At 37.0% G+C, this 66336-nt stretch overlaps 2 protein-coding genes across 2 annotated transcripts; both read right to left on the reverse strand.

Moving 5' to 3' along the window:
- Positions 1-23523: 23523 nt before the first annotated feature.
- Positions 23524-25196, reverse strand: LOC114398446 (F-box/kelch-repeat protein At3g23880-like). The gene is made up of 2 exons (XM_028360643.1): positions 25020-25196; positions 23524-24862 (listed from the first exon to the last, which is right to left on the reverse strand). The coding sequence occupies exon 2, from the start codon at positions 24824-24826 to the stop codon at positions 23669-23671; it is 1158 nt and encodes a 385-aa protein (XP_028216444.1). The 5' UTR covers positions 24827-24862; positions 25020-25196; the 3' UTR covers positions 23524-23668.
- Positions 25197-39340: 14144 nt separating this feature from the next.
- LOC114398553 (F-box/kelch-repeat protein At3g23880-like) lies at positions 39341-40519 on the reverse strand. Its single transcript, XM_028360738.1, has 2 exons — positions 39721-40519; positions 39341-39480 (listed from the first exon to the last, which is right to left on the reverse strand). The coding sequence occupies exons 1-2, from the start codon at positions 40517-40519 to the stop codon at positions 39341-39343; spliced, it is 939 nt and encodes a 312-aa protein (XP_028216539.1).
- Positions 40520-66336: the final 25817 nt, after the last annotated feature.

Below are 66336 nucleotides of genomic sequence, written 5' to 3' on the forward strand. Positions count from 1 at the left end.
GATAGATTTACTGATTTTACCTGTGCTTTGCTATAACTTCAATTTTTTTTGTGTATTTTCAACTTTCTGTTGTGTGTGTGTGGGTGTGTGTGTGTGTGTCTGTGGTTATGTATGTGTATGTGTGTGTGGCTATGTGTGTGTGTGTGTGTCGCTGTGTGTGTGTCGCAGTGTGTGTGTGTGTGTGGCTGTGGTTATGTATGTGTGTGTGTGTGTCGCCATGTGTGTGTGTGTTTTTGTGTGTGTGTGTCGTTGTGTGTGTGGGTGTGTGCGTGGGTGTGTGTGTGTGGTTATGTATGTGTATGTGTGTGTGGCTGTGTGTGTGTGTGTGGAGGGGGGGGGGGTCTGTGGGTGAATGTGTGTGTGGGTCTGTGGGTGTGTGTGTGTGTGGGTCTGTGGGTGTGTGTGTGTGTGTGAACAGCACAACCTGCATTTCAAAGATACCTTTAGGGGAGGACTATTCACAGATACTCATTAGATGTTAGATAAGTTAGTAAAACAAATACAGCAATTTATCTACCAAACAATGGTATTGGGCTTGCAAATTCATTATTTGTTATTTACTTTCCAAATTTTTAAATAAATACTACTTTCATGGCATTGCAATTTATGCTGTACAGGACTAACAACTGGTCATCCTATATCAAACAGTTCTAAAAGTATACCAGTAATGCATACAAACAATTTGACAGTAGTTTTCGAATAAAACATATAAATACCTGAGTTCGAGGCTTCGGCACAATTCACTTTCCAACAATGACCGCAAGACCAGTTTTAATTAATTTCGAAACAACAATGACCTCTACCTTCTGAACAATGCCTATCACCACAGGATAATTTCAAAGTCAACAGAAGCACAATAAATCTTATCATAATAATAATAGGAAGAATTTTATAGCTTTATATCAACATAAGTGAACTCAAAAACATCAATGACTGTTCACCAATCAGACCAGCTTTGGACCAGAATCCTATTTTCTAACTACAAGGGATGGGCCTAATAAAATATGAAATGCAATTAGTAGGTAACAAGGCAAGGTGATTTAATAGCAAGCTGAACCTAAGGACCTTAAGAGTATTTATTTTATTTAACTTTATTTGTGATTAGATATAAAAGTTTAGTCTTAAAATATGAATCATTTAGTACTCACTACATAAAAAATTAGATTTCATCAATGCTCCCTCATCACCCAAATCCAAAAATTACTTCAACATCGTTCACAACAATATAATTTTTTCACCAAAAGAAAGCAATATAATTCTTTCTTGTCCATATCATGCCACTTCACCCCAACTACAACCAAATTAACAAGGCAAATGCTTCCATCTTTCTTTCACTGAATAGAGATTACAGTTTTATATTCTACCCATTGATTAAAAAGGCCACTTAAATGAATTACCCTTTGAAAGCCCTTGAGTAACTTAATGTCTGTTCAATTAAATTAACAGAAGCATATGATCAACTCGCACTCCCCACTTATGAAGCTAACGGACCTCAATGAAAAAGCCCCCATCACAGACTGCCATGCAGACGCGAGTCAGTGGTTTAACACCCATGGGGAAATTTCGGGCAATACAGAAAAAGGAATAGAGGGGGAGCACGAAAAAGCATTGCCTCTTGAGGTATCTATGCCTCACAACAACATTTTGAATATCACGAATCCCAGCATGGTCTATGCTGCCTCTGGTCAACACGACTTAAAAGTGGCATCTGAGGAAATGGGCCAACAGACATGTGGCCCAACTCTTTCTGCCCCAAAGGTTTATGTGAGAAGAAAGTAGGTGTTGAGGAGTAATAGCAAAGCCCAACAGCTTGAGAAATCAATTGTGGACTTCAACCCAGCCTCTAAAACTGACCCTCCGCCTTCATTAAACGAGGACTCTATAGAGCTGCAATGTGCCCTTTTGAAGGAAATGGGCTTGACTTATGGGGAAGATGATAACAAGGTTAAGGGGCTATTGCTGGATATGGAGAATAAGTATAATATGATGGCAGCAGAGAAGGGAATTAAAATTCAACAATTATGATCTTTGTCTCCTATAACTCTAGAGGTCTGGGGAGGGGAATCAAGTGGGCTTCTGTTAGAAGGCTCATTGTAAAGCACAAAGTGGACCTTGTCTATCTTCAAGAAACCAAAAAGGGAGAAATTTAATAAAAGTATTTGCCAGGCCATTTGGGGGGAAAGGTAGAAGTTTTTTAATGCTTGAAGGGACATGTATTAGTAATAATCAGAGGATGATGATTGTCAATGTCTATGCTCCCTGTGATCTGGTTGGGAAGAAAGCTTTATGGGATGATTTGGCAGGATTTGACTTTGTATCTATTTGCTATTTTCAGTACATCTAGTACTGAACTATTATTAATATAATTAATTTTTGCTGTGCAAAAAAAAAACCAAACCAACTTTGGAACATGATTCTGGTTTCTAAATACAATGGTTGGAGGGGTTTGGGTCAGGGGCCTAGAAAGCTATACTTCTCTACTTGGTGGGCTGACTTTAGGGTCATCATAATGAAAAGGAAAAACATGCATTCCTAAGTCTAAATTAGCTCTGTCTGGTACTTTATCTATTCTAATATAAATTATCTTTGCTTTCCAAAAAAAAAAAACATGCATTCCAAGCATCATCATAGCTCAAAATATGCATTCCAATCATATTGCCTAGTCTCAGCTTACTCAAATATCAATCATATTAGTTAGTCTAACTAGGGTTTCGAAACATCACAACAGAGACAGACCATTGAACAATGGATTTTCATCATTAACATACAACAGAGACATACCTTCGATGGCTTCCAAGGGAGTCTTAAAGCCAAGCACAATGGACTTCCAAAATCGAGTCCCACCCTTTCCTGGACTCGATTTTTTCCTAGTTTTCTTTGATCTGCGAAAGTGAGCAAATGTTCAAACGAGGAACGCCTAATGTTAAAACCAAAGGACGTACCTCAAAAGATAAGTGCCAGACACGAACTTCACAAACATGAACTCGACAATGTGGTTGCAGTCATGGAAGCGCAGCCCAGTTTGCGACAAACACCAACTCAGGCAGAAGGAGAAACAACAAGAACGCCCTGGGAGTACCCTTTCCAGGACTCTTTCCTTTCCTAGTTTTCTTCGACCTGCGAAAGTGAGCAAATGTTAAAACGACGAACGCCTAATGTTAAAACGAAAGGACGTACCTCAATCGATAAGTGGTAGAGACGATCTCCACAAACACGATCTCCACAATGTGGTTGCAGTCACGAAAGCGCAAGCCAGTTTGAGACAAAGACGAACTCAGGCAGAAGGGGAAAGAAGAAGAACGATAGGGTTCAAGTGCGCGGGTTGTGCAATTTCAGAATTTTAATATATAATGATAACAACATCGGTTTTTTAAAAATAACCGATGTTAGCATCAACTACGTAACATCGGTTTTCTTAAAACCGATGTTAACATCGACTCGATAACATTGGTTTTTACAAAACCGATGTTAACAACGGCATACTAACATCGGTTTTTCTGAAACCGATGTTAACTACTCCATAGTAACATCGGTTATTAAAATAACCGATGTTAATATCGACTAGTTAACATCGGTTTCGGTAAAACCGATGTTAATTAAGTCTACTTATTTACAAAAATGCCACCGCGCTTTTGTTAACATCGGTGTTGTGAATAACCGATGTTAACCGTCCGATGTTATATCTAAAAATAGTAGTAGTGTTAGAAATATTTTTACAAGTAAATACTTACTTCTAGAGATGTATATTTGTCGATAAAGTTAAATTTTCCTTTCCAAAACAACGTTTTGTTGCTGTGTTATCTTTTTTTTTTTTTTGTTTAAGCTTAGTGTGGCTGACTGGCTTAGGGAAATTTTCTCTAGTCTGATGACTTTAGCGTCGACTAGATTCACCTTTTGGTTATATGATTCTATTTTTTGTAAAATTTCTTTACTTTTTGTTATCAAACTCAAACCAATTATTGACTCAGTCAGGGTACTAAATCACTAGGTCAAGGGTAGAGTAAGTGAATTAATGGTTGACTGACATGACTTGGATTATATTAAAAAATACTAAATAATTCATAACATGTAAGATTTTATACATGAATAATATAGAGTCCATATAATTATAATCATATAATTGTATGTATATAGAGAGAGAGCACGACTTTTGTGAGAATATGGGAACAACTAATAACAACCATCAGATCAATATTAAAAATAATAAACCATTGAGATTAAAATATTAAAAATTTCTAATTAAAATTTAAAATATCATCAAATCTCAAAAAAGTTAACAAAACAACAAATAAATATATAAACGTCTCAATTATCATTTCCTAAAATATCACAATTGACCCATCACCATCATGATTGTCGTTGTCAACATCATAACCACCGTTGTAGCCCCATTATAATTATCGAACCCATCATTGCCATCCTCAACCGTCACCACCACCATTGTCAACCGCTATCACCTTTGTCAACGTCGCTACCACCACCATGACTACCATTGCAACCCCACCATGATTGTCATTGCCACCACCTTTGTCATCAGTTGTCACTACCACTGCTGCCATGATCGTTGTCGTCGTCACTACCACAACCGCCAATGACGATGGCGGTCATGGCTGACAATAGCAACGATCATACCGACAAAAGCGGTGACAATCATGGTGATGGTGATAGGTTAACGCTAATTTAGATATTTTAGTACGTGATTTGTTTGATAAATCTTTTAGAGATTTAATGGTCATATTATTTTTAATTTTGATTTTTAAATATTTTAATCTCAACCACCTATGTGTGTGCGTGTGTGTGTGTGTGTGTGTATGTGTGTGGCTTTCAAGTTTTTATTTTATTTTCAAGAGAAATTAATTTGTGGCGGCTTTTAGTCGTCAAAACCTATTTAATTCTTTTAAAAATTACCCGCCACAAAATGAAACAAAATAATAATAAAATATTGCCACATCATCATTTAATGGCTCAGATAGACAATACGGACTAAAACCTTAATGGAAAAAATGTTCAAAAACCTTGACTGGTCAAACTTTTGTTTAAGGACTAAAACCCGAAATACTATGGGAGTACCATACCATTCAGAGAATCGTTCAAACAAAATAATAGTAATTTGAAGGCAACGTCACATAAATTGAAAAGTACCAAGGTCTAAACAAATAACCAAAGCCAAGAAGTCTGAAATGCTATGGAACATAGTAACCTAATTAAAGAGAAACAAGTCATAGAGTTCTAAAGTTTATGATAATTAATGGAAATCTAAGGACCAGCTGGAGGATCAAAGCAACGACGAATAAAGCTCATGTCATCCTCATGTCGCATGATGTGTCAATCCATTGAATCAAACCTTTCTCCGACAAAGGCATGAAGATCCCGAAGCTCACTAAGGATATCATTCAGTAATGCAGAGGATGGATCTCTTGGTGGTGGAGATGGAATGCATTCGTCCGGAGCATTAGTTGGGAGATCCTGTTTATGAACCCATTGACCGTCTAGATCTTTCCTATACCCAAAGGATTCAACTGCAGTGGCTCCAATGGAAAATGAACATTTAACCTTGACAAAAGGTTCATTAGCAAGAGGAATGCTGAAGTGTTGTAGAATCAGAGTAACTAGGTGTGGATAAGGGAGAGGTGCATTTACCCGTAATGCCTTATGCATACGGTAGCGAACAAGATGAGCCCAGTCAATTTGGTGGCCAATTTGTAGGGCCTATAACATAATTAAATCTTTCTCAAAGGCTTGAGCAAGGTTTGCGGAATGAGGAAGCAACACTCGACATAGTATTTAATGCATGATACGACATTCAAAGGTAAATAAACCAGCAAGTAAACGACTAGCCATATAAGCATTTTCAACACTGACCATTTTTCGGGTATCATGACTAGAATAAATGGGTTTCCAATCATCAATTAAGGCTCCTTCAAAAGGGACACCCTGACTACTCAATTTTGTGAGAGAATAAAACAAAGACCGGTCAACAATAATGGGTATTTTGTGGACTTTAGAAAATATGACTCCATCACGAATTTCCAAGTTATTATAAAAGACACAAACTAATTTTGAATAATAATGAAATTTCAAAGTCATAAAATCCACTAATTCAGAGTTTTGAAAAACTTGATAGCAGTCAAAGGTTTCTCCCTCAAAGATATCAAAATCAAGCAATATAGGATCAAGAAGGACACGATTGGAAAAGAAAGAGTAATACCTCTAATGTTGCTCATTGGAAGAAAATAGAGTAAGAGAGTGTGGTGAGGAAAAGGATGGATTAGGTGGTGCTGGAGAGTCATCGGAAGCATTGTGGCGGCGTTGGCCTGCAGTGGTAGTGGAGGAGGATGAGCCCTTTCTCTTCTTTGATGATTCTTCCATTTGAGGAATAATCTAGAAATTTTGATCAGTTGGGTTTGTAAAGGATTGAAAAAGAGGAATTTTGCACTTTGTTTGATGGGATTTGGTGAAGAAATGAAGAAGTTATGAGGATTAGAAGACTAGAGAAGGTTTTGAGCCGTTGGAGAGAGAGAGAGAAGATGAGGTTTTGTGCTTAGAGAGAGAGAGAAAAAAAATCTGTATTTATAGCCAGGGATGACTGGTGATCAATTATAGCTCTTTGAAATCGATTACAATCATGCTGAGTAACTGCTTAACTGCTTCTGGTAATCAATTACACCACCTTTGTTCTTTGGTAATCGATTACAGGTGTTGATAATCGATTACATATCCTAAAACTTTTAAATATGCAAGAGAACAAAGATCATAGGCAATTAAATTGATTAGGAGTCTAAGTCAAATTGGTCAAAAAGTCCTAATTCTCTTCTAATAGTAAAGAAGCTTTCTTTTGGCAAAGGTTTTATAAAGATATCAACCAATTGATTCTTTGTGTCAACAAACTCTAATACATAATCCCCCTTTTGAACATGATCTCTAAGGAAGTGATGCCATATTTCAATATGTTTTGTTCTAGAGTGCAGAATGGGATTTTTGGATAGGTTGATTACACTCGTATTTTCACAACGGATAGCAATATGATCAAGCATTAAGCCATAATTAGAGAGTTGTTGTCTCACCCAAAGGATTTGTGCACAACAACTTCTAGTAGAAATATATTTCACTTTTGCAGTGGATAAGACAACACTATTTTGCTTTTTGTTATGCCATGATACTAGTGCAGAACCAATAGAGTGGCAAGTCCCAATAGTGTTTTTTCTATCAGTTTTGCATCCAGCAAAATCAAAATCAGAGTATTCTACTAAGTTGTAAGATGAATTCTTAAAAATAATAAAACATTGGTTTTCCGGTAAAACTGATGTGAATATGTTGTATTAACATCGGTTTTTTAGCAAAACCGATGTCAACGTTGATGATGCATACACTTATTTGGTGTAGTTCTTTGTGTACAACATCGGTTATGTGTACATAACCGATGTTAATGTTCAAATGTTCACATCGGTTATTTATAACTAACTGATGTTAATGTACAAGAGTTGACATCGGTTATCTACAGATAACCGATGTTAAAATACAAACGTTGACATCGGTTATACACAAATAACCGATTTTAATATACATACGTTAATATCGGTTTTCTATTACAACCGATGTTAAGGTTCATATCGACATCGGTTTTTGTAAATAACCGATGTTGTTTATGATATTAACATCGGTTTTTGTTAATAACCGATGTTGTTTTCAAGTATTTTTTTTATATATACTTTATGTTCTTACAGTAAACCCAAAATTGTACCTGTCAAATGCAATTTCAGGCCCAATTCACAGCAAATAAATATTTTATTCTGCTTTCAAGCAGTTTTAATGATAATAAACATCAAATAATTGATTTATCATAAAGAACAATCATCAAATGAATTTAATGTTCATGTTACATAGAAAATGTAAAAAATGTTAAACCAAAGTAAACTAAAGCTAAAGATAATGTCCCTAAATCCTAGGCCTGATCTCTAACTCGGAGATAAAACTGTGCCCACTGGATCCGCAATGCTTTTAATCTCTCTGGCTCCAATGGTCTAGGATCGTTAAAATATTGCATGATGAAATAAATCATAATAAGTTAATAATGTAATACAAATTATATATAAATCAATTTTGTTTGAAATAAACTTACTGCTTCCCAATTATTCCTAAAAGTTCCTAAAATGATGGTGAACATCCAGTGCATCACATAGTAGCCGCACTCAGTACTTCCTTTTTGTCTATTACACTAAATACATAATGAAATTTGGATATTAATTAAACAACTAGTGTACAGACACATAAAGAAATATATATAAGTAGAAGTTTTATGTAAATGACGTACCTTGACGACAATCCACCTAGCAGAAGCCTTTGATTTAGGCTGTGGAGCATCATCAAGACTCTTGATAGCACTGTTCCATATGAGTAACAATTAAAAACTGGTATTGTATGTTGAGGTATTACAATGCAAATGTATTGAAAAGAACACTAACCTATTAATAATCCCCTTAAGGTAGTTGTCTGGCCTGTAATGCAATGAACAAAACCAGACAACTAGGTGTTCCTTGGGCAGGATGATAACCATCTGCCAGTGTCCGTTGCAATGGAACCTAAAATGGGTTAGTACATTAGTAAACATTAATTAAATTTAGTTATTTTGTGACTTACCCATTTAGGTAGGCTCCAAGATAGACATCGCGTTGTGTACTCTGCATCCAACTCTTTATGTAACTTTCAGATTCAAACTGTGATTGCCCAAACCTCTGAATGGACTGTGGCTCGAGGAATCCATAGATATCAGAATTCCCCACTCGCATACATGTTTCAGTGAGATGCCTGTTTATGTTAAGTCAAAGTTAAATATTTATGAATTGAAAGCCATAACTTAGGTAATTAAAAGCCTTTTATATAAAGACTTACAAAATCCACAACTGTAACATTGATATGCTGAGACATTGACCACCGTGTGTGATTTCAGAGAGGTCTTCGTGCTTTATGTAGAGGGGGAAATCTGGATTAAAGACCCCGAACACGGTGGCATCCCATCTAACCTGATAATGCCTCAAGAAAAGCTCTGGGATGATCAATGTCATCAGATAAAGCGGATCATCGACCTCCAGATCGGGCTTCGGAGGTGGTTTTGCCGGAGACACAGCTGTTCATGAAACAAAGTTAAATAGCCTAATTTGAGGCACACTTAATGAATTATTTTAAAAAGAATAAACATATGGTAAGGACAATAAGTACCTGCTGTGATAAAGACTTGACCAGATGTGTCGGCCAAGCAAGGATGGTGTGAAGTGCATGCCCCACTAAGGAAACCTCATCAGTGGGTACAGGAACTGGAGCATCTGCATCTGTAACCTCCTCCACACTCACCTTTACTTGGCCAGGCAACAAAGGAGTGCTATGAACAACAGTGGATTCCTCATAAACTCTCCCCATGGCAACCAGGTGGGCAGGATCTGCTTCTATGTACAAGTCGTACCTGTCAGAGTCACCCGTCTCAGGATCGTTTCCTGAGGTATCAACACAACTCCCCTTTGTGCTCACTCGAGGACTGGAGGGACCAACCAGAGGCTTAGGAGGCACTGCAAGTCCCTAAGATTGCATCTGCGACTGAAGCTGGCTGAAGGATGCCATGACCTGCCTCGTTACTTTCTCTGTGACGAACTCCTCTAGCTGGTCCCTGATCTGCTGGGTAAGCTACTGTAATTCGTCAGGAGGCAGGAAGGAAACGCTATGGGACGTCTGTGGAGCCGATCCAAAGTATTGCTTGATGGTGACACCAGCTCCAGCAGCACGGACACGTCCAGTGTGCTCTGGACGTCCAATAGTAGCGGCGAGAACATCCTGACGTCGATGGGGGACGAACGATCCATGTGTGGCCTGCTCCTCAAACGAATCTTGCACAGAAAACACACAGTGGTACACGACATTCTCAAAATATTGAAACATAATTGTAATGGTTAGTTGAAAATGACTTACAATCTTCTTAGCGATTTCCTTTGCAGCCTCAGTCATAATCTCCCCTGTCTTCTTCGTGCGGGCCATCTTCCACTTCACGTGGCGTCTGACCGGGGATGGATGGTCGATGACGCCATCAACTCTTCCTGACTGTGCAGCTTCCTCTAGCTTCTTCTTCGTCTTCTCAGCCAGGAGCTTCTGCTCCAAATAATCATAACCCCCACGAGACAAAACGTGGGGGGCAGTATTCTGCTTCTGGATGGCCTGTGCCTTCATGCACACATCCTGAAAAAATTAAACAATAATGTTTGAAATGGGTAGAATGAATTATAACAACATCATGTTTAATATTAAAAACAACTTAAATGGCGAGGAACATACCTCTCAGGAGGGTCTCTACGAGTCTGGCAAAACTGGGCCCACTTTTCCTTGCTGATGCCGTATTTCTCACAGACAGTGTCCTCGACACCGTCCTGATCGGCTGCATGGGCCCATTTCCTCGTGAGGTCTGATTTAAACTACCTCCATCTCTCCCCCACGGTCTGCAGTAACTTCCTTTTCGTCCTACTGTCAGAAGCCTCTGGGATATCAAATTCTGCCTGACAACATCAAATAAAGTTTATTTGTTACAATAATGTATTTTTTGGCTATTAATTAAACAAAATCAAATAAGGAAACAAAAATACCTGAATATCCTCCCAAATCAGGTCCTTCTGAGCAGTAGGGACCTCTTTCCAGTTCTCGTAGGTGACGTCCACCTTATCACGTGCCACAATCCCCAAATATGATCTTAATTTCTTCCTATGGGGACCGTCGGCCTTCCCAGTAGCAGGATCAACATGCACCACTGGTCTCTCAGCACCAGATGGTCTAGTGGACAACGATCGTAGACGTGAGGCTTTGCGTGTCCGCTTCACGGCAGACAGCGAAGCCGATGCGTCCGAAGGAGGAGGAGGAGAAGGAGGAGGAGTGGAGGCAGGTGGAGAACCCATGATCTTTTATACAATAACATACAACAACATACAAAATAGGATTAGTCAAAAGAGGATCAGTCATAAGTTTTTTTTGGAAGGCAAAAGTATAATATTATTAATAAAACATAACTGGACCAGAGGTACTTAGGAGATCAGATACAAGACACCCAAGGTGCCACCTTCCAAAAACATAAAACCCAACAAAACCCCACCACAAAAGGAGACAAGACAAATTAACCAAAGGACTCCGAAACATTGGTAGTTCTGCTTTTTAATTGTGATTTGGGGCAACCATGTTATAAAAAGTCTATTACATGTAATCAACAGTCAATGTATGCTTGATGGAATATAAATACTATAGTTTCAAAAATACGCATGTACATGGCATCCTTAGGACTTCATGCAGCTGATGTTTGTCGCCAGTTTCATCATCCACCACCCTTTTCTTCTCTGCCTTCTCATGTTTGTTGTTGTTAAACCCATATTTATGCCTTCTTCCCTTCATGTCTTGTTTTATCACAACTTTATCCGAATTTCCTATCTTCAGCACAGTTGAATCTCCTGTCTTATTGTCCAATGACACACTTTGATGGCCTATATCTCTTTTCTTCGTATGTTCTAGTGGTTCAGCTTCAGAATGCATAGAGCAATCTGAATTTTCCAGTGATCACCAAAGGCTTCTGCATCAGCATTGACACTCTCCACCCTCTTTGGTTTATGCTTCTGTGTTGCATTATGTGCTTCCTCCTTATAATTCTTAGATTTATTGGAGGTCCCACTAGAAGAATCAGCACCAATCCGTGCCTGTTCCTCCTCTACCAGCTCAATATCTTTCGTTTCACCATTGCTTTTGTAAACTACACTGTAATTTATAAAACAAAAGTTGAAAGGAAAGATATTGAGCTGGTAGATGAGGAAGAAGCAAAGATTGGTGTTGATCGTTCTAGTGCAACCTCTAATAAATGTGAGATTTATAAGGAGGAAGCACGAAATGCAGCACAGAAGCATAAACCAAAGAGGGTGGAGAGTGTCAATGCTGATGTAGAAGCCTTTGGTGATCACTAAAAAATTTAGATTGCTTTATGCATTCTGAAGCTGAAGCACTAGAACATACGAAGAAAAGAGATACAGGCCATCAAAGTGTGTCATTTGAGAATAAGACAGGAGATTCAACTGTGCTGAAGATAGGAAATTCGGCTAAAGTCGTGATAAAACAAGACATGAAGGGAAGAAAGCATAAATATGGGTTTAACAATAATAAACGAGAGAAGATAGTGAAGAAAAGGGTGGTGGATGATGAAACGGCGACAAACATGAGCTATATGAAGTCCTAAGGATACCATCTAAAAGAAAATACTGATGCGTCAATCAGAGAAAAATGTAGTTGTCACTTACTTGCTTTGGTGACCTCTGTCTCTGCACAAAATTACATTAGACGATGTTAATCAATTCTCCTTCATCATGATCATTTCGATTAGCATGAACGTCATCAGCTTCTTCTTCTCCGACAACGTTAGGAGTGATTTGAGCGGTCAAAGGACTAACATAGGTGTCCATGTATGAATCATCATCTTCTACATTAACACCAATTGTTTTGCCCTGCAGAACCACGCACCACCTTTCATCACAAGGGTCTTGCACGTAAAATACTTGTCTAGCTTGTTCTTCCATGATGAAAGGGTCATTGTGGTAACCAAGTTTCTTTAGGTCTACCAACGTAAATCCTATATCATCGGTGCGTACATCGGTGTTGCTGTCAACCCATTTACATTTGAAAACACATACCATAAATTTCACATAGTTAAGCTCCCAAATTTCATCAATGAACCCAAAGTAAGGGATGGAAGCTACACAGGAATTGGCATCATTGACACTTGCAAAGTGTTGAGATTCAGCCCTTAGGGTGACCCTGCTGTTCTGCATTGTACTTTTGTCATCTTGTGCTTTTGTGTAAAATGAATACCTGTTTATGTCGTATCCTTGTCAGGTTATAACATTTCTTTTAGGCCCATCTGCTAGCTTTCTCAATGTTTTTGAAGAATTCTCATCTGCAAAGATTGTATCTTTAAACCAATCACAGAAAGTCTTGTTATGCCTTTTCAACACCCAATTCTTTAACATTTTCGGATTATACTGTTTGACTAAAGCTTCATGCTTAACAATGTATGGCAAAACTTCATTATTCTTGTTCAAGACATACAAGTGAGCTTGTAACAAATCTTCTATCACAAACATTTTTCTCCACATGCATAACATCAATACAATGTCTAACATCAAGATCACACCAGTACAGAAGATCAAAGAAAATGGACCTCTTCTTCCATATGCAACTCTCACTTTTATCCTTTTTTTGGATCTTCCCAAATACAGTATTCAGGTGTTGAACCCGCTGATATACCTGCTCATCAGTCAATGGTATCGGCACAATATCATGCTCTTGACTTCCATTAAAAGCTTTTCTCAGTCGTCTGCAAGGATGATTGGGTGTTAGAAAGCGGCGATGCCTACTGTAGACAGTTTTTCTCCCATGTTTAAGTTGTATGTAACTTGTATTTTCTTCACAGATGGGGCATGCATAATGACCCTTATCACTGTAACCACTGAGATTCCCATATGCTGGAAAGTCATTAATGGTACAAAAAAGCATTGCACGCATTTCAAAGGTCTCCTTGCGAAACACATCAAACACTACAACCCCCTCGTCCCACAACTTTCTCAGATCTTCAACCAACAGACTTAGATAAACATCAATGTCATTTCCTGGCTGTCTTGGGCCCGATATCATCATAGACAACATCATGTATTTTCGCTTCATGCACAACCAAGGAGGCAAATTGTAAATTACTAGCAGAACTGGCCAAGAACTGTGTTGAGTGCTTAAGGTGCCATATGGATTCATTCCATCACTGGCTAGTCCAAGTCTAAGATTTCTTGGCTCTTTCCCGAAATCCGGATACAAACCATCAATCTTCTTCCACTACGAGCAATCAGCCGGATGACGGACCATTCCATCAGAAATCCTTCCATTTGCATGCCATGTAAGGTCTTTTGCATCATCCTCATTAGAAAAAAGACGCTTAAACCTTAGAATGATTGGAAGATACCACAAAACCTTCGTTGGGGGGCCCTTGTTCGAGTTTCATCATAACTGCTTTCTTCTTCATCCTTCACTTTGTACCGTGAAGTCCCACTGATAGGGCATTTGGACATTTCTTGGAATTCATGCCTGTACAGTATGCAATCATTGGGGCAAGCATGAATCTTGTGATACTCCATACTCATCGGACACAATATCTTTTTCGCCTTATAGTAACTTTTAGGCAACGTGTTGTCCTCTGGAAGCAGATTGGGCACTACCTCAAGCAGTGAGGTGAAACTTTTGTCACTCCACCCATACTTGGCCTTCACATTAACCAGACTTAACACAACAGACAACAGGGTTAAGGAATTCTTGCACCCTATATGCAAAGGCTTCTTAGAATCACTATGCAATCCTTCATACACAGGGGTGTGTGCTTGCTGGAAAGACTCTTGTCCAAGGTCACGAATCATGTCCTCTAACCGATCTCCCATTTCTATATCAAACGGTTCAGATTGGGACCCACTCTGCATGTTTGTGGCTTCACCATGCCATATCCACGTCGTGTAATTCTTCTTAATCCCATCACACAATAGATGGTCCCGTATGTCATTGAGTAATTGTCGTCTCCCATTCAAACAGTTGATGCAAGGACAATAATATTTTCCTTCTTCATTCAGTCGACCTCTTTCTGAAGCAAATTGCAAGAATTGTTCGACGCCATCCTCATATTCTGGGCTCATGTGACTTTCATTCATCCAACTTCGATCCATCTAAGCAATTCCATGCATGAAAATCTCACTTTTTTATTTATAGGTGTGGCACTATCCCATTTAGGAAAACTGTCTTTTATGTTAGCTTCAAACGTCAGGGTTACCATTATTTACAAAAATTTGACTAAATTTTGGCAACATTTCGCATTGGTCTCCAAGTACACAACATGACATCAGTCAAATGAATTTCCCGATAATCAAGTATGCACTCAGAGAATAATATGAAATGCATTGAACCGAAATTTAATCAAATTAATGAAAATAATAATAACCTTCACGAATGAATCTAACATAAAAATACCAGTCTCCCCAAACTGTCCAAATAGACAATTCAAGACTAAATACAATGACTAATGCAAACTGTCCGCAAAAGTCATTGCATTCAGTCTCAAACGGGAATCTAAGGTTCACTCAGCATGAACAACAACTTAAGGTTGTAATTGGATTGTTGTCCTCTTCCCCTCCCCATAAATATCTATGGTATAGACATATTTACTGATTTTACCTGTGCTTTGCTATAACTTCAAATTTTTTTTGTGTATTTTCAACTTTCTGCTGTGTGTGTGTGTGTCTGTGGTTATGTATGTGTATGTGTGTCTGGCTATGTGTGTGTGTGTGTCACTGTGCGTGTGTGTGTGTGTCGCAGTCTGTGTGTGTGTGTGTGGCTGTGGTTATGTATGTGTATGTGTGTGTCGCCATGTGTGTGTGTTGTTGTGTGTGTGTCGCTGTGTGTGTGTGTGTGTGGTTATGTATGTGTGTGTGGGTGTGTGTGTGTGTAGCTGTGTGTGTGTGTGTGGTTATGTATGTGTGTGTGTGTGTGTATGGTTATGTATGTGTATGTGTGTGTGGGTGTGTGTGTGTGTAGCTGTGTGTGTGTGTGTGTGTGGTTATGTATGTGTATGTGTGTGTGGCTGTGTGTGTGTGGGGGGGGGGGGGGGGTCTGTGGGTGTATGTGTGTGTGGGTCTGTGGGTGTAGGTGTGTGTGTGTGTGGGTCTGTGGGTGTGTGTGTGTGTGTGTGTCTATGGTTGTGTGTGTGTATGTGGGTGTGTGTGTGTGTGAACAGCACAACCTGCATTTCAAAGATACCTTTAGGGGAGGACTATTCACAGATACTCATTAGATGTTAGATAAGTTAGTAAAACAAATACAACAATTTATCTACCAAACAATGGTATTGGGCTTGCAAATTCATTATTTCTTATTTACTTTCCAAATTTTTAAATAAATACTACTTTCATGGCATTGCAATTTATGCTGTACAGGACTAACAACTGGTCATCCTATATCAAACAGTTCTAAAAGTATATCAGTAATGCATACAAACAATTTGACAGTAGTTTTCGAATAAAACATATAAATACCTGAGTTCGAGGCTTCAGCACAATTCACTTTCCAGCAATGACCGCAAGACCAGTTTTAATTAATTTCGAAACAGCAATGACCTCTACCTTTCGAACAATGCCTATCACCATAGGATAATTTGAAAGTCAAACAGAAGCACAATAAATCTTATCATAATAATAACAGGAAGAATTTTGTAGCTTTATATCAACATAAGTGAACTCAAAAACATCAACGACTGTTCACCAATCAGACTAGCTTTGGACCAGAATCCTATTTTCTAAGTACAAGGGACGGGCCTAATAAAATATGAAATGCAATTAGTAGGTAACAAGACAAGGTGATTTCATAGCAAGCTGAACCTAAGAACCTTAAGAGTATTTATTTTATTTAACTTTATTTGTGATTAGATATAAAAGTTTAGTCTTAAAATATGAATCATTTAGTACTCACTGCATAAAAAATTAGATTTCATCAATGCTCCCTCATCACCCAAATCCAAAAATTACTTCAACATCGTTCACAACAATATAATTTTTTCACCAAAAGAAAGCAATATAATTCTTTCTTGTCCATATCATGCCACTTCACCCCAACTACAACCAAATTAACAAGGTAAATGCTTCCATCTTTCTTTCACTGAATAGAGATTACAATTTTATATTCTACCCATTGATTAAAAAGGCCACTTAAATGAATTACCCTTTGAGAGCCCTTGAGTAACTTAATGTATGTTCAATTAAATTAACAGAAGCATATGCTCAACTCGCACTCCCCACTTATGAAGCTAACAGACCTTAATGAAAAAGCCCCCATCACAGACTGCCATGCAGACGTGAGTTAGTGGTTTAACACCCATGGGGAAATTTCGGGCAATACAGAAAAAGAAATAGAGGGGGAGCACGAAAAAGCATTGCCTCTTGAGGTATCTATGCCTCACAACAGCATTTTGAATATCACGAATCCCAGCATGGTCTATGCTGCCTCTGGTCAACACGACTTAAAAGTGGCATCTGAGGAAATGGGCCAATAGACATGTGGCCCAACTCTTTCTGCCACAAAAGTTTATGTGAGAAGAAAGGAGGTGTTGAGGAGTAATAGCAAAGCCCAGCAGTTTAAGAAATCAATTGTGGACTTCAACCCAGCCTCTAAAACTGACCCTCTGCCTTCGTTACATGAGGACTCTATAGAGCTGCAATGTGCCCTTTTGAAGGAAATGGGCTTGACTTATGGGGAAGATGATAACAAGGTTAAGGGGCTGTTGCTGGATATGGAGAATAAGGATAATACGATGGCAGCAGAGAAGGGAATTAAAATTCAACAATTATGATCATTCTCTCCTATAACTCTAGAGGTCTGGGGAGGGGAATCAAGTGGGCTGCTGTTAGAAGGTTCATTGTAAAGCACAAAGTGGACCTTGTCTGTCTCCAAGAAACCAAAAGGGAGAAATTTAATAAAAGTATTTGCCAGGCCATTTGGGGGGACTCGACTGCCCATTGGGATTATGTTCCTTCTGTGCAGGCTGCTGGTGGCCTATTATGTTTGTGGAATAACTCCATTTTTGAGGTGAATAGGAGGGAGCAAGGTAGAAGTTTTTTAATGCTTGAAGGGACATGTATTAGTAATAATCAGAGGATGATGATTGTCAATGTCTATGCTCCCTGTGATCTGGTTGGGAAGAAAGCTTTATGGGATGATTTGGCAGGATTTGCTATACTTCTCTACTTGGTGGGCTGACTTTAGGGTCATCATAATGGAAAGGAAATACATGCATTCCTAAGTCTAAATTAGCTCTGTCTGGTACTTTATCTATTCTAATGTAAATTATCTTTGCTTTCCAAAAAAAAAAACATGCATTCCAAGCATCATCATAGCTCAAAACATGCATTCCAATCATATTGCCTAGTCTCAGCTTACTCAAATATCAATCATATTAGTTAGTCTAACTAGGGTTTCGAAACATCACAACAGAGACAGACCATTGAACAATGGATTTTCATCATTAACATACAACAGAGACATACCTTTGATGGCTTCCAAGGGAGTCTTAAAGCCAAGCACAAAGGACTTCCAAAATCGAGTCCCACCCTTTCCGGGACTCGATTTTTTCCTAGTTTTCTTTGACCTGCGAAAGTGAGCAAATGCTCAAACGAGGAACGCCTAATGTTAAAACCAAAGGACGTACCTCAAAAGATAAGTGTCAGACACAAACTCCACAAACACGAACTCGACAATATGGTTGCAGTCATGGAAGCAAAGCCCAGTTTGCGACAAACACCAACTCAGGCAGAAGCAGAAACAACAAGAACGCCCTGGGAGTACCCTTTCCGAGACTCTTTCCTTTCCTAGTTTTCTTTGATCGGCGAAAGTGAGCAAATGTTAAAACGACGAACGCCTAATGTTAAAACGAAAGGACGTACCTCAATCGATAAGTGGTAGAGACGATCTCCACAAACACGATCTCCACAATGTGGTTGCAGTCACGGAAGCGCAGGCCAGTTTGAGACAAAGACGAACTCAAGCAGAAGGAGAAAGAAGAAGAACGATAGGGTTCAAGCGCACGGGTTGTGCAATTTCAGAATTTTAATATATAATGATAACAACATCAGTTTTTTTAAAAATAACCGATGTTAACATCAACTACGTAACATCGGTTTTCTTAAAACCGATGTTAACATCAACTCGATAACATCGGTTTTTACAAAACCGATGTTAACAACGGCATACTAACATCGGTTTTTCCGAAGCCGATGTTAACTACTCCATAGTAACATCGGTTATTAAAATAACCGATGTTAATATCGACGAGTTAACATTGGTTTCGGTAAAACCGATGTTAATTAAGTCTACTTATTTATAAAAATGCCACCGCGCTTTTGTAAACATCGGTTATGTGAATAACCGATGTTAACCGTCCGATGTTATATCTAAAAATTGTAGTAGTGTTAGAAATATTTTTACAAGTAAATACTTACTTCTAGAGATGTATATTTGTCGATAAAGTTAAATTTATCATTCCAAAACAACGTTTTGTTGCTGTGTTATCTTTTTTTTTTTTGTTTAAGCTTAGTGTGGCTGACTGGCTTAAGGAAAATGTTCTCTAGTCTGATGACTTTAGCGTCGACTAGATTCACCTTTTGGTTATATGGTTCTATTTTTTGTAAAATTTCTTTACTTTTTGTTATCAAACTCAAACCAATTATTGACTCAGTCAGGGTACTAAATTACTAGGTCAAGGGTAGATTAAGTGAATTAATGGTTGACTGACATTGAGTTTAAAATATTAAAAATTTCTAATTAAAATTTAAAATATCATCAAATCTCAAAAAAGTTAACAAAACAACAAATAAATATATAAACGTCTCAATTATCATTTCCTAAAATATCACAATTGACCCATCACCATCATGATTGTCGTTGTCAACATCATAACCACCGTTGTAGCCCCATTATAATTATCAAACCCATCATTGCCATCCTCAACCGTCACCACCACCATTGTCAACCGCCATCACCTTTGTCAACGTCGCTACCACCACCATGACTACCATTGCAACCCCCACCATGATTGTCGTTGCCACCACCATTGTCATCAGTTGTCACTACCACTGCTGCCATGATCATTGTCGTCGTCACTACCACAACCGCCAATGACGATGGTGGTCATGGCTGACAATAGCAACGTTCATAACGACAAAAGCGGTGACAATCATGGTGATGGTGATAGGTTAACGCTAATTTAGATATTTTAGGACGTGATTTGTTTGATAAATCTTTTAGAGATTTAATGGTCATATTATTTTTAATTTTGATTTTTAAATATTTTAATCTCAACCACCTATGTGTGTGTGTGGCTTTCAAGTTTTTATTTTATTTTCAAGAGAAATTAATTTGTGGCAACTATTAGTCGTCAAAACCTATTTAATTCTTTTAATAATTACCAGCCACAAAATAATAATAAAATTATTGCCACATCATCATTTAATGGCTCAGATAGACAATACGGACTAAAACCTTAATGGAAAAAAATGTTCAAAAACCTTGACTGGTCAAAATTTTGTTTAAGGACTAAAACCCGAAATTTGAATAAGTTTGCCTATCACATAAGTTATGCCTATCAGATTGAGTAAGTTTGTCAAAATTCTGATTGAGTAAGTTTGCCTATCAAATAAGTTATGCAGTTACCCTAGTTTGACCATATGTGTCTCAACAATCAATGGTTGAGAACAATTGAGGAGTCGTGGGTTTTTTATAATTCATAGTGAGCTGATTTGGTTAATCTGATTGAACCAAAATTAATTGTATTAAAAAATGCAAAATTTAATGAAAATACAAAAAGAAAATATGATGCTTTCAAAAGTTCAACAAAAAACCTAAAATTTGTTAGTGGTTCAACTTACAACCAAACAATCATAATGAATTACTAAACTTATGACATAATTAATATATTTTTTATATCTTATGTTACTTATAATGATTTAGCAGTTCAACTACTAATTCATTATTTCGACTAGTGACCCATAAATCTAGGACCTCAACCCTATCATCGATCGATCTGATTTTTATTATTTATTTAATAGAGAGAAAAGAGTGTTTTTATAATTAATAAAATAAACTAGAAAAAATGGACTAAGAATTAAGTCATCAGATTTCTAGCTATATAAAGGAGATTTTATCCATCAGAGCAGTTTTACAAAATATTTTCTACGTTCTCTGCTTATTTTCTCTTACGCTTCAAACAAAACCCTAATAGAGCAATCGGAGGAGGAACCCTAGAGGGCATTGGAAACACCACCATTGCTAATGGAGAACACTTGAATGACTACCTTGAGATAAAGGATGAGTTACTCAAAGTTGGGGATTAGAATGAACATGTGTAGGGATCCCTAGAGGATCAATTTTGGGTTGTTTTATGAAATTCAATTATGTTCTTATGCTTTTAATCACGAATTAACTATGTTTGACAGACCAATTAATGTCCCAATGCAAAATTTTAATGAAATTGATGTGCTCTTGTGTTGAGTTGAACTCTAAAAAATGGAGTTTTATCTAATTGGCATGAATTGATGAAATTAAGTAAGGAGAGGTTTAATGTAAGAGGGAGTGAGACATTCTTTTTCTTGCATGATAATTTTTGTTTTCCATTGTTAATTTAGATGTTTGATTGTGAGTTTGTACTGGTCCCCTTTTGATGGTATTTAGGGATTTTAATAAATTGTTTCAACTACTTATTTGAATTACTATGACAATCTGTGCTTCTGAGAATTTTACAAAGTGCAATGACGTTGAGTTATAAAATTTCGTGTGTAATGTATATTTTTGTGGGGTGTGTGTATGTGTGTTTACATGTGTGTAACGAATTGAATTTGGTGTTCTAGACGTTATACAATTGTTTTTCCTTTGACTTATGAACTCCTTTTGCCTTGCCTTTCATCCCATTGACTTTTACTTATTTAGTTGATTTGTTATGAAACTCTATACCTTGGCCCCTTCACGTTAATCATATAGACAGATAGAGGAATACAACCATGGCCCTAATTATATGATAAGAAATAAAAATTCCAAGGGTTTAGTTTTTTTTAAGTATCTAGCTTGTTTTGTTTATAGAATGTTCATGTCACAGAGAATAGTTTCAAAAATTAATCACTGTGAGGCGCGACGAGTTAAAAATATTTTGAGAACAATTGAGGAGTCGTGGGTTTTTTATAATTCATAGATAGAGTGTGTGCGTTAAAATGTTTTCTAGGTTGGACTTAATCAGGAGGGAGGCCTTCATGTACTCTCCGGAGTCTAGGCCTTGGGGATAAATATATTCGGTTTGAGTGTTCCTCTAAGCCTGTGTTAATCCCATATGGTTGGAGCATTATCGCAAAAATGTGTGACCATAACTGGTATGCCTATGATTTCACTTAGTAAGGAGTGACTTGACTTACCCATTGTGTGGCATGTCTTATCATGTACTCCTAAGTGTCCGACGAGGTTTTTCATTGAAAATGGTAGCATATTGCATGTAGACTTGAGTCTAATATATCAGTTGCATAATGCTTGTGTTTGGTTTTTCATTGAGTTGCAAATTGAGACTTGGTGTTGTTTCTGAAGTGTGTGGTCTTGAATGAGTGTGAACGCTTGTGTATGATTTTTGTGAAGTGATGATGATGTATGTATTGAGTTGAATGCTCTTAGTTCTTAATTCATAGGAATGTGATAACTCATTCCCGGTGTGTATTTTTGTTTGGCATTTTATATGGATATTTATTGTATTTTATTCGAACCCAGAGACGATTGGACTTAGTTTTTCAAGTAAATACTTACTACTAGAGGTGTGTATTCCTCAATAAAGTTAAATTTTCCTTTCCAAAACAACTTTATGTTACTGTGTTATCTTTTTTTATAATCAGTGCAATTGACTTAGGAAAAATGTTCTCTAGTAAGATGACTTCAGCATCAGCTGGATTCACGTTTTGGTTATATGGATCTCTTTGTTGTAAGGTTTCTTTACTTTTCTTTTGAATTAAGTATATTTTTAATACTTGAAAATATAATTGAATTTGAGAATAAATACCTATTTTGATCCCTGAAAGTGTAAAATACTGACAAATTGATCCTTAAAAGTTGAAAATTTTGAATTTAGTCTCTACATGTACAAAAAGTGTGACTAATTGGTTCCATCGTTAACTCTCCTCCATATCTGGTTAGTAAGGATCCGTTAAGTGAGAACAAGATAGACTAGTAGAGTATCACATCATTGATGAAGTGATTGTATAGTCGAACACATTAATAGATCATCGCTAACGGCGGGTAGTAAAGTCGAGCAAAAATGTGACAGCGGGTAGTAAAATAAAGATGTGACTTATTTTACCGGTAGTAAAAGTTATTCAAGCCATTTTATTTAGTTTGTTGCTAAATTTCATGTTTTGTTGCTCTATCTTTTCAAACCACAAGTTTAGCCTCACTATTTTTTTAATTCAGTCATCCATCTCCCACTTTAAAAAAAATCATGATTTTAGCTTCCTGATTTTTTAATTGAGAAATTTCGTCTTTCACTTTAAAAAAATTCATATCTTTAATTCTTATGACCAAATTCAATCGCTGAATGACACACGAACTAAATAATTACAAAAAATCTACGACATGTGTCAACAAAATGTACATAGTTAACTTTAGATATTGGTTACGTGAATTAAAATCGCAGATTGTTTAAAAGTGAAACGAAATGTCTCAATTTAAAAATTAGAGGAGTAAAATCATGATAAAGAGATAAAATTTACATTTTAGCCTACATTTTAGGTTTCCAACATAATATTTTCCCTAAAAAATAAGATTCTACTGCAAGAGAAAATTATGAGGATTTAAAGGAGATGAGAACAAAGTATGAGCCAGGAAAAGATAATGCAGCCAAAACCAAAGCATACACACAATTAGCAATAGCCAATAGAACCATCCAGCAAAGTAAGGAACAACCCAAAATATCCACACAATCTGTCATGTGCATACAATAAATGGTAAGATTCTGAAAACACTTACATAATTTAGCATAAACTCATATAAGCAAACGTACAGTACCTTAATTTCCATATGGCAACACCAAGCTTTGAATATAATCATGGGAGGACATTGGCACTTGGTTGTTGAAATCTTGAGTATAGACTATTCTATTATCTTTCTTATTATAGAGAATAAATTTTAAAGATATATAATTTGCCAGCAACAGGACATCACCTTTTTCAGAGATGCACAGAGGCTTCAGTATTACACAGGGCAGAGGGGCTTGAAGAAGCTCAAGAGTTACATTCAACAATTGAGTCCAAGAATTTTCAACTCCAAATTCCCTCATTAGCCAAACAACAAAATGGGTTCTCCGGTGAACATGAGAAAGACACAAGCAGCCCTTCAATACCCCAAGTTCAGGGCCACAGGGAACTTGAGAAAGACCATTCGGCATCAGCAAATATTTGAATGTCTCCTTGTTTAGATCATATGAAAAAATTACTAATTGATCGACGGTGACAGTTTCCCATTCGTAATCAAAACCCAACTTGCGAATTGCGAACCAGTTAACAGTGCCACTCACAGGTTGTCCACATTTTTCTCCCAAAATGGGGAATGCCGGACAAGTTAAAACCTTTCTCCAATGAGTGTCACCTAAGCGGTGAACTCTCACCTCCCAATTTTGTGACTTAATATTCGAAAGGACTAACACCACCTTGTAAGTGTCACTCCGATCATCATAAGCAAACCCACACTTCACTTGATACCACCAAAGTTTATAATTGCATGAGCGAAGACATAAGTGTGGTGAATCTTCAGACATGATCCTTGTGGCCAGGTTACAAAACCAGACCCGGTATTCACTGAATTCACCTCTAGCAACCAAATTAATCAAGCAAACCAACCCATTGCAGGAACCTATAAATAAGTATCTGTTGTCTAGCTGGTGGCAACCATTGTCAACAGTGGATGATGGGTTCTCAAGTAAACTACATATAGAGCATGGGGCGATGCCTGGGAGATCCCTCATATCTTCAAACACAGTATTAATTTGACACCTTAATAGGACATGGGTGTTTCTAGATGACCTTTGAAGGTTCAATTTGACAAAGTGTGCTTGGAAGATGAGGGAATTCCAAGTCCTAGAAACACACCTGAAACGCATAAGAGATTTGACGGGAAGCCATGCCAAAATTTCTTCTATGAGGTCCTGAGGGAGCTGGGCCATTGCCATCTTAGTTGGGTCACCCAATGTTGTTATTTCAAAACCCTAGCCAGCAAGAAGAACAATACACATACTTTTCAACAAGGACATGTGCGGATTTTGGACAAGCATGGATAACAAAAAAATTAAACCCAAACCTAGAACACTAGAATGCAAAAAGGAAAATTAACAATAAGAAGCAAAAACACATAAATGAACTCACGGGATCAAGATTGACGGAATGAAACCTGATGTTAGTAATGGTGTGATTTCAAGAGTTTGGAGTTCAATCAAGGTTTGACTTTTCTCAAACATAAATTCTAAGGAAAAAGCACTTTGATCGCTTTATCTAGAGAAGCCAAACACTGCTTTGACGATGTCGATGACGGAAGGAAATCTGGTTCAGAGAGATTTGGGATTTGGGAAATAAAAAGAATAATAGAGGAGCGTAGTATTTTAATTACTAACATTAGCATTCATTTGACTGCACTAAGCATTCTAACGTTAGCATTGTCGTGGCAAAGGCTACGGTGGGAAACCATAACAAGTCTCCCATCGTGGAAAATTTAATATGAACCCTAGATTTTCTCAATTTTAATTTGATGGTTCAGAATTTTTTACTTTTTTCTAATTTATTTCATTCCTTTCTCGATATACCATTCCTTCTTTTTTCTCCTCTAAAGAAGCAACAAGAAGAGCTAGCAATGAATCCAAAAACAAAATTGATCAAACCTCTAAAAAATATGGTCTAATCAAAATTACTTGCAAGCTAAAATAAACAAAAAAATCATCATATTTCAAACTCCAAAATGCAAATAGAACAAAAAAAGTTGATTAATTAAACATAAGCATTATCGATTTGAGAACTAATACAATTTGTGAAATAGGGGGAAAATGAAAAAGAAAGAAGGTAAAAATGAAGAAAAAAATCCTTGGTGTTCATTTAAAAGCGACTGTATCTAAAGGTGAAAAATTGGTTTCCAACAATGGTAGACTTGCCATGGTCTCTCATCATTGCCTTCACCTTTACATTACTAGCATTAGCATTCACTGCAAGGACAGGAAAAAAAATACAACTATATTCTTTCAAACAAGAAGTACATACAATCAAATTCATATATTACCTCTGATGTTGGTGGAACTTATCATTGGAAAGAAACATGGGTAGGTGCATTGACTATAATAAATTGAATTTCAGTCACATTATCTACAATAGGCCGTCAAGGTAACTTGCATGAAAAAGAATATAACGAAGTTAAATAAAGGATTTAATAGAAGAATTTTGAAAATTTTAGGGACCAAATGCAGTATATTATTTTTGAAGGACTAAATCCAATAGACAAAAGACAATGTTTGGGGGACTAAAATCATATTTAACCTTGTAATTATTATGATTAAAAATAATAAACGTTTGAGATTAAAATATTAAAAATTCAAATTAAAATTTAATATATCATCAAATTGTCACTACTATTGTTGCCATTGTCATCAATTGTCACGACCATTGCTGTCATGATCGTTGTCGTCGTCACTACCGCCATCGTTGATGATGACAATGATCATAGCAACGATCATACCAGCAAAGGTGGTGACAATCATGGTGATGGTGAAGGGTTAACGCTAATTTAAATATTTTAGGACATGATTTGTTTGACGAATGGTTTAGAGATTTAATGGTTGTATTATTTTTAATTTTGATTTTTAAATATTTTAATCTCAACCACCTATATATATATATATATGTTACTACCATACAAAATAATTAACTTGGTTTAGTGGTTCTACTTGTTACAAATAGCTATAGGGACCAGGGTTAGAATCAACCCCTGCAAGAAGTAAGGAAAGGGAGATAAGTCATGCAGTTAACCTAGTCTGACCATATGTATCCCAATTTGGCCCGATCAATCAATGGTTAAACCAGTAACTTAGTTCGGTTGAACTAGTAAGCTAATTTAGTGAACTTAATTAAACCGAAATTAATTATTTTAAAAAATGAAAATTTTAATGAAAATACAAAAAGAAAATATGATGCTCTCAAAAGTTCAATAAAAAACCTAAAATTTGTTTAGTGGTTCAACTTACAACCAAATTATCATAATTAATTACTAAACTTATGACAATTAATATATTTTTTATATCTTATGTTACTTATACTGATTTGTGTGGTTCAACTACTAATTCATTATGTCGACTAGTGACCCATAAATCCAGGACCTCAACCCTATCAACAATTGATCTGTTTTTAAAACTTGGCTTGTACACTAATGTTGTATTTGGACTTTGGATGGAGAATTTTAACATTCAAAGCAATTAAAATGCATGATATTTGAATTACTTACAATTGAATTTCTTTCATTTTTAAATATTTTGTTCCAACAAAGTAATTTAAATCTCCTGTATTTCAATTTCCTTGTTTAAATAGAGTAGTTCAATTTCCATCAAATGAAAATTTTCACTTTCAAATATTTATTTAATTAAATGTTAAAATCTAATTTTAACTTCACCAAAAATAAAAACAACGACAAAATGTCCACTATGAGGTCTTGAGGGAGTTGGGTCATTGCCATCTTAGTTAGCTCACTCAATATTGTTATTGCCACACCTCATTTTTTGTAAAATTAATCAAAAGGGTTTTTTTTTAATTACAATTGTGTTTTTATTTAAATAAAAATAGAGGTTCAAATGAATAATAAATATGAGTTTTTAGAATAGTGAGTTTCATAAAATAAGAGAGGGGTTTATTTATGTATTTATTATTTATTTAATAGAGAGAAAAGAGTGTTTTTACAATTAATAAAATAAAAAAGAAAAATAGGAATAAGTATTAAGTCATTAGATTTCTCACTATATAAAGATGCGTTTATCCCTGAGAGCAGTTTTGCAAAACATTTTCTACGTTCTCTGCTTATTTTCTCTTATGCTTCAAACAAAACCCTGACAAAGCAACCAGAGGGGGAATCCTAGAGGGCTCTGAAAACACCACCATTGCTAATGGAATACACTTGAATGACTACCTTGAGGTAAGGGATGAGTTACTCAAACTTGGATATTAGAATGAACATGTGTAGGGATCCCTAGAGGATCAATTTTGGATTGTTTTATGAAATTCAATCATGTTCTTATGCTTTTAATCGCGAATTAACTATGTTTGACAGACCAATTAATGTCCCAATGCAATATTGTTGTGTTCTTGTATTGAGTTTGAACCCTAGAAATTAGGATTTTTTTCTTATTAGCGTGAATTGATGAAATTAAATAAGGAGGGATTTACGCTAAGAGGGGGTGAGACATTCTTTTTCTTGCATGATAATTTCTGTTTTTCATTGTTAATTTAGACGTTTGATTGTTAGTTTGTATTGGTCCCCTTTTGATGGTATTTAGGGATTTAAACAAATTTTTTTAACTACACATTTTAATTACTGTGACAATCCGTGCTTCTAAGAATTTTACAAAGTGCAATGACGTTGAGTTATGAAATTTCGAGTCTAATATATATATATATATATATATATATATATATATATATATATATATATATATATATATATATATATATATATATATATATAACGAATTGAATTTGGTGTTGTAGACATTATACAATTGTGTTCCCTTTGACTTATGAACTCCTTGTGCCTTGCCTTTCATCCCATTGGCTTTTACTTATTTAGTGGATTTGTTACCAAACTCTATATCTTGACCCCTTCACGTTAATCATATAGATAGATAAAGGAATATAACCATTGCCTTAATTATATAATAGGAAATCAAAATTCCACAAGTTTTGTTTTTTTTTTTTTAACTATCTAGCTTGTTTAGTTTATTGAATGTTCATGTCATAGAGAATAACTAGTTTCAAAACTTTAATCATGGTGAGGGAAGACGAGTTAAAATTATTTTGAGAATAATCGAGGAGTCGTGTGTTTTGTATAGTTCATAGATAGAGTCTACGTTTTAAAATATTTTTTCGGTTGGACTTAAATCAGGAGGAAGGCCCTTATGTACTTTTTAGAGTCTAGGCCTTGGGGATAAATAAACTCTGTTTGAGTGTTCTTGTAAGCCTATGTTAATCTCATATGATTGGAGCATTTTTGCAAAAAAGTATGATGGTCTGTCTATGATTTCCCTTAGTAAAGACACCTATATGTAGGCCCTATTATGTCTCTTCAAAACAACTTGAAGAAATGTGTCTTTTCAAAAATACTTTCTGAAACTTCTCTATTGGTAATCAATTACACAATTATATTTTTGAAAATCAAACTAAAAATTTCAAACTTTCAAAAAGTCATGTGCATTCTGTCTCTGGTAATCGACTATAGAAGATTACCAGTTCAAAAATATTTTATTTTGAACGGATCAATCTTTCATAAAAATATTTTAAAACAAACTTTGAGGCCAACAACTTATAGCAATCAATATGAGATTCTTTTAAAAATTTGACTAAGGCCTTATCATTTAATGATCTTGTTTGTTTGACCTTGAATCAATCTTAGCTCATCAAGTGAATACTTTGACATCATCAAAACCTGTATATATACTTTCACATTCTCCCCCTTTTTGATGATGACAATCATATGTAGGGGAGGAGTAAAAAAAGAGTATCCATTAATTTGTGTCGTTCACTCGCCCTTAATTTTTCAGTGATTTCTTATTTGAAAAAGTTAAAGATTGGATATATAAAAAATATGTTCAGAATATATTTCCAAATAATTCCAACAAAAAATCCCCTTACCTCTTATCCATCTCTCCCCCTTTAGCATCATCAAAAACAGAGTATAAGCATAACAATACCATACTATATAATACCGTGCATAACAAATACTATGGTAGTACCATACCATTCAGAGAATCGTTCAAACAGAATAATAGTAATTTGAAGGCAACGTAACATAAATTGAAAAGTACCAATGTCTAAACAAATAACCAAAGCCAAGAAGTATGAAATGCTAAGGAACATAGTAACCTAAATTGGGAGATCATGTTTACGAACCCATTGACCGTCTAGATCTTTCCTATAGCCAAAGGATTCAACTGCAGTGGCTCCAATGGCAAATGAACATTTAACCTTGACAAAAGGTTCATTAGCAAGAGGAATGCTGAAGTGCTGCAGAATCAGAGTAACTGGGTGGGGATAAGGGAGAGGTGCATTTACCCGTAATGCCTTATGCATACGGTAGCGAACAAGATGAGCCCAGTCAATTTGGTGGCCAATTTGTAGGGCCTATAACATAATTAAATCTTTCTCCAAGGCTTGAGCAAGGTTTGCGGAATGAGGAAGCAACACTCGACATAGTATTTAATGCATGATATGACATTCAAAGGTAAAGAAACCAACAAGTAAACGACTAGTCATATAAGCATTTTCAACACGGACCATTTTTTGTGTATCATGATTGGAATAAATGGGTTTCCAATCATCAATTAAGGCTCCTTCAAAAGGGACACCCTGACTACTCAATTTTTTGAGAGAATAAAACAAAGATCGGTCAACAATAATGGGTATTTTGTGGACTTTAGAAAATATGACTCCATCACGAATTTCCAAGTTATTATAAAAGACACAAACTAATTTTGAATAATAATGAAATTTCAAAGTCATAAAATCCACTAATTCAGAGTTTTGAAAAACTTGATAGCAGTCAAAGGTTTCTCCCTCAAAGATATCAAAATCAAGCAATATAGGATCAAGAAGGACATGATTGGAAAAGAAAGAGTAATACCTCTAATGTTGCTCATTGGAAGAAAATAGAGTAAGAGAGTGTGGTGAGGAAAAGGATGGATTAGGTGGTGCTGGAGAGTCATCGGAAGCATTGTGGCGGTGTTGGCCTGCAGTGGTAGTGGAGGAGGATGAGCCCTTTCTTTTCTTTGATGATTCTTCCATTTGAGGAATAATCTAGAAATTTTGATCAGTTGGGTTTGTAAAGGATTGAAAAAGAGGAATTTTGCACTTTTTTTGATGGGATTTGGTGAAGAAATGAAGAAGTTATGAGGATTAGAAGACTAGAGAAGGTTTTGAGCCGTTGGAGAGAGAGAGAGAAGATGAGGTTTTGTGCTTAGAGAGAGAGAGAAAAAAAATCTGTATTTATAGTCAGGGATGACTGGTGATCAATTATAGCTCTTTGAAATCGATTACAATCATGCTGAGTAACTGCTTAACTGCTTCTGGTAATCAATTACACCACCTTTGTTCTACGGTAATCGATTACAGGTGTTGATAATCGATTACATATCCTAAAACTTTTAAATATGCAAGAGAACAAAGATCATAGGCAATTAAATTGATTAGGAGTCTAAGTCAAATTGGTCAATAAGTCCTAATTCTCTTCTAATAGTAAATAAGCTTTCTTTTGGCAAAGGTTTTATAAAGATATCAACCAATTGATTCTTTGTGTCAACAAACTCTAATACACAATCCCCCTTTTGAACATGATCTCTAAGGAAGTGATGCCTTATTTCAATATGTTTTGTTCTAGAGTGCAAAATCGGATTTTTGGATAGGTTAATTACACTTGTATTTTCACAACGGATAGCAATATGATCAAGCATTAAGCCATAATTAGAGAATTGTTGTCTCACCCAAAGGATTTGTGCACAACAACTTCTAGTAGAAATATATTTCACTTTTGCAGTGGATAAGATAACACTATTTTGCTTTTTGTTATGCCATGATACTAGTGCAGAACCAATAGAGTGGCAAGTCCCACTAGTGTTTTTTCTATCAGTTTTGCATCCAGCAAAATCAAAATCAGAGTATTCTACTAAGTTGTAAGAAGAATTCTTAGGATACCACAAGCCTAGATTTATAGTGCCTAATAAATATCTCATTATTCTTTTGACGTCACTAAGGTGAGATTCTTTGGTATTGGCTTGATATCTAGCACACATGAAAAGATTGAACATAATATCTGATCTACTTGCTAATAAATAGAGAAGAGATCCGATCATACCTCTATATTTCTTGATATCTACTGATTGACCGGCTTCATCTTTATCCAAGTAGTAAGCAGTGCTCATTGGGGTGGCCATTGGTTTAGCATTTTCCATCCCAAACCTGCTAAGCAATTCTTTGTAATATTTTGCTTGACTAATAAATATTCCATATTTGGTTTGTTTTATTTGTAGTCCAAGAAAGAAATTCAACTCACCCGTCATAGACATTTCAAATTCACTTTGCATATCTTTAGAGAATTCTTTGCACAATGAATCATTAGTAGCACCAATGATTATATCATCGAAATAAATTTGAACTAAGAGAATATCATGCATTTTTCTTTTAATGAAAAGTATGATATCAACCTTTTCACTCGTGAGCCCTTTTCTAAAATAAATTTGATCAATCGTTCATACCAAGCCCTAGGGGCTTGTTTTAAACCATATAGAGCCTTTTTCAATTTAAAAATACGATTGGGCAAATCTAAATTTTCAAATCCAGTAGGTTGATCAACATACACTTCTTCTCTAATAAATCCATTTAAAAATGCACTTTTAACATCCATTTGATAAAGTTTGATACCCATTATTGATGCAAAGGCAAGTAACATTCTTATGGCTTCCAATCTAGCTATTGGAGCATAAGTTTCTTCATAATCTATTCTTTCTTCTTGGTTGTATCCTTTAGCCACTAATCTAGCCTTATTTCTAATGATTATTCCATGTTCATCCAATTTCTTTCAAATTGATTTAATTCTTCTTCCATAGAAAAAAAATCCAATGTTCATCAATTATGGCTTCATTTATGTTTTCAGGTTCAATTAAAGAGACAAAAGTCATTTTATTGCATGCATCTTTAAGAAAGTGTCGAGTTGTTACCCCTTTTGAGATATCACCTATGATATTATCAAGAGGATGATACCTTGAAGTTCTCCACTCCCTTGGAAGACCCACGTTTATTTGATTTTATTTGGATTGAGAATCTGTGCTATTTCCTTCTTCTTTGTTTTTGTGGACTTCTTCATGAAATTGATTATTTTGTTTTTTCATTCCAAACACAACCTTTATGCATAGTAAAATACTAAATGTAAACCTCTTTTCTAGTGGGATAAGGGTGGTAATATGAGTTGAAATTGTTAGGTCAACCCACTTAATATATCAAAAAATAATTAAATGTATTAGGTTATTAAATTCATCAACCTGCCCTACGTAAATTGTTAACTCAGGGGGTTGGAGGCTTGACAACTAACCTTTGTAACCTGTTATGCCTAACCCACTCTATTTTTTTGGAAGTTTACTTTATCAACCAAGAAACTCATCATTTCATAGCATGTCATTCTATCTATTTGTTGGTCAACCCGCCTAGTTATCAAAGGGCTGTATTTCTCTACACACTTTTGTTGGCAGGTCGACTTGTCGACATGATTGACCCACGTTGTCATTCCTATCATGAAAGATTTACCTCTTTGTTAGACTCAACCCTTGTTAGTAATTTTTATCTTTTTAAAGTATTAGGAAATACTAATAGAGAAATATTCTATAAAGATATATTGATGAGTAATTAAAGTTATGAAATAATGCTATAAAACATATTCTTATTGATTCTCGTATATATTAGATATAAAAAAGTATTGATTATTTGTCAAATTTTTACTTTTTTAATTACTTTAATTTTGTTTTATTTTTTCAAGTATTCTACTTTGAAGGAGCAATCCTTTTATAAGCTTAGTGAAACACTAAATATACACCTCTCTTCTAATGGAAATTCAAACATCAATTTGCCACATAATGTAATAGGGTGGTAAAACAGGTTGAATTCATCAAACCAACCCACATAATCCGCCAAAAAATGGCAGAGTATATTACGTGATTAAATTCATCATCCCACCTTGTATAAGTTGTCAACTTAAGGAGTTGGAGGCTAAAGAGCTAACTTGCTCAGTGTTATCAAGACTATACCGATCATGATTCGGTCAGGGAACCAGGTTGATGGGTCAGTGGTTGAATTGAACGTGGGTCGCTAGCCGAACTGGTATATATTAAATATTTAAATTTTATACTAAATATATCATATATAAATTAGTTTTTTCGTATCTATATCATAAAATTTTGTTTGTACCAAGAGCGGTTGGCACAATTGGTAGCGGCTTAGGTCCCTTAACCAAGTGGTCCAAGATTTAAATCCGGGTTTGATCAAAATTACTTGAAAGCTAAAATAAACAAAAAAATCATCATATTTCAAACTCCAAAATGCCAATAAAACAAAAAAATTGAATAATTAAACAAAATTATTAACAAATCGAGAACTAATACAATTTGTGAAATAGGGGGAAAATGAAAAAGAAAGACGGTAAAAATGAAGAAAAAATCCTTGGCGTTCATTTAAAAGCTACTGTATCTAAAGGTGAAAAATTGGTTTCCTACAATGGGAGACTTGCCATGCTCTCCCATCATTGCATTAATCTTTACATTACTAGCATTAATTAGCATTCACCGCAAGGATAGGAAAAAAAATTACAACTATATTATTTCAAACAAGAAGTACATACGATGAAATTCATATGTTACCTCTGATGTTGGTGGAACTTATCATTGGAAAGAAACATTGGTAGGTGCATTGACTATAATAAATTGAAGTTCAGCCACATTGTCTATAACAGGTCATCGAGGTAACTTACATGAAAAAGAAAATAACGAAGTTAAATAAAGGATTTAATAGAAGAATTATGAAAATTTTAGGGACCAAATGCAATGAATTTATTTTTGAAGGACTAAATCCAATAGACAAAAGACAATGTTTGGAAGACTAAAATCATATTTAATCTTATAAATTATTAAAATTAATTCCCTTGATTATGCTTACATAAATATGTGGAAAATTTAATTTAAATGCAGTGCTATAGATACGTTGGTGTGTTCTCCAATTAGATTTAAAATTTTTCCTCGATAATATGTGACAATATTTATTGGTTTTTTGGTTAGGCTAAAATCTAACTCTGTGTTTCCCATTTTGTCCAATCCATAATTTTAATCCCCATTTTAAAATAGAGACCAATTTTTTAAAAAAAATTCAATAATTTTTTCACAAATATGTAAGATATATATACATACATACATACGTGTGTGTGTGTATATATATATATATATATATATATATATATATATATATATATATATATATATATATATATTACTAGAAATATAGTAAATACTTGGCATTCAATATGTAGTGTTTGGGATTCTATATGGATATTTATTGTATCTTTCTTCGACCCTGAGACTATTAGACATATGTTTACAAGTAAATTCTTACTTCTAGAGATGTATATTTGTCGATAAAGTTAAATTTTCCTTTCCAAAACAACGTTTTGTTGCTGTGTTATCTTTTTTTTTTTTAAGCTTAGTGTGGCTGACTGGCTTAGGGAAAATGTTCTCTAGTCTGATGACTTTAGCGTCGACTAGATTCACCTTTTGGTTATATGGTTCTATTTTTTGTAAAAATTTTTTACTTTTTGTTATCAAACTCAAACCAATTATTGACTCACAGGGTACTAAATCACTAGGTCAAGGGTAGATTAAGTGAATTAATGGTTGACTGACATGACTTGGATTATATTAAAAAATACTAAATAATTCATAACACGTAAGATTTTATACATAAATAACACAGAGTCCATATAATTATAATCATATAATAGTATGTATATAGAGAGAGAGCACGAATTTTGTGAGAATACGGGAACAACTAATAACAACCATCGGATCAATATTAAAAATAATAAACCATTGAGATTAAAATATTAAAAATTTCTAATTAAAATTTAAAATATCATCAAATCTCAAAAAAGTTAACAAAACAACAAATAAAAATATAAACGTCGCAATTATCATTTCCTAAAATATCACAATTGACCCATCACCATCATGATTGTCGTTGTCAACATCATAACCATCGTTGTAGCCCCATTATAATTATTGAACCCATCATTGCCATCCTCAACCGTCACCACCACCATTGTCAACCGCCATCACCTTTGTCAACGTCGCTACCACCACCATGACTACCATTGCAACCCCCACCATGATTGTCGTTGCCACCACCATTGTCATCAGTTGTCACTACCACTGCTGCCATGATCGTTGTCGTCGTCACTACCACAACCGCCAATGACGATGGCGGTCATGGCTGACAATAGCAAAGTTCATACCGACAAAAGCGGTGACAATCATGGTGATGGTGATAGGTTAACGTTGATTTAGATATTTTAGGACGTGATTTGTTTGATAAATCTTTTAGAGATTTAATGGTCATATTATTTTTAATTTTGATTTTTAAATATTTTAATCTCAACCACCTATGTGTGTGTGTGTGTGTGTGTGGCTTTCAAGTTTTTATTTTATTTTCAAGAGAAATTAATTTGTGGCAGCTATTAGTCGTCAAAACCTATTTAATTCTTTTAAAAATTACCAGCCACAAAATAATAATAAAATTATTGCCACATCATCATTTAATGGCTCAGATAGACAATACGGACTAAAACCTTAATGGAAAAAAATGTTCAAAAACCTTGACTGGTCAAAATTTTGTTTAAGGACTAAAACCCGAAATTTGAATAAGTTTGCCTATCAGATAAGTTATGCCTATCAGATTGAGTAAGTTTGTCAAAATTCTGATTGAGTAAGTTTGCCTATCAAATAAGTTATGCTGTTACCCTAGTTTGACCATATATGTCCCAATTTGACCCGAGCAATCAATGGTTAAACCAGTGACCCAGTTCAGTTGAACTAGTGAGCTGATTTGGTTAATCTGATTGAACCAAAATTAATTGTATAAAAAAATGAAAAATTTAATGAAAATACAAAAGAGTGTTTTTATAATTAATAAAATAAACTAGAAAAATAGGAATAAGAATTAAGTCATCAGATTTCTAGCTATATAAAGGAGATTTTATCCATCAGAGCAGTTTTACAAAATATTTTCTACGTTCTCTGCTTATTTTCTCTTACGCTTCAAACAAAACCCTAATAGAGCAATCGGAGGAGGAACCCTAGAGGGCATTGGAAACACCACCATTGCTAATGGAGAACACTTGAATGACTACCTTGAGATAAAGGATGAGTTACTCAAACTTGGGAATTAGAATGAACATGTGTAGGGATCCCTAGAGGATCAATTTTGGGTTGTTTTATGAAATTCAATTATGTTCTTATGCTTTTAATCACGAATTAACTATGTTTGACAGACCAATTAATGTCCCAATGCAAAATTTTAACGAAATTGATGTGCCCTTGTGTTGAGTTGAACTCTAAAAAATGGAGTTTTATCTAATTGGCATGAATTGATGAAATTAAGTAAGGAGAGGTTTAATGTAAGAGGGAGTGAGACATTCTTTTTCTTGCATGATAATTTTTGTTTTCCATTGTTAATTTAGATGTTTGATTGTGAGTTTGTATTGGTCCCCTTTTGATGGTATTTAGGGATTTTAATAAATTGTTTCAACTACACATTTGAATTACTATGACAATCCGTGCTTCTGAGAATTTTACAAAGTGCAATGACGTTGAGTTATAAAATTTCGTGTGTAATGTATATTTTTGTGGGGTGTGTGTATGTGTGTTTACATGTGTGTAACGAATTGAATTTGGTGTTCTAGACGTTATACAATTGTTTTTCCTTTGACTTATGAACTCCTTTTGCCTTGCCTTTCATCCCATTGACTTTTACTTATTTAGTTGATTTGTTACGAAACTCTATACCTTGGCCCCTTCACGTTAATCATATAGACAAATAGAGGAATACAACCATGGCCCTAATTATATGATAAGAAATAAAAATTCCAAGGGTTTAGTTTTTTTAAGTATCTAGCTTGTTTTGTTTATAGAATGTTCATGTCACAGAGAATAGTTTCAAAAATTAATCACTGTGAGGCGCGACGAGTTAAAAATATTTTGAGAACAATTGAGGAGTCGTGGGTTTTTTATAATTCATAGATAGAGTGTGTGCGTTAAAATGTTTTCTAGGTTGGACTTAATCAGGAGGGAGGCCTTCATGTACTCTCCGGAGTCTAGGCCTTGGGGATAAATATATTCGGTTTGAGTGTTCCTCTAAGCCTGTGTTAATCCCATATGGTTGGAGCATTATCGCAAAAATGTGTGACCATAACTGGTATGCCTATGATTTCACTTAGTAAGGAGTGACTTGACTTACCCATTGTGTGACATGTCTTATCATGTACTCCTAAGTGTCCGACGAGGTTTTTCATTGAAAATGGTAGCATATTGCATGTAGACTTGAGTCTAATATATCAGTTGCATAATGCTTGTGTTTGGTTTTTCATTGAGTTGCAAATTGAGACTTGGTGTTGTTTCTGAAGTGTGTGGTCTTGAATGAGTGTGAACGCTTGTGTATGATTTTTGTGAAGTGATGATGATGTATGTATTGAGTTGAATGCTCTTAGTTCTTAATTCATAGGAATGTGATAACTCATTCCCGGTGTGTATTTTTGTTTGGCATTTTATATGGATATTTATTGTATTTTATTCGAACCCAGAGACGATTGGACTTAGTTTTTCAAGTAAATACTTACTACTAGAGGTGTGTATTCCTCAATAAAGTTAAATTTTCCTTTCCAAAACAACTTTATGTTACTGTGTTATCTTTTTTTATAATCAGTGCAATTGACTTAGGAAAAATGTTCTCTAGTAAGATGACTTCAGCATCAGCTGGATTCACGTTTTGGTTATATGGATCTCTTTGTTGTAAGGTTTCTTTACTTTTCTTTTGAATTAAGTATATTTTTAATACTTGAAAATATAATTGAATTTGAGAATAAATACCTATTTTGATCCCTGAAAGTGTAAAATACTGACAAATTGATCCTTAAAAGTTGAAAATTTTGAATTTAGTCTCTACATGTACAAAAAGTGTGACTAATTGGTTCCATCGTTAACTCTCCTCCATATCTGGTTAGTAAGGATCCGTTAAGTGAGAACAAGATAGACTAGTAGAGTATCACATCATTGATGAAGTGATTGTATAGTCGAACACATTAATAGATCATCGCTAACGGCGGGTAGTAAAGTCGAGCAAAAATGTGACAGCGGGTAGTAAAATAAAGATGTGACTTATTTTACCGGTAGTAAAAGTTATTCAAGCCATTTTATTTAGTTTGTTGCTAAATTTCATGTTTTGTTGCTCTATCTTTTCAAACCACAAGTTTAGCCTCACTATTTTTTTAATTCAGTCATCCATCTCCCACTTTAAAAAAAATCATGATTTTAGCTTCCTGATTTTTTAATTGAGAAATTTCGTCTTTCACTTTAAAAAAATTCATATCTTTAATTCTTATGACCAAATTCAATCGCTGAATGACACACGAACTAAATAATTACAAAAAATCTACGACATGTGTCAACAAAATGTACATAGTTAACTTTAGATATTGGTTACGTGAATTAAAATCGCAGATTGTTTAAAAGTGAAACGAAATGTCTCAATTTAAAAATTAGAGGAGTAAAATCATGATAAAGAGATAAAATTTACATTTTAGCCTACATTTTAGGTTTCCAACATAATATTTTCCCTAAAAAATAAGATTCTACTGCAAGAGAAAATTATGAGGATTTAAAGGAGATGAGAACAAAGTATGAGCCAGGAAAAGATAATGCAGCCAAAACCAAAGCATACACACAATTAGCAATAGCCAATAGAACCATCCAGCAAAGTAAGGAACAACCCAAAATATCCACACAATCTGTCATGTGCATACAATAAATGGTAAGATTCTGAAAACACTTACATAATTTAGCATAAACTCATATAAGCAAACGTACAGTACCTTAATTTCCATATGGCAACACCAAGCTTTGAATATAATCATGGGAGGACATTGGCACTTGGTTGTTGAAATCTTGAGTATAGACTATTCTATTATCTTTCTTATTATAGAGAATAAATTTTAAAGATATATAATTTGCCAGCAACAGGACATCACCTTTTTCAGAGATGCACAGAGGCTTCAGTATTACACAGGGCAGAGGGGCTTGAAGAAGCTCAAGAGTTACATTCAACAATTGAGTCCAAGAATTTTCAACTCCAAATTCCCTCATTAGCCAAACAACAAAATGGGTTCTCCGGTGAACATGAGAAAGACACAAGCAGCCCTTCAATACCCCAAGTTCAGGGCCACAGGGAACTTGAGAAAGACCATTCGGCATCAGCAAATATTTGAATGTCTCCTTGTTTAGATCATATGAAAAAATTACTAATTGATCGACGGTGACAGTTTCCCATTCGTAATCAAAACCCAACTTGCGAATTGCGAACCAGTTAACAGTGCCACTCACAGGTTGTCCACATTTTTCTCCCAAAATGGGGAATGCCGGACAAGTTAAAACCTTTCTCCAATGAGTGTCACCTAAGCGGTGAACTCTCACCTCCCAATTTTGTGACTTAATATTCGAAAGGACTAACACCACCTTGTAAGTGTCACTCCGATCATCATAAGCAAACCCACACTTCACTTGATACCACCAAAGTTTATAATTGCATGAGCGAAGACATAAGTGTGGTGAATCTTCAGACATGATCCTTGTGGCCAGGTTACAAAACCAGACCCGGTATTCACTGAATTCACCTCTAGCAACCAAATTAATCAAGCAAACCAACCCATTGCAGGAACCTATAAATAAGTATCTGTTGTCTAGCTGGTGGCAACCATTGTCAACAGTGGATGATGGGTTCTCAAGTAAACTACATATAGAGCATGGGGCGATGCCTGGGAGATCCCTCATATCTTCAAACACAGTATTAATTTGACACCTTAATAGGACATGGGTGTTTCTAGATGACCTTTGAAGGTTCAATTTGACAAAGTGTGCTCGGAAGATGAGGGAATTCCAAGTCCTAGAAACACACCTGAAACGCATAAGAGATTTGACGGGAAGCCATGCCAAAATTTCTTCTATGAGGTCCTGAGGGAGCTGGGCCATTGCCATCTTAGTTGGGTCACCCAATGTTGTTATTTCAAAACCCTAGCCAGCAAGAATAACAATACACATACTTTTCAACAAGGACATGTGCGGATTTTGGACAAGCATGGATAACAAAAAAATTAAACCCAAACCTAGAACACTAGAATGCAAAAAGGAAAATTAACAATAAGAAGCAAAAACACATAAATGAACTCACGGGATCAAGATTGACGGAATGAAACCTGATGTTAGTAATGGTGTGATTTCAAGAGTTTGGAGTTCAATCAAGGTTTGACTTGTTGGACCTTGTGGCCTCAGATATCTTAAGAAGGGGGGGTTGAATTAAGATAACAAGAACTATTCCCCAATTTAAATCTTGCTCTCTCTCTTTAGATTAACAATGCATCCTTAACATGAATTACTCAAAAGATAATTCAGAATAAACTTCTTTAAAGGCAAAAGATAAATAGCAATAAATAAAAGAAGTTTAAGGGAAGAGAGAAATGCAAACTTGATTTATACTGGTTCGGTCACTTCCTGTGCCTACGTCCAGTACTCAAGCAACCCACTTGAGATTTTCCACTCTCTTTGTAAAATCCTTTTACAAAGTCTGAATCACACAGGGACAACCCTTCCCTTGTGTTCAGGAATCCTTTACAACAAGAGACCCTCGGTCTCTTAACCCCTTTTTAGAAGTAAAAGAAAAGAAGAAGAAATCTCTCTTGAAAGAGACAGATTGTACAATGAAGATCAATCACAATTCCTTATTTGAATATGCAAGTGTTTGACCAAGGAATCTTTGAGAGGATAAGACATTTTGGGCAATCAAAAACTCTCTCTTTATTCGTGTTTCCAAGTCACATATATATAGACCTTTGATGGCCATTCATAAAACATTTGAATAGATGTGACCCTTGAAAGTTATTTTCTGAAAATCTCCTCTGGTAATCGATTACAATAGTTGTGTAATCGATTACAGGCTTTAATATTTGAATTAAAACGTTTATTAACTGCTGGTAATCGATTACCAATATGGTGTAATCGATTACACAGTCTAAAATTTGAATTCAAATATTTAGTAGCTGTTGTAAAGCATTTTTGGCCACTGGTAATCGATTACATCCTCTGGTAATCGATTACCAGAGAGTAAATCTCTTGAAAAACACTTTTTAACATGCATTACTTGGCCAAACCTTTTGCTATATCAATTAGGAATTTCCTTCCTAATGTACTAGTGATCATCTTGATGTTGTGGCTTGTATTCTTGAATCATTTGCATCATTTGCTTTTCTTCATCATGATCATCATCAAAACACCAAAGGCATTTGCATCTACAATCTCCCCCTTTTTGATGATGACAATACAATACCTGAGATCAAGATTCAAGCAAGCAACAACCAATTGTGTATAGATGAAATGTGCGTTTACTCCCCCTATATTTCGGAATTTATGATCACTTTTATCACTTGATTTCTAAGCTCTTTGATCATCATCAAAACACCAAAGAAATTCTACAATCTCCCCCTTTTTGATGATGACAATCCCTGAAATCAAGACAAACCATATACAAGATGATAGCATGTTCAAACAGCCCTTACTCCCCCTATCTTTTGGCATGTATGCCTATGCCTAGCTTTAATGAGTAGTTAATTGATTTCTAACCCAAGTTCTCTCAAGTTCTCTCCCCCTTTGGCAACATCAAAAAGAACTATACAACACAATCAAAAACCAAACACAATAAATATCCAAACAATGCCATTCATGAAGCCAAAATAAAACCATACATTTGCATAATCAACTAAAGCAATGTCTAGAAATATAATTATAGTGGAAGACTACGATAACTAGATTAATAAAAAGCCAAATACACGGCGTTAAAACAGAGTACTAATAATACTTAATGACTAATAAGACTTAGTCTTAATAATAACTTATAAGCTAAGAGGATGATGGAGGCGGTGGTGGTGGATCAAAGCAAGTACGGATGAAGGAGACATCTTCTTCAACTTTGGTGATCCTTGATTCCATGGCATCAAACCGCATGTCGACTTGCAATTCCATATTATCAAACTTGTCACCAGCAAAAGTTTGAAGACCATCGAACTTTTCTAAAAGCTTTCGAAGAAGAGAGGAATTTTCTTCAACTGGTTGGTTGCCTTCATCATCAGCGGGTGGAGCACCCTTTTTGACCCAAGAGCCATCAAGCTCTTTGCGGTAACCAAAAGAAGCAATCACAGCAGCACCAATTAAAAAGGATCTCTTGATTGGAACGTAAGGTTCAGAATCAAGAGGAATTTGAAAATGGTGGAAAAAGAGAGTGACAAGCTGTGGATATGGTAGTGGAGCATTTAATCGCAATGCCTTATGCATGCGATATCTGACTAAGTGTGCCCAGTCAAGTTGACGCCCTGTATGAAAGGCCCACATGATAATTAGATCTTCCTCAGAAACCTGGGCAAGGTTGGAAGACCGTGGAAGCAAAATACGCACAATTAAATAGTGAAGGATGCGGCTTTCAAAAGCCAATGACCCGGCAAGAAGACGTCCGGTCATATCCGCATTGTTGGTGCAAACCAACTGGCGGGCATCATGGGCAGAGAAATCAAATTTCCAGTCGTCATTCAGTGTACCTTCAAATGGTACACCGTCACTGGGTAATTTGGTTAAGTCATGGAAAAGGGACTGGTCAATGACCATTTTTATCCCAAAAATTTCAGAAATTAGAGTGCTGTCCTGAATTTCAAGATTACAATAAAAAGCTTTAACCAATTCAGGATAAATAGGCAATTGTAATGACATAAAAGGTAGAAGACCTAAGTTCTGAAAGGCTTGAATGCAATCAAAGGTTTCAGCAGAAAAGAATTCCATATCAATAAACTTAGGGTCGATAATGGAACGAGATGAGAAAAGATTGGAGTACCGTTTCTGCTGTTCATCGGAAGAAAACACTGGGGAAGAAGACAATGATGGTGGAATTGGTGCTGTGGATGCGCTAGTGGCTCCGGAACGATGAGCTCTTGAAGCCGAAGCATAGACGGAAGAACCCTTTCGTTTCTTTGACGATTCTGCCATTTGAAGGAGTGTTTGCAGATTTTAATCGGTGAAAGCAAAAGAGAAATGAAAAAAGAAGAAGATCGCAATTTACGGGAGTTGATTTGATGGAGAAATGAGTGAGATATGAAGATTTGGAGGTTTGGGAATGGAAGAACGTCGTGAGAGAAAAGGGGCTGCGCAGGGATTTCTGGAAAATGTGATATTTATAGATGAGGACGCGTTGTAATCGATTACAAGGCTTGGTAATCGACTACAAGAGTAATAAGCCTTCTGGTAATCGATTACAGGATGTTGTAATCGATTACAGGCTGCCTGTTCTTGTGTAATCGATTACACTATATGGTAATCGATTACCAGACCATAAACTAGACTAGTTCCTCTAAAATAACCTATGTTTATGCTAAATACATCTAACACTATCAATCATCATCACTAATATGTATTTAATTCATTCAACCAAGTATTAATCAAACAATTAACACACACCAATCAAATATAATCAAATATTTACAATTAAACACAATCAAACAAAAGCAATCATCAAAACATAATCAAAGACAACAATCAACATAACTATCAATTAAAAACATTAATGACAATCAAATACTTAAGGAGTAAACAAGCATCAAAAAACTCAATCAAAAGTTAACAATCATGGACAAGAATCATCAAAGTAATCAATCAATGACAAGTAACCTGTTGGATAAACTTTGATGTATGCCATGTGTTTGGAGAAATTGTTATCAATGTATCGTTTTTGCTCTTCTCCGTTTTCATAGTCTTTCATCATGATACCCAGATTTATGATTTTATTTTTGTGAATCACTTGAAGAAATTTTTTTTTTTTTTTTTTTTTCTTCCCAAGTGATCTATGCTTTCTTTTCTTTCTTTTCTTTGAGATTCCTCTTGTCGGATTTTTCAATTCTTCTTTCAAAGACAAGATAATCGGATCTCATGTGCCAAGGTTGATTACTTTCATAGCATGATGGGGCTAAGGAAGAGTCTTCTTCTTTTCTTCTTTGTATTGATGTTTGATTTTCTTTTATTTCTTTTGTTTCTCAGAAATTTATTGAACCTTTTCACAAAGAGTCTGAAATCATCATCATCTTCTTCTATTTCAGTCAAGTCCTCTTTGTCACTTTCTTCTTGAATAAAAGATGATGAGGTTCTGAGTGTTATTCCTTTTCTCTTTATATCATTCTCTTCATGGTGATGAAGTCTCATAAGTTCCATTTCATGTTGTTGAAGTTTTCCAAAGAGAGTGGCAAGAGACATATTAGTGAGATTTCTTGATTCTGCAATTGCTGTTACTTTTGGTTGCCATTGCCTGCTTAAACATCTCAACACTTTGTTAATCAGATCTTCATTAGGAAATATTTTTCCCAAAGATGCAAGATGATTAACTATACAAGTAAATCTCTTCTGCATATCTTCTATGGTCTCATATTGAAACATTCTGAACATTTCATATTCATGTATAAGAGTGTTTATTCTAGATCTCTTGACATCGGTTGTGCCTTCATAGGTTACTTGCAAAGTATCCCACATTTCTTTTGCATTTTTACAATTTGAGACTCTAAAAAATTCATCCATGCCTAATGCAGAAGTGATTATATTTTTGGCCTTTAAATTGTATTGAACCTTTCTTCTTTCATCATCATTCCATTCTTCTCTTGGTTTTTCTATAATTACATTTCCCACTACCTTTGTAGGAATAAAAGGACCAACTTCAATGGCATCCCATATATTTAAATCTATGGCTTCAATAAGAATCTGCATTCGGGTTTTCCAATAGTGATAACCCTCGCCATTGAACATAAAAGGCCTATTAATAGAATTTCCCTCAAGAAATGGAAAGTTGGATGAGGCCATATCTATTCTTGAAGTTTTTAAACTTTATACAAGAATCCCGCTCTGATACCACTTGTTGGACCTTGTGGCCTCAGATATCTTAAGAAGGGGGGGTTGAATTAAGATAACAAGAACTATTCCCCAATTTAAATCTTGCTCTCTCTCTTTAGATTAACAATGCATCCTTAACATGAATTACTCAAAAGATAATTCAGAATAAACTTCTTTAAAGGCAAAAGATAAATAGCAATAAATAAAAGAAGTTTAAGGGAAGAGAGAAATGCAAACTTGATTTATACTGGTTCGGTCACTTCCTGTGCCTACGTCCAGTACTCAAGCAACCCACTTGAGATTTTCCACTCTCTTTGTAAAATCCTTTTACAAAGTCTGAATCACACAGGGACAACCCTTCCCTTGTGTTCAGGAATCCTTTACAACAAGAGACCCTCGGTCTCTTAACCCCTTTTTAGAAGTAAAAGAAAAGAAGAAGAAATCTCTCTTGAAAGAGACAGATTGTACAATGAAGATCAATCACAATTCCTTATTTGAATATGCAAGTGTTTGACCAAGGAATCTTTGAGAGGATAAGACATTTTGGGCAATCAAAAACTCTCTCTTTATTCGTGTTTCCAAGTCACATATATATAGACCTTTGATGGCCATTCATAAAACATTTGAATAGATGTGACCCTTGAAAGTTATTTTCTGAAAATCTCCTCTGGTAATCGATTACAATAGTTGTGTAATCGATTACAGGCTTTAATATTTGAATTAAAACGTTTATTAACTGCTGGTAATCGATTACCAATATGGTGTAATCGATTACACAGTCTAAAATTTGAATTCAAATATTTAGTAGCTGTTGTAAAGCATTTTTGGCCACTGGTAATCGATTACATCCTCTGGTAATCGATTACCAGAGAGTAAATCTCTTGAAAAACACTTTTTAACATGCATTACTTGGCCAAACCTTTTGCTATATCAATTAGGAATTTCCTTCCTAATGTACTAGTGATCATCTTGATGTTGTGGCTTGTATTCTTGAATCATTTGCATCATTTGCTTTTCTTCATCATGATCATCATCAAAACACCAAAGGCATTTGCATCTACATGACTTTTCTCAAACATAAATTCTAAGGAAAAAGCACTTTGATCGCTTTATCTAGAGAAGCCAAACACTGCTTTGACGATGTCGATGACGGAAGGAAATCTGGTTCAGAGAGATTTGGGATTTGGGAAATAAAAAGAATAATAGAGGAGCGTAGTATTTTAATTACTAACATTAGCATTCATTTGACTGCACTAAGCATTCTAACGTTAGCATTGTCGTGGCAAAGGCTACGGTGGGAAACCATAACAAGTCTCCCATCGTGGAAAATTTAATATGAACCCTAGATTTTCTCAATTTTAATTTGATGGTTCAGAATTTTTTACTTTTTTCTAATTTATTTCATTCCTTTCTCGATATACCATTCCTTCTTTTTTCTCCTCTAAAGAAGCAACAAGAAGAGCTAGCAATGAATCCAAAAACAAAATTGATCAAACCTCTAAAAAATATGGTCTAATCAAAATTACTTGCAAGCTAAAATAAACAAAAAAATCATCATATTTCAAACTCCAAAATGCAAATAGAACAAAAAAAGTTGATTAATTAAACAAAAGCATTATAGATTCGAGAACTAATACAATTTGTGAAATAGGGGGAAAATGAAAAAGAAAGAAGGTAAAAATGAAGAAAAAATCATTGGCGTTCATTTAAAAGCGACTGTATCTAAAGGTGAAAAATTGGTTTCCAACAATGGTAGACTTGCCATGGTCTCTCATCATTGCCTTCACCTTTACATTACTAGCATTAGCATTCACTGCAAGGACAGGAAAAAAAATACAACTATATTCTTTCAAACAAGAAGTACATACAATCAAATTCATATATTACCTCTGATGTTGGTGGAACTTATCATTGGAAAGAAACATGGGTAGGTGCATTGACTATAATAAATTGAATTTCAGTCACATTATCTACAATAGGCCGTCAAGGTAACTTGCATGAAAAAGAATATAACGAAGTTAAATAAAGGATTTAATAGAAGAATTTTGAAAATTTTAGGGACCAAATGCAGTGAATTATTTTTGAAGGACTAAATCCAATATATAAAAGACAATGTTTGGAGGACTAAAATCATATTTAACGAGTGAATAGGCAATTTAGTCCCTGAGATTGTAACCAGTTTGCATATTAGTCCTTAACTTAAATTTTAATTCAAAATAGTCCTTATCTTTACATCCGTTATGCAAATAAGTCCTTGCTGTTAAAATCTAATTTATTCCGTTAGTCAAATGTCTATTTGGCACACCTCAGTCCACGTAAGCAACCCAATGTGGCAAGTTTGAGTCCAATGTGGCAAGGACTAAATTGAAAATCTAAAGAAACACAAATTTTCTTTCTTTTGAAGCCATAGTTCTCTCTCTGTGCTTCTCGATCTTCGTTCGCGCTCAACCCTTCTTCTGACTTGCTCAACTGGGGACCTTGGGGTGTGAGCTGGAGAATGAAGAGTTTGTGCCGCCGGAGAAGCCGGTGATGATGTCACGGAGGAGTGAAATTGAGAATGGGGAGATTGCCGGTGAGAGATGGAAGAAAGGGGAGGCGGAGAGGATAAGTAAGTATCAGCTGCAAGAAATATACATTACTGTTTACAGATATAATTGGCGAAAAGAAAAATTGGACTCTCATGGAAATACTCAAAAGTGTGGAAAATGCAAATAGTAAGTCACACTTCTGGAACTTGCTGCAGAATCATTACCCCACTCTTTCAAACACGGTATAAATAGGGTAAGCTTCCTTCATGGCATCAAAATCGGCATCCAAAATATATTATTTGAAGCAATTCATGGAGAAATAGAATTCAAAATATTAAGAACAACAATTACATATGGGTCAGGCGAAAAAGAGGAATTTGCAAGCTGTTCATCAGGAGGGCTTCCATCAAATGAGACAGCATGTGCAGCCCCGGCTAAGTAGCAAGCAGAAGAAGAGGCTGAGAAATTCTTGAGCCATGATCCATGCAGCAAACTCGAATCCCGGATCCTCCTATTAGCATCAAAAGTAGAACACCCAAAACTCAAAGGACCATACAATGGTTGTAGTCTCCTTAGATTCACACTACCCCTCAAGCAACCTACAGCAGGCTTTGTGAAGTCTCGCACACTACCACGACCTGAGATTAAGCCATAAGCATAAACATCTCCCAGCATAGCATTGGAATGTGAGGCAGTAATCATTGATTTTGTGTGAAGTGTGTGACTTGAAGTGAGCGAACAAAGAGGCAAAGCTGAACTTCTGTACAAGGATGTCGGCACTCCTTGTTGCCTTGTTATTGCTTCCCGAATGCGACAGTAAATGGTTGCATTCAGCCTTGAGAGAATGCCAGGCATGATCTTATTCCCCTATGCAAAAATACCCTTAATTCAGTTTCCCGATTAAGAATAATGTGAAACCACGGGTGTGATTTGAATTAACAAAACTCATTCCTTTTTTACCCCCACCAAACCTTGCTTCAAGAGTAATGAACCGCACTCATAATCTGAAATGTTGAAATTTGAACAAATATTATTCGAAGTTTCTAACTTCATGAAAACAAACACCCCACCAGATGCAAAGAGCAAGTACTAAATAATTGATATAATCATTTGTGAGAGAAACCCCCAAAATGTTTTGACTTGGGAAATATCTTTTTATTGAGAAGCAAATGTACTGGGACTGTATCAATTTTGCATCAGTCAATAATGGATTTCATCAACCTGTTCAATACTACTTAGGCACTATCTTATATTTTAAAAAAAATTGAATATGTCAAAGCCAATTAAAAAAAAATGAAGCAGTTTAAAGTTAAACAGGGCACTCAGAAAAAAGTTTAGGCATGAATTCCAATGTGGTCCCACCGTAAATTAATACCAGCAAGAAAAAGAAGATGGATTCTAATGTTCTATGGCGTACTTGTTGAAGGAGGAGTTTCCTGTTGAAAGAGCAACAACAAGAACAAAATGCGGCGGTGAATGAAACACAGGAGGCTTGTAACGTCAATGAAATTTTTTACTCAGGAGGCTTGTAATCTAGAGATGCTCAAACAAGACGATGGTCAATTAAGAAATCTGAAAGTGGTTACAACAGGATGGAACAATTTCTTGCTTCAAGATTGAGGGAAATTATGAAGGCAAACTCCTGCGACTTTTTTATGCCCAAGGTACACCAATAGGTTCTGCAAAAGGGTTTGGGTTGGGGTTTTGGTTTGCAATTCCACTGGAGGAGGGCAGAGGGGGGTTTGGGTTTTTTGGGGGTTAGGGTTTTGGAGGGGAAGAGGGGAGAATGGGGGTGGAGGAGGAATGCGGAGTTGAGGGTGGTGGTGGCACCGGGAAGAAGATGAAGAGATGACATTAGGAAGGGGAGAGAGGGAGAGGGAGAGGGAGAAGAAGAAGATGAAGGATGACGAAGAAGAAGCACAGTGGTTGAGTGAAGGATGACGAAGAAGAAGCACAGTGAAGAAGAAGGACTATTTTACAATACTACCAATAATACTGCCACGTTAGTTAGCCTACGTGGCATTATAATTGCCAACAATACATCTCATTAACGACGTTAACTTCGAATGTAACGGTAAGGACTTATTTGCATAACGAATGTAAAGATAGGGACTATTTTGAATTAAAATTTAAGTTAAGGACTAATATGCAAACTGGTTACAATCTCAGGGACTAAATTGCCTATTCACTCCATATTTAACCTTGTAATTATTATGATTAAAAATAATAAACGTGTGAGATTAAAATATTAAAAATTCAAATTAAAATTTACTATATCATCAAATTGTCACTACCATTGCTGCCATTGTCATCAATTGTCATCAATTGTCACTACCATTGCTGCCATGATCGTTGTCGTCTTCACTAGCGCCATCTTTGATGATGACGATGATCATGGCGGTGGAGGTGGTGAATATAGCAACGATCATACCAGCAAAGGTGGTGACAATCATGGTGATGGTGATGGGTTAACGCTAATTTAAATATTTTAGGACATGATTTGTATGACGAATGGTTTAGAGATTTAATGGTTGTATTATTTTTAATTTTGATTTTTAAATATTTTAATGTCAACCACCTATATATATATATATGTTACTACCATACAAAATAATTAACTTGGTTTAGTTGTTCTACGTGTTACAAATAGCTATAGGGACCAGGGTTAGAATCAACCCTTGCAAGAAGTAAGGAAAGGGAGATAAGTCATGCAGTTAACCAAGTCTGATCATATGTGTCCCAATTTGGTCCGATCAATCAATGGTTAAACCAGTAACCTAGTTCGGTTGAACTAGTAAGCTAATTTAGTGAACCTAATTAAACCAAAATTAATTAGTTTAAAAAATGAAAAATTTAATGAAAATACAAAACGAAAATATGATGCTCTCAAAAGTTCAATAAAAAACCTAAAATTTGTTTAGTGGTTCAACTTACAACCAAATTATCATAATTAATTACTAAACTTATGACAAATAATATATTTTTTATATCTTATGTTACTTATACTGATTTGTGTGGTTCAACTACTAATTCATTATGTCGACTAGTGACCCATAAATCCAGGACCTCAACCCTATCAACGATTGATCTGTTTTTAAAACTTGGTTTGTAGACTAATGTTGTATTTGGACTTTGGATGGAGAATTTTAACATTCAAAGCAATTAAAATGCATGATATTTGAATTACTTACAATTGAATTTCTTTCATTTTTAAATATTTTGTTCCAACAAAGTAATTTAAATTTCATGTATTTCAATTTCCTTGTTTAAATAGAGTAGTTCAATTTCCATCAAATGAAAATTTTCACTTTCAAATATTTATTTAATTAAATTTTAAAATCTAATTTTAACTTCACCAAAAATAAAAACAACGACAAAATGTCCGCTATGAGGTCTTGAGGGAGTTGGGTAATTGTCATCTTAGTTAGCTCACTCAATGTTGTTATTGCCACACCTCATTTTTTGTAAAATTAATCAAAAGGGTTTTTTTTTAATTACAATTGTGTTTTTATTTAAATAAAAATAGAGGTTCGAATGAATAATAAATATGAGTTTTTAGAATAGTGAGTTTCAGAAAATAAGAGAGGGGTGTCTTTATCTATTTATTATTTATTTAAAAGAGAGAAAATAGTGTTTTTACAATTAATAAAATAAACAAGAAAAAAAGGAATAAGAATTAAGTCATTAGATTTCTCACTATATAAAGATGCTTTAATCCTTGAGAGCAGTTTTGCAAAACATTTTCTATGTTCTCTGCTTATTTTCTCTTATGCTTCAAACAAAACCCTAACAAAGCAACCAGAGGGGGAATCCTAGAGGGCACTGAAAACACCACCATTGCTAATGGAATACACTTGAATGACTACCTTGAGGTAAGGGATGAGTTACTCAAACTTGGAGATTAGAATGAACATGTGTAGGGATCCCTAGAGGATCAATTTTGGGTTGTTTAATGAAATTCAATCATGTTCTTATGCTTCTAATCGCGAATTAACTATGTTTGACAGACCAATTAATGTCCTAATGCAAAATTGTTGTGAAATTGATGTGTTCTTGTGTTGAGTTTAAACCCTAGAAATTAAGATTTTTTTCTAATTAGCGTGAATTGATGAAATTAAATAAGGATGGATTTACGCTAAGAGGGGGTGAGACATTCTTTTTCTTGCATGACAATTTCTGTTTTTCATTGTTAATTTAGACGTTTGATTGTTAGTTTGTATTGGTCCCCTTTTGATGGTATTTAGGGATTTAAACAAATTTTTTTAACTACACATTTTAATTACTGTGACAATCCATGCTTTTAAGAATTTTACAAAGTGCAATGACGCTGAGTTATGAATTTGGTGTTGTAGACATTATACAATTATGTTCCCTTTGACTTATGAACTCCTTGTGCCTTGCCTTTCATCCCATTGGCTTTTACTTATTTAGTTGATTTGTTACCAAACTCTATATCTTGACCCTTTCACGTTAATCATATAGATAGATAAAGGAATATAACCATTGCCTTAATTATATAATAGGAAATCAAAATTCCACAAGTTTTGTTTTTTTTTAACTATCTGGCTTGTTTTGTTTATTGAATGTTCATGTCATAGAGAATAACTAGTTTCAAAACTTTAATCATTGTGAGGGAAGACGAGTTAAAATTATTTTGAGAATAATCGAGGAGTCGTGTGTTTTGTATAGTTCATAGATAGAGTCTACGTTTTAAAATATTTTTTCGGTTGGACTTAAATCAGGAGGAAGGCCCTTATGTACTTTTTAGAGTCACTATTAGAAAATACACTTTCAACATCGGTTATTTAGAACATTCTACATCGGTTCTAAAACCGATGTTGAAAGTGCCGATGTTGAATGTATCAATGTTAACATCGGTTTTGGAGAACCGATGTTAACATGTATATGACAACATCGGTTCTCTAAATACCCGATGTTAAACACATTGAACAACAACAAAAAAACTGTACGCTTGATGAACATTGACATCGGTTTTCCAGTAAAACCGATGTTAATATATTCCATTAACATCGGTTTTGAAAATCAATGTTAACGTTGATGATGCATACACTTATTTGATATAGTTCTTTGTGTATAACATCGGTTATGTGTACATAACCGATGTTAATATTCAAATGTTCACATCGGTTATTTATAACTAACCGATCTTAATGTACAAGAGTTGGCATTGGTTATCTACAGATAACCGATGTTAAAATACAAACGCTGACATCGGTTATACATAAATAACCGATGTTAATATACATACGTTAACATCGGTTTTCTATTACAACCGATGTTAAGGTTCATATCTACATCAGTTTTGTAAATAACCGATGTTGTTTATGATATTAACATCGATTTTTGTTAATAACCGATATTGTTTTCAAGTATATTTTTTTATATATACTTTCTGTTTTTACAGTAAACCCAAAATTGTACCTGTAAAATGAAATTTTAGGCCCAATTCACAGGAAATAAACATTTTATTCTACTTTCAAGCAGTTTTAATGATAATAAACATCAAATAATTGATTTATCATAAAGAACAATCATCAAATGAATTCAATGTTCATGTTACATAGAAAATGTAAAAAATGTTAAACCAAAGTAAATTAAAACAAAAGATAATGTCCCTAAATCCTAGGCCTGATCTCTCTGGCTCCAATGGTCTAGGATCGTTAAAATACTGCATGATAAAATAAATCATAATAAATTAATAATGTAATACAAATTATAAATAAATCGATTTTGTTTGAAATAAACTTACCGCTTCCCAATTATTCCTAAAAGTTCCTATAATGATGGTGGACATCCAGTGCATCACATAGTAGCCGCACTCAGTACTTCCTTTTTGTCTATTACACTAAATACATAATGAAATTTGGATATTAATTAAACAACTAGTGTACAGACACATAAAGAAATATATATAAGTGGAAGTTTTATGTAAATGACGTACCTTGACGACAATCCACCTAGCAGAAGCCTTTGATTTAGGTTGTGGTGCATCATCAAGACCCTTGATAGCACTGTTCCATATGAGTAACAATTAAAAACTGGTGTTGTACGTTGAGGTATTAGAATGCAAATGTATTGAAAAGAACACTAACCTATTAATTAATAATCCCCTTAAGGTAGTTGTCTGGCCTGTTATGCAATGAACAAAACCAGACAACTAGGTGTTCCTTGGGCAGGATGACCACCACCTACCAGTGTCCGCTGCAGTGGAACCTATAATGGGTTAGTACATTAGTAAACATTAATTAAATTTAGTTATTTTGTGACTTACCCATTTAGGTAGGCTCCAAGATAGACATCGCGTTGTGAACTCTGCATCCAACTCTTTATGTAACTTTCAGACTCAAACTGCGATTGCCCAGACCTCTAAATGGACTGTGGCTCGAGGAATCCATAGATATCAGAATTCCCCACTCGCATACATGTTTCAGTGAGATGCTTGTTTATGTTAAGTCAAAGTTAAATATTTATGAATTGAAAGCCATAACTTAGGTAATTAAAAGCCTTTTATATAAAGACTTACAAAATCCATAACTGTAACACTGATATGCTGAGACATTGACCACCGTGTGCGATTTCAGAGAGGTATTCGTGCTTTATGTAGAGGGGAAAATCTGGATTAAAGACCCCGAACACGGTGGCATCCCATCTAACCTGATAAGGCCTCAAGAAAAGCTCTAGGATGATCAATGTCATCAGATAAAGCGGATCATCGACCTCCGGATCGGGCTTCGGAGGTGGTTTTGCCGGAGACACAGCTACCTGTTCATGAAACAAAGTTAAATAGCCTAATTTGAGGCAAGCTTAATGAATTAATTTAAAAAGAATAAACATATAGTAAGGACAATAAGTACCTGCTGTCATAAAGACTTGACCAGATGTGTCGGCCAAGCAAGGAACGTGTGAAGTGCCTGCCCCACTAAGGAAACCTCATCAGTGGGTACAGGAACTGGAGCATCTGCATCTGTAACCTCCTCCACACTCACCTTTACTTGGCCAAGCAACAAAGGAGTGTTATGAACAACAGTGGATCCCTCATAAACTCTCCCCATGGCAACCAGGCGGGTAGGATCTGCTTCTATGTACAAGCCGCACCTGTCTGAGTCACCCGTCTCAGGATCGTTTCCTGAGGGATCAACACAATTCCCCTTTGTGCTCACTCGAGGACCTGAGGGACCAACCAGAGGCTCAGGAGGCACTGCAAGTCCCTGAGATTGCATCTGCGACTAAAGCTGGCTGAAGGATGCCATGACCTGCCTTGGCACTTTCTCTATGATGGACTTCTCTAGCTGGTCCCTGATCTACTGGGTCAGCTACTGTAATTCGTCAGGAGGCAGGGAGGAAGCACTACGAGACGTCCGTGGAGCCGATCCAAAGTATTGTTTGATGGTGACACCGGCTCCAGCAGCACGGACACGTCCAGGGTGCTCTGGACGTCCAATAGCAGCGGCGAGAACATCCTGACGTCCATGGGGGACGAACGATCCCTGTGTGGCCTGCTCCTCAAACGAATCCTGTACAGAAAACACACAGTGGTACATGGCATTCTCAAAATATTGAAACATAATTGTAATGGTTAGTTGAAAATGACTTACAATCTTCTCAGCGATTTCCTTTGCGGCCTCAGTCGTCATCTCCCATGTCTTCTTCGTGCGGGCCATCTTCCACTTCACGTGGCGTCTGACCGGGGATGGAGGGTCGATGACGCCATCAACGCTTCCTGACTATGCAACTTCCTCCAGCTTCTTCTTCGTCTTCTCAGCCAAGAGTTTCTGCTCCAAATAATCATAACCCCCACGAGACAAAACGTGGGGGGCAGTATTCTGCTTCTGGATGGCATGTGCCTTCATGCGGACATCCAGAAAAAATTAAACAATAATGTTTGAAATGGGTAGAATGAAGTATAACAACATCTTGTTTAATATGAAAAACAACTTAAATGGCAAGTGTCGCAACCTACCCTTCGGCGGGAGGGCGACGCGAGACTCGCGGGATGCGTGTTCCACGAAAGGAATACGCGCGGAGTCGCCACCAACGTTTATTTGAGGAAAACGTCGGAAAAACCGGAAAAGACGCGATCTACGAACTTTTAAGTGAAAGGTTCGGGAGTTGTATTTACGCACGGGGAAGGTATTAGCACCCCACACGTCCGCCCCAAGGGACGGCAGCCTTTAATCGAATGTGCAAACATGACTTTGATTTTTTTATGTTCCCTTTTTATGTCTCTATATCCTTTATACCCTTTTTATATTTTCTCTTTTTGTGGTCGACAAGGGTGTTTCCCTTTGCTCCTACGTATTCCTCAATTTGGGATGAGAAAATCAGACCTACGTAGTTATTTCTTATCAAAAGATTCTTTTTTACTTAAGTGGTGATCATTTTAAGGCGTTAGACCTTAAAAATGATCCATTTTACTTAGTGAGAAAATGAAATGACAAACTTCAAAAGCCTATTTTTATGCACGAGCTTGACTAGGCGAATTGATTTTAGCCTTTAGTTTCACTTTAGTTATTAATCAATTCGATTAAGAATGAGAAATCCCAAAGAGAAAACGTCCGATTGATTTTCCGCTTTATTTTACTAAAAGATGTCTTTTTGATTATTATATTATTTTTTACCTCTTTTTTGATTTCCAACGTGGTTACGGCACGACCGAACGGTCGGAATTTATTTTAACCGAAGTTAACGGATAATACAATTCAAACGTTCGCTCCTCTCGGTTGACGAGAGTCGCGGGTGACCATGACTTGTCGCTCCTAGAATTTCACAAATTGCCTAATGATGGATGCCAAGCACCTCACAAGGACCAAAGAATGGTTGCATGTCATCAAGCAAAGGTCCCCGGACGAAAATCAGTGTATGACACTAATTTCGCTCCTCTCGGTTGACGAGAGTCGCGTGTGACCATGAAATTTCCGCATGTAAATGACTTGTTGTTCCCGGAGGAACAAAAGGTGCAGAAGACTGTGTCAGCCTCTGCATGCTATCAAGCGTTCTGTCTTACAGATAGCAAAAGAATGTTTATACGGATAACCACTCGGGTATTTCCGCGTATCATCGGGCCCGCCGCCTCTGGATGATACAAGGGTGCAGAATGACCAAACTTGGTCTCTACTTGTCACCGGGCCCGCCGCCTCTGGATGACAAAAGGGTGCGGATAACCGTAAGGTATCTCCGCGTATCATCGGGCCCGCCGCCTCTGGATGATACAAGGGTGCAGAATGACCAAACTTGGTCTCTACTTGTCACCGGGCCCGCCGCCTCTGGATGACAAAAGGGTGCGGATAACCGTAAGGTATCTCCGCGTATCATCGGGCCCGCCGCCTCTGGATGATACAAGGGTGCAGAATGACCAAACTTGGTCTCTGCTTGTCATCGGGCCCGCCGCCTCTGGATGAAAAAAGGGTGCGGATAACCGTAAGGTATCTCCGCGTATCATCGGGCCCGCCGCCTCTGGATGATACAAGGGTGCAGAATGACCAAACTTGGTCTCTGCTTGTCATCGGGCCCGCCGCCTCTGGATGACAAAAGGGTGCGGATAACCGTAAGGTATCTCCGCGTATCATCGGGCCCGCCGCCTCTGGATGATACAAGGGTGCAGAATGACCAAACTTGGTCTCTGCTTGTCATCGGGCCCGCCGCCTCTGGATGACAAAAGGGTGCGGATAACCGTAAGGTATCTCCGCGTATCATCGGGCCCGCCGCCTCTGGATGATACAAGGGTGCAGAATGACCAAACTTGGTCTCTGGTTGTCATCGGGCCCGCCGCCTCTGGACGACAAAAGGGTGCGGATAACCGTAAGGTATCTCCGCGTATCATCGGGCCCGCCGCCTCTGGATGATACAAGGGTGCATAATGACCAAATTTTGTCTCTGCTTGTCATCGGGCCCGCCGCCTCTGGATGACAAAAGGGTGCGGATAACCGTAAGGTATCTCCGCGTATCATCGGGCCCGCCGCCTCTGGATGATACAAGGGTGCAGAATGACCAAACTTGGTCTCTGCTTGTCATCGGGCCCGCCGCCTCTGGATGACAAAAGGGTGCGGATAACCGTAAGTTATCTCCGCGTATCATCGGGCCCGCCGCCTCTGGATGATACAAGGGTGCATGTCACATGACCTCAGGGTCAGTATGACAAAGATTATGGGGAGGCCGACAAAAGCAAGGCTCTTGCTCCTACGTATCCTCCAATGAGGAAATCAGACCTACGTAGTTCTTGATAACTTGTGAGACTTGAAAAAGTCTCGGTGTTTTCTCCACTAAAATGCAAACATGCTTTAGCAAAGAGACAAATATTCCAACTGATTAGAGCAGCATATGCCTTTTTGAGTGAAAAACAATGCGTCTACTGGGGAAGGAGAGTATGCTGATGAAATTTTCTCATAACCATAAATGAGATTTTGGATGTTAGCATTTCGTTTCTAAATGACCATTTAGAGGAAACACTGGGTTCGACAAAAATAGAAGAAATCCACTCAAAGTGTATCAATCTCGCACAGGTAAGTGTTTTATCCTAATTCCGAACCATAGATATGTCATGACTTAACTTTGCAAATTATTTCCTATCAAATCAAAAATTACATGTGTGATCATGGATCAATAGGACTTCCCTTGGGAATGGGTTCTTTTGGTGGTTTTTTTTTCGGCTTTTGTGTGTTTTTGGCTTTTGATTTTTCTGGCTTTTTCTGTTTAGTGCGGAGCGAGAAAAAAAAGTCGCTAGCGCACGGGATTTTGGTTGGTAATCAAAGGGAGAAGACTATTTTAGGTCGTGGTTCCCTTTCCTTCTTTTTTCGTTCATTTGGTGACAATTCTGTATTGTTCAGATATTGTCCGGTCCAAAGACCTCTCTGCATATTTCTTCTGTTTTTCCTTCGATCCCCGATCAGGGGCTTTCTTTCCTTCTTCTTCTTCTTCTTCTTCTCTTTTTTTTTTCTCCCATTCTTTGATTGGGAATTTTCTTTCTTTTCTTTTTGCTTTCTCCCACTCTTTGATTGGGAATTTCCTTTCTTTTCTTTTTTTGCTCCCGAGGGTAAGGATTGATGGTGAGTCAGGATTTTGGCTCAAGGCTTGTAGAATGGCTAGACATGATACATGTCAGGGTTTGGTTTGGTTCAAGGATAAAAAGGGGTGCCCCACATTATTTCCATGACACAAATGCAAAAATGACGATTTGCAAATTTTATGCAAAATTGGTTATGCATGCACCTATGTGGACACTCAAGTGTCAAACTTTTATGGTCATGTGATGCTAGGGCTCAGGATTCATTTCCTCTATTTTAAATCAACCCAATGTTTCCAAAATATGTTCTTTTATCAATTTGTGCATTCATCCGGGTCCATTTCGGGCGTCCGGGGAAATTTCACAGCATTCACCCTTCAGGTGTAGACACGTTTTTTTCTTCAAAAATCGGTTATGATCAATGAATTTTTTCCGAAGAAGAGTTGGAAATCATCTCTTTTCAAAAGCATGTCGGTTTTTAGCTAGACAACTTATTTTCTCTTTTTCCACCTTTTTCCTTACTTGCCTTCTTCTTTTTTCTTATTTGCTCTCTTTTTCTTTACTTGCCCTCTTCTTTTTTCTTATTTGCTCTCTTTTTCTTTACTTGCCCTCTTCTTTTTTTTTTTTACTATTTCATTTTCTTTTCTTTTCTATTTTTATTTTTATCATGATTTTTTTTGTTTATTTTACATATATACTTTTGGACGATGTTCCTAAACGAAGAACTCTACATGGTTCCAGAATTTCAAACATCATCGATAGTAATGATATATAAATACTAACGCAACAATCTAAACAAAAATGTATGCGCTGTACAAATGACAATCGAAACAACAAAAACAAACATTAGTCTCTCAAGTCAAAACAATAACATAGAATAAAAATGACAAAAGAAATATGAAAGAAAACATGAATCTGGGGATCTCCCAGTCACGTATCTCCACTCCCTCCCAAGAAGTCAAGCAAATCGGCCATCTCCTCATCCTCGTAGGCTTCTTCTCCATCGCCGGGAGCTTCTGGGGGTGCCTCTCCTGCTTGGGCCTCGGGCCAATCTCCGGGCCATGCAACCTCTGCCCTGAACTGGTCTGGAGTAGGGCATGAAAAAGAAGCGAAGCCCTGGCTCTGCATGCTAAGGCTCATCTGGTACAGACAATCATGGGTCCGTACATGTGCTCGGTGGTTGGCCGCCTGCTGGCGAACCAAATGCCGTAAATACTGCTCCATGTCAAATGCCCCAGCCTGGCCAGCCTGATGAGGTGGTGGGGGCGCGCCTGCGGCCTGTGGAGCATCACCCTGAGCCTGTCTCTGGGTACAGTACTTCTCAATAAAAGCCCGGGTGATGGGCGGCCGAATCACCTTGGTAGGTGCAACGGGGACTCCGAACGACTGGCAGAGTCCTGTGATCAGTGCGGGGAATCCCAGGGCCCTGTTGGACTTATCTGGGTCCAAAGGGTGCCTAGTGGGCGCCATACCTGCAAAAATATAGATGGCATCAGCGATCAACTGAGCCACATGGATGCTCATCCGTGTCAGGATGGCGTACACCAGCTGGCACTTCGGCATGGGGAGGTCAGAATTATGATCGGTGGGCAGGATGTTGCTGAGGAGCAACGTCATCCATATCTGGGTCAGGGTGGTCATGTTGGTGCGCATGATTCGCACTCGCCTCCCTGCAGCAGTCCGGGCAAAATCCTGTCCCGGTATACATAGCAGCTGGGCGATGGCCTCCTCATCGAACCCGTCAGACCGGTTCCTCCTCTGGCCATACTCACATTCCTGGCCCTCTTCCAACACCAACGGATATCCTAGGAGTTGGCCGATAGCGTCGGCATCAAATGGGATCCACTGACCCCTTACCCTGGATCTCATGTCACGCACGCCCTCCTCTGTTGGCCAAGCATTGGCATAAAACTCAAGGACTATTTCTGGATCAAACTTGGCCATGGGAGTAACCAGTGATGCCCACCGCCGGCGCCCTATTTCCTCCTGGAAATCAGTATACTCGTCGTCCCTGAGCTGGACGCGTCGCTCCCGGAGAAACGACCATCCCTTGATGGCCTCGAAGCGCTGCTGGTGTACAGCACTCCTAAAGCGGTGACTATCATACTCCGGAGCGGAACTAGTTCCTTCGGCTGCCTTGTCCTTCCTGGACCTCTTTGAGGCAAGCTTCCTCGGGGCCATTTCCTGCGAAGACAAACATTTGGAAAGTTAGTTTTACCAGTGGGACACTACTCTTAAAACAAAAATGACATACAACCTCCTCCCATAAATACAAACATCAATGTAAATTTAGAGCAAGCTTATGCGCATATTTCCCTACGAACGTTCACTTGCACAAGACATCCTATTAACTGAAAAAATGCACCCATATACAATCAAGGTAGCTTCATTACCTAGATTATTTACATGTACTTCCAAGGTGTATTTGTTATTTACATCACACACGCCTCCTTGGCTAAATTTACATACATGCATACTCAAAGCATTTCGGGGTACCAAAAATTGCACATGCGTTCATCTTGGTATTTCTAATACCTATACATATACAAACTTCATGATGAATCTTGACTACCTACGCAATAAGGTGCTACATTTCATGCTCTTTTTTTTTTTTTTTTTTTTTTCAAGTTTTTGCTACCTAAAGCCGCATGCAAATTCAAGCATATTTTCCTTTGCTGACTAAAATCGTATTCAAATTAAAAGGTATATATTTTTTTGTAATATGGTTTCTTCACATAACATGCAACATATTTATATATATTTTTTGTGAGACATTTTGACTACCAAAAATTATATATACATACATCCAAGTATCTTGCTATTATACCCAAAGTGTAAATTGCCAAAGGTATCTTGCTACCTATTCTAAACCTACACATTCATGACGAGCAAAATTCCTAAACATCTAGGCGTAGGGAAAATATTGTAGTGTGGCCCATAGCTGATTGCTGGCCAAAAAGGGTAACTTTACCCAATATGCACCTCCTCTTGTGTTCTTTTTGCATAAAATTTTAATTCCTAGGCCTAGGATATATGTGGGGCAATTACTCTAGCCTTTTTCGGGAATGAATACATATTCCAAAAATAGAAAATGTGTACAAACCAAAATGCCCCATGGGTTGTTTCCTTACAAAAGTCACGCGCTAATGCCATTGAGGCATTTCACCGAACACTTGGTGGGCGCGCGTTTAGGCGTCAATAGCAAGAGAACGGGGACAATGTGGCATGTCCCATTGTTCCAAAATGCATTATAGGCCTAGGGCCATCCCATACAAACCCCTAATTCAACCTAATCAAGCAAGAAAACAAACCAAAATTGCCCCATACATTTGAGCACATTCCCACAATTTAGAGCACCAAAAGGAGATCAAAATACACCAATGAAAAGCTAGAAAGCTTAGGGATGGAATACTTACTTGTTGGTGATGAACAAAAGCGCAAAACGGAACCAAAAAATGCGAAAAAGGATGACCCTAGGGCTGCAAACTCGTCAATCCCGTGGGTATGGCTTTTGAAAGGGGGGAAAAGAAGTTTTTGAATGCAAAAACGTCCCCCTTTTCGTCATTCTTATAATTTGGTGCAGGGGTGGCTCGCCCAGGCGAGCTAACCTGCACTTTTTTTTTTTTTTTTTTTTGAGGGGAACATTAACCATGTCCCCTCCCTTCTCATGGATTAGCATCTTGCCTAACTTGAACTTACTTAGGTTAGAATTTAGATGTTGATTACTTATTTTACTTTTTTTTTTTTTTTAAAACAAACAAATAGTAAAAGAAAGCTGCAAAATACAAAGGATACGGGGCTGCCTTGCAGCGACATTCTCTGCTCGTTTCGCGCAGAGAAGGGGCAACGATCGGTCGGCCGTGACCCCATCCCCACTTGCATCCGTCCTTAAGTACCTGCAAGTAATAAACAACCAGGTATGGCCAATCTTGACCGCGTTATTATCTTACCTTGATTGGTTTCTGCCGTTCATGTTTTGTCTCTACTCCAGAAGGTAGCCCAAGGTGATCCTGCCCCTGTTTTACCACAACAATATACATGCGTATGCGTATGCGTATGCATGAATGTTTTCAAACGCAGAAAATTTAGGGAAAGTTGGTTCAGGTTCAATTCTAATTAAGCGCTTGGGGGATCCCATGAACTGAGCGGAAGGGCTCAGGTGATCACAGATTAACGCAAGGTGTGAAACTAACGTGAGGACTAAAAGCCTCGAATCCACGTTCATTTCTTTGAAAGATTGTAACGAGAGATACAACAGACAGGAAATCCCTGGGGGAAATCCAGAAAACGCATAAAGATAAAGAACATGCAGCGACATCCTTAATTGCCCCAGCTTCTAAGCATAATATTGTTTGACGACATCAGAGTTCACGGGTGAAGGTAGCTCTTCGCCATCCATGTTGGTAAGCACCAGGGCTCCTCCGGAAAAAGCCCTCTTCACAACAAAAGGCCCTTCGTAGTTCGGGGCCCATTTCCCTCGATGGTCCTTGACAGCATGGGACATTTTTTTTAGCACAAGGTCTCCCTCATGGAACTTGCGTAAGCGTACTTTCTTGTCGAATGCACTCTTCATTCTTTGCTGGTATAAGCGCCCATGACTCATGGCCGTTAAGCGCTTACCCTCAATGAGGTTGAGCTGATCGTAGCGTGTTTGAGCCCACTCTGATTCCTTTAATCCGGATTCTGCCAAGATCCTTAATGACGGGACTTCTACCTCAAACGGTAACACAGCCTCCATCCCATATACCAATGAGAACGGCGTTGCCCCAGTTGACGTTCGCACTGAAGTCCGGTAACCGTGTAACGCGAATGGGAGCATCTCGTGCCAATCCTTGTATGACACGGTCATCTTTTGGATAATCTTTTTTATATTCTTATTGGCCGCTTCCACGGCTCCATTCATCTTTGGCCGGTAGGGCGTGGAATTGTGATGCTGGATTTTAAACTCCTCGCACATTTCCGCCATCATCTTATTATTCAGGTTGGTGCCGTTGTCCGTGATAATCTTCCTTGGCAAACCATATCGACAGATGATCTCTTTCTTAATGAACCTGACCACCACATTCCTCGTGACATTGGTATATGAAGCCGCCTCGACCCACTTGGTGAAATAATTTATCGCTACGAGGATGAAGCGATGACCATTCGAGGCCTTGGGCTCAATGGCCCCGATGACATCTATTCCCCACATGGAGAAAGGCCAAGGGGCGGACATGACATTCAGAGGATGTGGTGGGGCATTGACATTATCTGCGAATGCTTGACATTTGTGGCACTTCCTCACATGGACACAACAATCACTTTCCATGGTAAGCCAGTAATAACCTGCTCTTAGGATCTTCCTGGCCATAGCATGTCCGTTGGCGTGCGTTCCAAACGAGCCCTCATGGACTTCTTCGATCATGTGATTTGCCTCCTTGGCATCCACACACCACAGGAGTGTCATGTCGTGATTTCTTTTATACAGTATGCTTCCGCTCATGAAGAAACCGGCTGCCAACCTCCTCAATGTCCTTTTATCGTTGTCGGCAATCTCTGGCGGGTATTCTTTGCTTACGACATATCGCTTGATGTCGTAATACCAAGGCTTTCCGTCCCGTTCCTCTTCCACTTGGCAACAATGTGCGGGTTTGCCACGACACCAAAATTCAATGTAGGGTAGATCCCCGTGCGGTGTTAGCTGGAACATAGACGCCAACGTAGCAAGTGCATCCGCCATTTGATTTTCCTCGCGGGGAACATGATGGAAGGAGATCTCATCGAAAGTCTTAGCCAATTCCTTGATATAGGCTTTGTAGGGTATCAGCTTGGGATCTCTAGTTTCCCATTCCCCTCTCAGCTGATGGATTACCAACGCTGAGTCGCCGTACACCTTGAGTAGTTTGACATTGGAGTCAATTGCTGCCTGGACGGCTAGGGCACATGCTTCATATTCGGCCATGTTGTTGGTGCAGTCGAATCCTAGCCTGGCTGTGAAAGGTACACATTGATTGTCCGGAGAGACCAACACTGCCCCAACGCCATGACCTAGAATGTTTGACGCTCCGTCAAACCATACAGTCCATTTGTCCCGATCTTCGTCCAACTTTTCCTCGAACAAGGCCATGATGTCCTCATCCGGGAATTCCGGATGCATGGGCTGGTAGTCGTTAAGAGGCTGTTGAGCCAAATAATCTGCCAAAACGCTTCCTTTTATCGCCTTTTGGGTGACGTAGACTATATCAAACTCAGATAGCAAGACTTGCCACCGGGCGATTCGTCCTGTGAGAGCTGGCTTTTCAAAGATGTACTTAACCGGGTCCATTTTGGATATCAACCAGGTAGTATGGCTCAGCATATACTGCCTTAGGCGATGGGATGCCCATACTAAAGCACAACACGTTCTTTCGAGCAAGGAGTAATTCATCTCACAGGTCGTGAACTTCTTACTTAGGTAGTAAACAGCGCGCTCTTTCTTCCCGGATTCGTCATGTTGCCCCAGCATACACCCCATTGACTCGTCCAAGATTGTCATGTACAAAATGAGAGGCCTTCCAGGTACTGGTGGCATAAGCACGGGAGGATTCATTAGGCACTTTTTGATCCTTCCAAAAGCCTCTTGGCAATCCTCATTCCACTGATCAGTTTGGTTTTTGCGCAAGAGTTTAAACAACGGCTCACAAATGGTGGTGAGCTGCGATATGAATCTGGCAATATAATTCAAGCGCCCCAGGAAACCTCGGACTTGCCTCTCTGTACGGGGTTCTGGCATCTCAAGGATAGCCTTCACTTTTTCGGGGTCTACCTCTATCCCTTTCTGGCTTACAATGAAACCAAGCAATTTCCCTGATTTGACCCCAAAGGTACACTTAGCGGGTTCAACCTTAATTGATATTTCTTAAGCCTTTCGAACAATTTCCGCAGGTTGACAAGGTGTTCTTCCTCGGATTTAGATTTAGCAATTATGTCGTCCACGTAGACCTCGATCTCTTGATGCATCATATCATGGAACAAAGCTACCATGGCCCGTTGATAAGTTGCCCCGGCATTCTTGAGTCCAAAGGACATCACCTTGTAACAGAACGTTCCCCACAGGGTGACGAAAAGTAGTCTTTTCCATATCCTCGGGCGCCATCTTTATCTGATTGTAACCA

Source organism: Glycine soja, chromosome 19 (assembly GCF_004193775.1).
Source record: "Glycine soja cultivar W05 chromosome 19, ASM419377v2, whole genome shotgun sequence".
Lineage (NCBI taxonomy): Eukaryota > Viridiplantae > Streptophyta > Magnoliopsida > Fabales > Fabaceae > Glycine > Glycine soja.

What these genes read in the sequence shown, in the direction of transcription:
- LOC114398446 (XM_028360643.1), bottom strand. Translation starts at nt 24,826, where the DNA reads ATGGCAATGGCCCAGCTCCCTCAGGACCTCATAGAAGAAATTTTGGCA.
- LOC114398553 (XM_028360738.1), bottom strand. Translation starts at nt 40,519, where the DNA reads ATGAGGGATCTCCCAGGCATCGCCCCATGCTCTATATGTAGTTTACTT. An exon ending in TCTGTGCATCTCTGAAAAAG is followed by an intron (nt 39,481 to 39,720) that starts GTGATGTCCTGT and finishes TGCACATGACAG; the next exon opens with ATTGTGTGGATATTTTGGGT.